Source organism: Salvia splendens, chromosome 11 (assembly GCF_004379255.2).
Source record: "Salvia splendens isolate huo1 chromosome 11, SspV2, whole genome shotgun sequence".
Taxonomy (NCBI): domain Eukaryota; kingdom Viridiplantae; phylum Streptophyta; class Magnoliopsida; order Lamiales; family Lamiaceae; genus Salvia; species Salvia splendens.
Genome location: NC_056042.1, coordinates 9,670,981 through 9,743,069, shown reverse-complemented (window position 1 = coordinate 9,743,069; position 72,089 = coordinate 9,670,981). Strand labels below are relative to the sequence as shown.

At 36.9% G+C, this 72,089-nt stretch overlaps 5 protein-coding genes and 1 pseudogene across 9 annotated transcripts in view; 2 read left to right on the top strand and 4 right to left on the bottom strand.

Annotated features, from left to right (window-relative positions):
• LOC121755629 overlaps positions 1–4,695 on the bottom strand; it is a 9,144-nt gene extending 4,449 nt beyond the window's left edge. The window contains exons 1-2 of one of the 3 annotated variants that reach the window (XM_042150950.1): positions 4,488–4,685; positions 4,186–4,401 (exon numbers count right to left, since the gene is read on the bottom strand). In XM_042150950.1, the coding sequence (XP_042006884.1) occupies positions 4,186–4,386 (201 nt within the window). In that variant the 5' untranslated portion in view covers positions 4,387–4,401; positions 4,488–4,685. Of the gene's footprint in view, positions 1–4,185 lie in introns of all 3 variants that reach the window. The other 2 variants (XM_042150951.1, XM_042150949.1) reach the window with 2 other exon arrangements.
• Positions 4,696–21,043: 16,348 nt separating this feature from the next.
• LOC121753943 (lysine--tRNA ligase-like) lies at positions 21,044–26,447 on the bottom strand. Its single transcript, XM_042149242.1, has 17 exons — positions 26,324–26,447; positions 24,886–24,957; positions 24,590–24,755; positions 24,410–24,503; positions 23,979–24,064; positions 23,682–23,800; positions 23,544–23,606; positions 23,141–23,266; positions 22,747–23,029; positions 22,574–22,670; positions 22,333–22,489; positions 22,010–22,153; positions 21,836–21,904; positions 21,607–21,750; positions 21,446–21,498; positions 21,311–21,345; positions 21,044–21,207 (listed from the first exon to the last, which is right to left on the bottom strand). The coding sequence occupies exons 1-17, from the start codon at positions 26,324–26,326 to the stop codon at positions 21,179–21,181; spliced, it is 1,740 nt and encodes a 579-aa protein (XP_042005176.1). The 5' UTR covers positions 26,327–26,447; the 3' UTR covers positions 21,044–21,178.
• A 2,958-nt stretch (positions 26,448–29,405) lies between these two features.
• On the bottom strand, positions 29,406–31,633 carry LOC121753925 (glycosyltransferase BC10-like). Its single transcript, XM_042149218.1, has 2 exons — positions 30,966–31,633; positions 29,406–30,142 (listed from the first exon to the last, which is right to left on the bottom strand). Exons 1-2 carry the CDS (start codon positions 31,428–31,430, stop codon positions 29,504–29,506), a joined length of 1,104 nt encoding a protein of 367 aa, XP_042005152.1. The 5' UTR covers positions 31,431–31,633; the 3' UTR covers positions 29,406–29,503.
• A 3,553-nt stretch (positions 31,634–35,186) lies between these two features.
• On the top strand, positions 35,187–36,861 carry LOC121754406 (annotated as a pseudogene).
• A 10,706-nt stretch (positions 36,862–47,567) lies between these two features.
• Positions 47,568–49,517, top strand: LOC121753622. 3 transcript variants are annotated; one of them, XM_042148845.1, is made up of 3 exons: positions 47,568–48,498; positions 48,619–48,693; positions 49,306–49,517. In XM_042148845.1, the coding sequence occupies exons 1-2, from the start codon at positions 47,761–47,763 to the stop codon at positions 48,691–48,693; spliced, it is 813 nt and encodes a 270-aa protein (XP_042004779.1). In that variant the 5' UTR covers positions 47,568–47,760; the 3' UTR covers positions 49,306–49,517. The 3 variants fall into 3 exon arrangements, with proteins under 3 accessions (XP_042004779.1, XP_042004777.1, XP_042004776.1); XM_042148843.1 differs by lacking the exon at positions 49,306–49,517 and adding an exon at positions 48,781–49,045; XM_042148842.1 differs by lacking the exon at positions 49,306–49,517 and having other exon boundaries at positions 48,619–49,045.
• A 6,126-nt stretch (positions 49,518–55,643) lies between these two features.
• Positions 55,644–56,360, bottom strand: LOC121754405. The gene has a single exon (XM_042149769.1). The coding sequence runs from the start codon at positions 56,358–56,360 to the stop codon at positions 55,644–55,646; it is 717 nt and encodes a 238-aa protein (XP_042005703.1).
• Positions 56,361–72,089: the final 15,729 nt, after the last annotated feature.

Here is a 72,089-nt window from a genome sequence, read left to right as displayed (position 1 = left end):
AAAGAGGGCAAGAAAAGAGTGTTTCTGGTGCACGGAGAAATTCACTCCAAACCACCAGTGTAGTAAGAGAAGATCATATGTTGTGCAGCTACTTGAGGTAGGAGAAGTGGGAAGTAATGAGGTGCAGGAAGTGAGTGAGGATGAAGAAGAAGATGAGAAATCTGATCTGCAGCTCTCCTTACATGCTGTGTGGGGAAAGGATGGACCTCAAGTAATGAGGATTAGAGGGAAATGTCAGGGTAAGATCTTGAGAATATTGATAGATACTGGTAGCACTCACAATTTTTTAAGCTCGAAAGTGGCTAGAAAAATCAATTGTGAACTACTTCCTGTTAATTCAAAAGCTGTGGAAGTAGCTAATGGGCAGATTCTGCAATGTACCCAAAAATGCAATAGGTTGGAATGGGAGATGCAAGGATCCCGATTTCAGAGTGAAGTCTATCTTATTACTCTGGAGACTTATGATCTGATATTGGGTGGAGAATGGTTATCCACTTTGGGCGAGATTAAGTGGAATTTTAACAATCTCAGTATGGTCTTCAAGTTGAATGGAGAGGAAGTGAAACTACAAGGTGAGAGATGGTCACCTAAGGTTGAGCAATTGAATTTTCTACACATAATGAATCCAGATGAAGCTGATGTTAATGAGAGAAAGCTCAGTCAGTGGATACCTGCTGTTGAGTTGGAGGCAGATTTATGTTATGAGCTTAGTGTTGAGGAAATGTGGCCAAAGCTTAATATGATTCTTAAAGAGTTTGCTGGAATATTTGAGGAGCCGAAAACACTACCTCCACAGAGAGAACTGGATCACAAAATTATTTTAAAAGAGGGAGCAGATGCCATCAACATGAGACCTTATAAATATGCTGCACATCAGAAAAATGTTATTGAAGCTATGATTGAAGATATGCTTAAGGCTGGAGTTATTCGACATAGTGAGAGCCCTTTTGCAAGTTCCATTGTGTTGGTTAAAAAGAAGGACTCTACTTGGAGAATGTGTGTGGATTATAGAGCATTGAATGCTATCACTGTCAAAGACAAGTACCCTATACCTGTTATTGAGGAGTTGCTAGATGAATTGGGTAAGGCTGCTTGGTTCTCAAAGATTGATTTAAGGTCAGGTTACTGGCAAGTAAGGATGAGACCGGAGGATGTCCATAAGACTGCTTTTAAAACTCACTCCGGGCACTATGAGTTTTTAGTCATGCCATTTGGTTTGACAAATGCTCCAGCAACATTTCAGAATCTAATGAACACAATTTTCAGAAGTTATTTGAGGAAATTTATACTGGTATTCTTTGATGATATTCTAGTCTACAGCAGCAACCAAGAGGCCCATGAGCAACACTTGAGAGTGGTTCTGGAATTGATGAAAGAACATAGCTTATTAGCTAAAAGGAGCAAGTGTACTTTTGGGTGTAAGAAAGTGGAGTATCTCGGTCATGTTATATCTCATGAAGGGGTCTCAACTGATGAAGGAAAAATAGAAGCAGTGAAACATTGGCCTCAGCCTAAGACTGTCAAACAAGTGAGAAGCTTCCTTGGCTTAACTGGCTATTACAGGAGATTTGTGCATCATTATGGAGTGATAGCTAGACCACTGATAGAGGTGATTAAGGGCAATACATTCAAGTGGACAAATGAAGCACAAGAAGCCTTTGAAAAGCTGAAAATGGCTATGATAACAGCTCCTGTGTTGGCCTTGCCAGATTTTTCTAAAGAGTTCGTTATAGAGACTGATGCTTCGGGATTTGGAATTGGAGCTGTGCTAATGCAAGATAAGCACCCCATAGCCTTCATTAGTAAGTCTCTATCTCCTAAATATCAGACTTTATCAGTATATGAGAAGGAATTGTTGGCTATTTTAATGGCTGTGAAGAAGTGGTATCATTATTTGCAAGGCAAGAGGTTCATCATTCTGACTGATCATCAGAGCTTGAAATATTTGATGGATCAGAAGCTGACTACACCTACTCAACAAGCTTGGATGACCAAGCTAATGCAATTTGATTATGAAATTAGATACAAGAAAGGCATTGAGAATTCAGTGGCTGATGCTTTGTCTAGAGTTCCAGAAGTGATGACTTATGCTCTAACTTCCTTTGTGATTCCTCTTGAGTTAATTGCAAAAGTTAAGGAATCATGGAAAAAAGACACTCTGATCCAGAAAATTTTGGAAGAAAAAAAGCAGAATACAGTGTCTCATCCAAAATTTAGTTGGGAGAGGGAAGAACTGAGAAGAAAAGGCAAGCTGGTGGTGGGAAATGATGTGTTACTTAAGGCTCAGATCTTATCTACTTTCCATGGATCTGCCTTGGCTGGTCATTCAGGAGTATTGGGAACTTACAAGAGGATAGCTGCCCTGTTATATTGGCCGAAACTGAGAAAAGATGTCAGAGAGTTTGTGCGACTATGTGTTACTTGCCAAAAATACAAGCCTGGTAATACTTCTCCGTCTGGATTATTACAGCCTCTCCCAATACCTACTGCAATTTATACAGATATCTCAATGGATTTTGTTGAAGCCTTGCCGAGCTCTCAAGGTTATGACACTATATTTGTGGTGGTGGATAGACTAAGTAAATATGCACATTTTATGGCTCTTTCACACCCCTTTACAGCAAAGAAAGTAGCTGAGGTGTTTATGGATTCTGTGTTTAAATTGCATGGAATGCCAGTTAAGATTGTGAGTGATAGAGGAGCTATCTTTGTGGGAAGTTTCTGGAAAGAATTCATGAGCTTGTTAGGGGTTGAGTTGTTGTATTCCACGGCTTATCACCCAGAAACGGATGGGCAAACTGAAATAGTCAACCGAAGTTTACAATGCTATTTACGTTGTGCTATGGGAGAGAAACCGCATACTTGGTTCCATTGGTTGAGTTTGGCTGAGTACTGGTACAATACTACCTATCACTCGAGTATTAGAATGACTCCTTTTGAAGCTCTATATGGCTTTGCACCTCCTTTACATGTTCCTTATTTACCGGGTGATTCCAATATTGAAGCAGTCGATCTTGCTCTCAGAGACAGAGAAGAGATGCTTCCTATACTTAAACGAAATGTCCAGAAGGCGGCTGACAGAATGAAGAAACAAGCGGACAAACACAGAAGTGATAAGGAGTTTGAGATAGGGGAGTGGGTTTGGTTGAAATTGAGAGAGTATAGGCAGAGATCCATCCGAGGAAAACACCACAAATTTGAGCCCAAATACTTTGGTCCATATCAGATATTGGATAGGATTGGTGCAGTAGCTTATAAACTCAATCTACCAGCCTCGGCTACAATTCATAATGTGTTTCATGTATCATTGTTGAAACCAGCTTCACCTCCAACAGGCCCCGTAACTGATCTACCAGAGATATCTCACTTAAATGACGCTATTCCTCAGGCGATACTCGACAGAAAAATGGTTAAGAGACATAATCAAGCGGCTACTAAATGGCTCATCCATTGGGAGGGAAAATCGCCGGCAGATGCTTCATGGGAGTTTGCGGAGGTGATTCAAGCCAGATTTCCATGGTTCCTTGTGGAAAAGGAACCTTAAGAGGGGAGCATTGTTGCATGCAGGAGTATAAACCGTAATTAGCTTACATGCATGCAACATTAGCGAACATGCATGCGGTGACGTGGCATTAGTTAAGAGGTATCAACCAATAAGAAGAGGGCAGTGACGTGTTGCTAGCCAATGAGAAGGAAGTGAGCTAAGATACAGAGAGTATAAATAGCAGTAGTTGTTCTTTCTTTTGAGTCGTCGTGAATACTGTGAGTTGTATGTTTGTTAAGCTCCGATCGTGGATCGCGAGCTCCTCTTTGCTTCTTATTCGATTGTAGAACATTATCATTGTTAATGCAATCCATTTTATTGATCATTCAAGTGTTGAGATCGGCGTTTTATCGCTGAGTTCGGCAACGCCGAACTAAGAGAGGAAGACCGAGAAGAGGTCACTGAGCTCGGCAGTGACGAGCTAAGATAGGCCGACCACGAAGAAGTCACGGAGTTCGGCAGCCGACCGCGAAGAAGTCATTGAGTTCGGCAGTGACGAGCTACGATAGGACGATCGCGGCGTAAGATCGTAACACTAATTCAAAGTAAAATCGAATTCCCAACCATAAACCATCTCCATCCATGAAGTAATTTAGAGTTTTTCAAAATTGAATCAAATCGATAATCCAGAAGGGGCAAACCTTGGACACATATTGCGCTGGTAGCGATGGCGTGACTGATTCCAAAAACCTCTCGAGATTACACAAGGGAGAGGGCTCCGACGCCGGAATTTCTGCGTTGGACTTTTCCGGCAGCGGTTCACTCTGAGCCCTAGCACCGCTGGAAAACCGATCTTCTCCGTTTCTACTACTCCTATTGAAGTGCAAGCCTTGCCCCAACATATCGCCGAACCGAAACTAAAATGAGACCAAAAACCCTGATTTACCGAAACGCAATTATCTGCGTCTGTAAAATAGAGCCGAAGCTCAAAACAAGGAAAAACCTTTTCTCCGCGATATATATCCGTCAAAGATTGTATGGGAATTTTCGAGTTTTATCTTAATATATGGCGGATGAGTCAATACCGCGGCTTGATCAAATTCTGCGATTAACGTCGACGAATTGTTGGAATGTCAAGTGAGATCAAAATCGCTATGCAGAATGTATGTGTAGAGAATGGCAAGAAAGGCAGCCGTCTGTCCGTCCGTTCCAGCGGCGCGGCTTGCAGTTGCGCTCTTGCCGCTGGCACGAGCTGAGCACGTCCGTGCCAGCGAGCAGCCTACGTGTCAGTCGTTCATTTATTTGAAAAAAAAAATCGGATTTTAATTAAAAAATTTGATTAAAAATATAAAAAATATATTTTCCCACTTCCCAAAAAATTATATCCGTTTTCTACCCACTTTTAATTTATTTTTCAATTTTTTCCCCAAAAATACACATTTTCATCTATAAGAGCATCCACAACCGTGCTCTTGCCAGCGGCACGGTTGTGGGCCCGGGCGGTACTATTCATGCCTGCTCTCTGGCAAGAGCACAACACCCACAACTGTGCTCTTCCGCGAGGACGAGCACAATTAATATAAAATTCAATTAAACAAAAACATTTCCATAATATTAAAATCCATTTAAAAACCACAATAAATATTACAAATTACAAATAAAATTAAAAAATACATAATTAAAATCCTAAAAATTAAAAATTACATAATTAAACTCCTTAAAATTAAAAATTACATAATTAAAATCCTAAAAATTAAAAATTACATAATTAAACTCCTAATAAGACTACGCATCCGGCGGGATCAACCCCAATTGGAGACCTTTATCATGGTCTCGTGTGTTTCAAGTTGCGTGGGGGTCATAGATGACCTATCGGCCATATTGAGTTGGCTTAAGAGCATCCACAGCGAGTTGTTCGGGGGTGGAGGTGGCACATAGGGAGCGGGAGCGGCTTCGGGAGTGGCTTCGGGAGTCGAGCCGCGACGACGGTTGGTCGCCGCCTTCTTCCTTCCTTGGGGGCGGCGTTGGGAACCGCTCGGTCCGGCGTCGGGGCTACCCAAGTTAGCTCCGGCGAGTTGGCTAGTCACTTCTTCCGAGCCGGAGTCGGATAGGGCTACCGACCTTGATCGTTTGGAGGAGCCGCTAGAGGAGGATGTTATGCCTCCCTTATACTTCGGGTGCGTCCGCGTCTCCTGCCAAACGTTAAGATATTTGAACGACTTACCGTTCATGGATTGGTAAGTGCTCAGCGCGGCGGTGATGATGTCGACCTCGCTTCGGCCGCTCCCGGCATTCCGGGACTCCTGGATGAAATAGCCGTTGAACTTGCCAATTTCTTCGTTGGCTCGGCCGATGCAGTTGCGCACCATACTCTCGTTGCGCTCGATCGTTCCCGGCGGCCGGTTTGCATTGTACCGGCTAGAGACGCGCCAATAAAAGTGATCGTCGGATTGGTTCGTTCCAACCACCGCATCTTCGGAGATTTCCAAGTACGCCTTGAACAATCTTTCCATCTCCGCCGGTGAGTACGGTGTGCGGACACCGGCGCGAGATGGAGGAGTCGGCATTTGGGAAGGGGCGCGAGGCCTAGGCTCCGGTGTCCACCCGTAGCGCCCTTCGGAGGCACATTGGTCGTCGATTGGGTATGGACGGTAGCCACCCGGAACGGCCGAATCTTGGGTTTGAGGAGGGGCCGAATATTCCGTTTTCGGACTAGGAAACGGTTGTGAACCGAACCATTCGGGGTTCCAACCGTGGGAGCCCGAAGGGTTATCGTCTTGGCCGGACATAGTGATGTTGTAGGGTATGAGAGAATGAAGATGAAAATGGATAAGAGAGAATGGAGATGAGAATGGATATTGGAGAATGATGATGAGAGTTGTGTAGTTTGATGTGAATTTTTGGGGTGAAATTGAGGGTATTTATAGATGAAAGTGTGTATTTTTGGGGTGAAAAAAATGAAAAAAAAATTAAAAGGTGTAAAAAACGGTTATAAACTGATATATTTTTTTGGGGAAGTGAATTTTTTTTATCGGTTTTTTTAATAAAAAACCGATTTTTTAAAAAAATAAAAATAAAAAATGTTTAAATGCAACGGCTACGCCGTTGACGAATGGGAGCGCGCCACGTGTGCGTCCGCTGGCACGGACGTGCTCGATACATCGAGCAGCAATGTGCCAGCGGCGCGAGCGCAGCGGCGGCGGATGGCTTCAGTGCCAGCGGCGCGGACGGCGGTGGCGACGGACGCCACCGCTGCGCATGCTCTAAATACCCCACTTCCACACCAAAAATTCACACCGCACTACACAATTCTCATCCAAATTCTCTCATTTCTATTCTTACAATTCTCAATCTTTCTTTCACTCACAACAAAAAATGTCCGGCTCCGACGATCACCCCTCCGGCTCCCACGGTTGGAACCCCGATTGGTTCGGTTCACAGCCATTTCTTAGTCCGAAAACGGAATATTCGGCCCCTCCTCAAACCCAAGGTTCGCAAGTTCCGGGTGGCTACCCGCCTTACCCGATCGACGACCAAGATGGTATCATCCTCCTCTAGCTCCTCCTCCAAACTGTCGAGGTCGGTATCCCTATTCGACGCCGGTTCCGAGGATGTGGCTAGCCAACTTGCCGGAGCTAATTTGGTTAGCCCTGATGTCGGCCCGAGCAATTCCCAACGCCGGCCGCAAGGAAGGGAGAAGGCGGCGGCCAACCGCCGTCGCGCCGCGACTCCATCCGCCCCCGCTCCCTATGTGCCACCTCAACCCCCCCCACCAACTCGTTGTGGGAGATTTTGGCACAACTCAATTTGGCCGATAGGTCTATTATGACCCCGAGCAACTTCGATCGCATGTGGTGATGATACGGGGTCTCCAAAGAACATTGGGGGTAAAGCCAGATGAATACGAGGTCTCCAAAGAACATCCACGGGGTAATTTTTATTTTTAGGTGTTTAATTATGTAATTTTAAATTTATAGGATTTAAATTATGTAATTTTTAATTTTTAGTATTTTAATTATTTAACTTTTAATTTTTTTGTAATTTGTAATATTATTCCGAGTATTTTTAATGCATTTTAATTTTGTGGAAATATTTTTATTTAAATTGAATAATAGAATGGTGAGACCCTTGAGCTTGTCCTTGTGGAAGAGCACGGATGTGGGTGTTATGCTCTTGCCTAAGAGCAGGGAGTAAAAGTGGGACCGTGCCCACATCCGTGCTCGTTGGCAAGAACAGGGATGTGGATGCTTAGAGCATCCACAATGGCAATAGCCCAGCTATAACCTAGCCACAAACTCCTCATGCCACATCATCAGCACTAAAAACTCATCATGCCACATCATTAGGACAAGCAACTGGACAATCAATAGCCTAGCCATAGGCTAGCCACAATAAACAAAATTATAAAAATAACAATCACACAAAATACGGAATTCAACTTACGACACAGATACGGGAAAATACAATAATTTTATTTAAATAAAAAAGGTACATTAAAAAAATTACATAATTAAAAAAACTAACGCCGTGCAGTCCTCCGCGCCCACAACTCTTCAATTAAATCCTTTTGGAGTCGAATATGAGCTTCCACTTGGCGCATGTCGGCATGTGCTTGGAGGCGGCCGACTTCATCGTGAGGTAGCCCACTTCGTCCGTTGGGGCAGCCACGCCGTGGCTTGGACCGACTTCATTATCGTCGTTGGCCCAACTAGTCAGTTGTACACCTTCATCTTCGACAATCATGTTGTACATGATAATACAGGCGTACATTATATCAGCAATGCAGTCGACATGCCGCAAACGCGTTGGACCCCTAATTGTCGCCCATCGAGACTGGAGCACACCAAATGCGCGCTCCACGTCCTTGCGCGCCGACTCCTGCCGTTCTGCAAAGTAGGCCTTCCTCTCATCTGATGCGCATCTGATCGTCTTCACAAAGACGGGCCACCTAGGGTATATCCCATCCGCCAAGTAGTAGCCCATATCATGTTGGTTTCCGTTGGCGATAAAGCTGATGGTCGGACCGACGTCGTGGCACTACTCGTTGAAAAGGGGCGACGAGTTGAGGACGTTGAGGTCGTTGTTCGACCCGACTACCCCAAAATATGCATGCCAAATCCACAGCCGGGTAATCAGCTACGGCCTCGAGGATCATCGTGGGATTCTTTCCCTTGTAGCCGGTCGTGTAGAACCCTTTCCAGGCAGCGGGGCAGTTATTCCACTCCCAATGCATACAATCTATGTTGCCTAACATACCCGGGAACCCATGCTTCTCCCCGTCCATCTGCATCAGCTCCTGACAGTCTTCGGGGGTAGGGCTTCGAAGGTACTGATCACGGAATATTTCAACCACGCCCTGACAGAAATACTTCATACATTCAAAGGCAGTCGTCTCACCGATGTGGAGGTACTCGTCCTACATGTCTGCCGCGCCTCCGTAGGCCAACTGCCTGATTGCCGTAGTGCACTTTTGAATAGGTGTGTGGTCGGGTCTGCCAGCCGCATCGTGCCTGAAGCGGAAACACATATATCGACCCTCCAAAGCGTCAACAATACGCATAAACAGGGCTCTGCTCATCCTAAAACGCCACCTGAAAAGGTTGGCGTTGAACCGCGGCTCCGGTGCGAAGTAGTCTTCATATAGCCGCTGATGTGCAGCTACGTGATCCTGCTCAATCATTGCTCGGCGGTGGACAACGGGTCGAGATCGAGGTACCGCCGGCTGTAAGGCCCCTTTGTATCAGCCGGTTTATCTCACGGGACGTATAGGCCTCCAACTCTTCGTTCATTCGCCGTTCGTACTCCTCAGCATCCCCACCACTACCACCACTACTACCACCCGCGCTACTCATTTCGCGTTGTTGCTCTTGTACAGAAATTAAGATAGAGAGAAAACTCGTTAAAACAAGTGGTGCGAATGAAAATGACGTGCAAATAGCGTATATATAGTGTTTCGAAAATTAAATAAAAAAATTAAAAATCAGTTGGCCGATCGCTCGCCGATTGGGAGCCTGCAATGGCGGCCAGCCGATCGGCGAGCGCTCGGAAATCGGCGTGCGCTCGCCGATTTTCTCACCGATTTGGCGCTGGCCGGCTGCAATGGTTCGGCGAGCGGACCGGCCAGGCCGGGAATCGGCTAGTCGGTCCGCTCGCCGCCATTGTGAATGCTCACAATTTTATTGATCACCATATTGACATCATACCTTTTTCTAAAGAATCTTGTATGGAGACACAAGCTCACAATTTTCCTCATTAGATTTTAGTAGTAGTTTTTGTTTATGTTTTACTATAATACTTGCACGGTGTATCCTTGTTTTTGTGACATATTTATTCTACCCTTGATAATTTATAGGGATGGAAATGCAGAAATCGGATAATATATGTACCCATATCCGACCTGATACCATCCGAGTATTAGATTACACTTAATTGGCGCTTACTTAGATAGATAATATGCATTTGCCTTGTTAAGTAAACTAATAGTGCCTCCTCTTATATTAATTTTATTTAAATTATGAATCATAATATTAAAAATTATATATACACGAATCATTTCTGGATTATAACTAGAACCTTCTCTTTTCTGGATCCACCTCACATCAATAACCCGGCCCCTACCACCTATAGGGAGTTTTAAACAAGTTTCTTTTGAAGTAGATACCTGAATGCCGAGTATAGCCCGTAACAATCTATCTTCGGGGGCATACGAGGATTCTTTCACCATTTGGAGCATTAATTTACCTACTAAAATATCACCCGTCTCTACCCATGATCCTGACATCGCAGTTACATTTTTGAAAATTGCAAAGTGAATGAGCTTCTAAATGTGCTCAGAACAAAACTATTTTTTAAATTAACAAAAAAATTATTGTTAACAATAATAATGAAAACAAGCAATAATTAATAAAAAAAACTTCAACTTATTTTTAATTATTATTAATTTATTAGTATAAATTAATAACTAATAAGAAAGTTTGAAACTTGAATTATTCAATTATAATAGCATATAAGGATAATAATAATAATAATAATAATTTTATTCTAAAAGTAATTATGTTTATTATTATGGAGTACACCATTATATTATAAGGTAATTTATTAATAAAATCAGGATCCAATTACTAAAATTATGCGTTATGTACAATTGTTATTATTATGTTTTTAATTAATAATCTATTAATGTTGGCAAGATACAATCTAAGGAAAATGACAATTATAGAACGTAGTTTGGTTGCATATATATGGACTGAAACGTACTAGTGTATATCATCACAAGAATCACATTTTTTTGCTACAGGCAAAATTAATCGATTTAGTCCTGATCCGACACAATTAACAATATTTATGTAATTAGCGATTTGAAAAGCTGTTTGTAGTTGTATTTAAAGCTATGTTTATCAGCAACCATCCAACTCAATCCGACCATTCACTTTTCTAATATTTAATTAATTTCTATCTCATCTACATCATCTTCCTTATTACCAATATTCATCAACCCAGCTACATATTTTTATGATTTATCAATAACCACCCAACCACATCACTATATATTTACTTTTTAATAATATTACTATTACATGAAATATTTATTATTGTACAATAAAATTTATAAAAAATAATAAATAACAAACTAAAAATTATAAAAAAATTAAACAAATAAAAAACATATTTTGAAGGATAGAAATTTAGAAAATCAGGAAATATATTATTCTCATCATTCTCCATAGTTAGCAACAAAGGAAACTAAAAAATACTATGAAATTGTAGTATCAAAGAAGGATTATAGCCCATAGGAGGAGAGAAAATGAGATTTTTTTCAAGAAAAACTATAGCAAATGTGGTCTCTATTTATAAAGGATGAAAAATTATAAATTTTGCTATAATTTTTATAATTTTATAATATAATATATTAAAGATATATAAATTTTAAAATAAAAATCATCAGCCAATAAGATTGTGTCATTTTACAAAATCTCATTGGCTGGTGGAACAAAATAATAAGGCAACCAGACAGTTAGAGACCGTTAGAGGTTGCTATGAAACAGACCTGGTTTATGAGAGAGAAAGACCACCATTTCAAAAAAAAATTTTAATATGCGAATGAGTTGGCGGTCGGCCTTTTATTGCGGATAAAGATGGTCTAACAAGCTTATATTCACATCCCAACGAATATAAAATTCATTATTCAATGCTGCCCAAATTGTTATTTTCTAAAATCTAAAAAAGCCAATATTTACAATTTTACATACTCCATCAGATATATTGTCGTCCAAATTCAACTAGCACAAACCAAAATTCAAATATTGAGCGATTTTACAAATATTTACTCTTCAGAGCATTTGACACAAATTTTGATGGGATAAAACAATTGTTTCTATCATCTATGCTCTTACACATACTTTCCTTTGCCATGCCATAATTTTAAATTAGAGGTTTATTTCCTAAACTTTTAAGCATATGATATGAATGTTGCCCATTAATGTGGAGGGTAACTGAATTGGTATTGATAGGATTAACATAAATTAATTAATTCAAATCAAATGCCCGAAATAACGAGGGGCATTTATGTAAGTTTGATATAGAGATAGTATTAATCGGCAGTATGCGAGCCGACCACACGAGCAAGAATTGAATTCTGAGAACGTGATTGGTTGACAGAAATGTCACGTGACTAATTAATTGGTATGGCACGTGCATGGCTGACTATGTACTTTTTCCTTTTCCGTCTATCCCATAAAAATATGCACTTTTCAATTTTAGAAACTCTTTTATCTCTAATAATGAGGTGTGATCCATTTCCACTAACAATACTTTAATTACTTTTTCTTTCTACATCTCTCTCATTTTACAAATTTTACATTAAAACTCATGTCGAATTCAAAGTTCATATTTTCTGAAAACGGATGAAGTATTTTCTAGTATATCACTTTCTACTCAAAATAAGGAAAATATGAAAAAAAAAATAGTAATAACTCCTGCAGCTCGATTTCTTTCCATCTCTTCTTTTACTCCCAAAAAACGACGCCTTTTCCTACTTGAAACGCAAGGCTAGTATTGCATTGTAAAACGGCTACTTAAATAGAGAATAATAAAAAATATCTAAAATTCACCCATCTAATAACAATAAACTTATCCTAATAAATGCAGAAAGTGAAATTGGAACTAACTTGAAAGCTTTTAACAAATACTTCATTCGTCCCTGAAACTAACAACTTTTGAAACAACTCAGATTTTAATAGAATAAAATTTATAAAGTAAGATTGATAGAAAGAACTAAAGTAAAAAATGAGTCTCACCTTGATAGAGAAAGAAATTTTCTTAAACAATTTTTTTTTTAGTTTTGAGAACAGGCAAAAAAGAAAAGAGTTTCTATTTTTAGGAAATAAGAAGAGTACGTGGATGAGAAGAAAGAAGAAGAGAAGAGCACAAATACCAAGAATAAAATGCCCTCAAGTGGCATAAGAGTATGAATAACCCCGTCCCCAGTTCCGGCCCCAAGTCCCCTCCACGTCATCATTCCTCTACAGTTGCGGCCCAGCCCCAAAAGCCTCTAACCCTGCAGACCGCAACTCGGGCCACAACTAATAAATGACACTATTCACAACTTCAACATATTTAACTCATAAACGCAATTCGTTGAACAATTAAAACCGGGAAAATGCATTGTTCATTAGAAATTAACATTACATTACTAGACGAAACAAATTTAAAATACAAGAAACCCGGGCCACGACTACTACTTCTTCATTTGGGCGGGAAGGTAGGCGATCATCTTACGGTGCAACTCGAGCTCCTCGTCCGACATTTTCGATGTATCCCTCGATGTCAACTCCGTCAGCTGGCTCATCCGCCATGTAATATTCATCTCCGCCAAAGTGTCAGACATCTTATCCAGAGACGGATTGGTCGGCGCCATAGCGGAGTTTCTCGCAGTTGCCTTCCCCTTTGCTTTCCTCTTGGCCGCCTTTGTTTCCATCGGGCAGCTCTGAATGCTAGGAGAGGAGACGAAGACGTCGTCGTCCGTCACGTTGAGGTCGATTGTCGGACCTCCTTCGCTCGAAGAGTAGTTTTCGGAGGCGGAAACTTTGGTTCTCTTCGCCGCCCCAGTTGCCGCCGGCTCGGCACCGCTGGTGAACTTCGGGCTCTTCTCGACAAGCTTCCAAACCTCGTAGTACTTGAAGGCCTTCTGCTGGTTGCCGATGATAGGATCCTCGGCCACGTCGATGTAGTTCCTCGCAAGCCACATTGTCTCATGCGGAGTGTACTTCTTCGGCCCATCCTCCTCGCCGACCTTCTCCTTGCCCCGCACTTGAGCGGGCTCCATCTCACTGAATTCGAACACTTCCGTGTTGACCAGCGAGGTTATGTCGACGTTGCTACCGACTCCCGGACTCATCGTCGGCTGCGATGGTTGCGACCCCGGTATGTACCAATTGTTCGAGTTAACGAACTCCTCCATCTCACGTTCATTGTTGTTGAACCAATCCATTAATGCCGATTCAAAGTGTATAATAGAGATTGAAATGGAATGCACGTAAGATTGATGCACAAATGGAATGCTCGTATTTATAGACACAAAATCAAAATATATATATATATATATATATATATATATATATATATATATATAGGGGAGCGTTATTCTCCTTTTCACATCTTAGATCATTTTTCCTTCTTAATATTACGCGTTAGATCTAAGGCATCAACGGATCAGATTGATTCTATAAAACTGGTTCCGTGTTGCATTATAGAAGGTGGTTGTATGCATTACAAGGTTATTATTGACATTTGACGGAAAAGTAACTGCCACATTTTGGTATCTGCAAATAATGCACCACATGGTCACGAGTAATGCATATAATTGACTATATAATGCACAATATGTGAACTGCAATGCATACGAATAAGATGTACCATGTTATGATGTTTGGACACACGTTTCTTGTTTCCCCTAAGGGTTTAATAAGCTTAGGGGCTAGGGTATAGTACGTAGACACGTATGTAATCTTCACATGGTAACGAGTAATGGATATAATTGACTATATAATGCACAATTTGTGAACTGCAATGCATACGAACAAGATGTGTTGTGTTATGATGTTTGACACACATTTCTTGTTTCCCCTAAGGGTTTAATAAGCTTAGGGGCTAGGGTATAGTACGTACGCATTAATAACAAATTATAAAACGATACGAATAATTCACCAAATTGTCACGAGTAATGGATGTTATTAACTATATAATGCACAATATGTGAACTGCAATGCATACGAATAAGATGTACCATGTTATGATGTTTGACACACGTTTCTTGTTTCCCCTAAGGGTTTAATAAGCTTAGGGGCTAGGGTATAGTACGTAGACATTACTAACAAATTGTTGTTATTGGAATATACGTATGTGCATTATTTGGTTTAGGTAGTGCATTATGTAGCTGTTAATTGTCATTATCTCAGTATATTATGCATTATTAGAGGTATTGTGTATATGGGTTAATCAACGGATTGAAGATTACATACGTGCATTTAGTAATGTCTACGTACTATATCCTAGCCCCTAAGCTTATTAAACCCTTAGGGGAAACAAGAAACGTGTGTCAAACATCATACCATGGTACATCTTATTCGTATGCATTGCAGTTCACATATTGTGCATTATATAGTTAATAACATCCATTACTCGTGACAATTTGGTGAATTATTCGTATCATTTTATAATTTGTTATTAATGCGTACGTACTATACCCTAGCCCCTAAGCTTATTAAACCCATAGGGGAAACAAGAAACGTGTGTCAAACATCATAACACAGCACATCTTGTTCGTATGCATTGCAGTTCACAAATTGTGCATTATATAGTCAAATATATCCATTACTCGTTACCATGTGAATATTACATACATGTCTACGTACTATACCCTAGCCCCTAAGCTTATTAAACCCTTAGGGGAAACAAGAAACGTGTGTCAAACATCATAACACAACACATCTTGTTCGTATGCATTGCAGTTCACATATTGTGCATTATATAGGCAATTATATGCATTACTCGTAACCATGTGGTGCATTATTCGTAGCGGTTTTCAGCCATTATGAGATTACTATTGTACCATCATAATGCACAAAATAGGACAAATAATGCAACACGGGATTAATTACCCAATGTTGATCTTGACCGTCAATTTCTCTAATCTAATGGCTGATATTAAGAAGGAAAAAGGAGGAAATATAGGAAAAGGAAATGAATACATCCCTATATATATATATATATATATATATATATATATATATATATATTGGCGTTGCGGCCCGGCCCGAGACCCGTGTAACACTGGGTCGGGACTCGCAGGTGCGGCACGGCGCGCGATTAACGCCGTCCCAGGCCGGGCCGCGGGACGGGCTCCAGGCCGGGAATGCGGCCCCGGGACCGGCCTGAGCCGCGGCTTGCCTCCGCCTAACGCGCGGGACGAGCCGAGACTCGCGAATTGCAGCCCGGCCAGCCTCGTTATTTATGCTCTAATGGATAAAAGAGAAGAAAAAAAGACATCAAATACTCGAAATAGTGAAAAAAGTACAGGTAACATAGATACATGTGACGTTCGAAGTGTCACATGTAGATCCTTAATTTGTGTATTCCCTCTTATTATTTTTTTACTAAAATGACTTTGTTCATGTGTGTCTAGCTGAATCAATTTTTCGATGACAAAATTTTTGTATAACAAGACTTTTATGGAAAACGTTAAAAGTTGAAGACATCTTACTAAGAAACAAGAATGGGAATAAATTTTTTGAAATACGACACAAATAAAGGACATAAATAATATTATCCACATTTATTTTCCAATTTTTTGTCTTGGAGATCTATGATTATTACATTATTTATTTATTTGTACTTACTATGATTTTCTAACCCCTTCAGATAAATCTATCGAAAAACAGTAAATTGGCATTTGATACAATTTGCCCATCTCTCTTCATATTTAGTAAAAATGCATGTCAATTCAAGGTATATAAATACTACTATAGTATTATCCAAACACTAACTCATTGGTAACTCATCTACTTAAATTACAAAAGTAGACAATTAATTAATAAGCTCCCATAATTAGTCTCACCAAAATAACAATGAGCACTGGCTGCAAGTATAGAGAGATCCAATTAAAGGACATGATGAATTAGTTGGTTATAAAGGCACCCACAATGGAGCGCCCGATGGCGGCCATTGTCCTCGGGTGCGGACGATGCCTCCATTGTGGGTGCCCGCTATCGTCCGCGCTCTACGCCCACGCCCGATGCATCGTCCGCGGAAGAAGCGCGGACGATGGCCTATCGTCCGCGCCATCGGGCGCCCCATTGTGGGCTAGGCGGACGATGGGCGCGGACGATGGCACGCGTTTTTTATTTTTTCCGAATTTTGTCTATTTAAACCTCGTTTCTCATTCACTTGTTCATACGAACATCTCGCCTCTCTCATTTCACTCATCTCTCACATTTCTACCTCTCTCGCATACCAAAATGAACCACGACGACGACACCACTAGTTCTAGTTCCTCGGAGTCAGGTAGTTCGACCTCGGAAGCATTAGATGCAGTCGTTGAAGAGGTCATGGCGGAATGCTTAGTCGAAATGCAGCGAGAGGAGGAGGAGGAGGCGGCGGCGGCGGAGCAGATCCACATGCCTATTCGACGTCGGACGTCTGTCCGACGTGACCACGCGGCAGCTCACCAACGTCCGGTTGCAGACTATTTTGCCGATCAACCACAGTGGGGACCGACTGTTTTCTGCCGCCGATTTAGAATGTCGCGTTACCTTTTTCACAGCATTGTCCGGACGTTGTCATCAAGTGATGAATACATGACGTATCAGGAAGACGACATTGGCAGACCCGGCCTTACACCGTTGCAAAAGTGCACGGCTGCAATCCGTCAGTTGGCCTACGGCACCACAGCGGACATCTTCGACGAGTACCTCCACGTCGGGGATACAACAGGCCGGGAGTGCCTGAGGAGATTTTGTAGGGGAGTTGTGGAGGCCTACGACGACACATATTTGCGCAAGCCGACTGCCACTGATTGCCAAGGCCTGCTGAAGATGCACGAGACGGCGCACGGCTTTCCTGGGATGCTAGGGAGCATCGACTGTATGCACTGGCAGTGGAAGAATTGTCCGACGGCGTGGAGAGGTCAATTCACTAGTGGATACAAGGGCAGCCACCCGACGATGATCCTCAAAGTCGTCGCTGACCATCGGCTCTGGATCTGGCATGCTTACTTCGGCGTAGTCGGGTCGAACAACGACATTAACGTCCTCAACTCATCTACCCTCTTCACCGAGCAATGCAATGGCAACGGTCCGGTCATCGAGTTCACTGCCAACAGGGCCAATACCACATGGGGTACTACTTGGCCGATGGCATATACCCACGGTGGCCTGTTTTTGTGAAGACGATCAGCTGCCCAATTGGTGAGAAGAGGGTTTTATTTGCACAAAAGCAGGAGTCAGCGCGGAAGGATGTCGAGCGGGCCTTTGGTGTGCTCCAAGCACGGTGGGCAATTGTGAAAAGCCCGACTCGTCTCTAGTTCAAGGAAATCATCGCCGATGTCATGTATGCGTTCATAATCATGCACAACATGATAGTTGAGCATGAAGGTGGGAGCATCACCGAGTGGAACGATGATGACGATGCATCTAGCTCGTCCAGCACGGTGACCGAGCCCCCCGCTAGAGGATTACCGCCGGGCTTCAATGAGGTTCTATCTAGATAGACCTCAATGCGCAACCAACAAGACCATGCTCATCTCATGAACGACATGATTGAAGAAGTGTGGGCCCGTAACCGCCGTCGCTGAGTTTGCGTATATTTTTAATTCGTATTGTAATGTATTAATTTTTATAAATGAAATGAAGTTTTTTCCCAATTTTTATAGTTATTTAAATATTCAATTAAAAAATGCATAGGGCACGCCTTAGGGCGCCCTACTGCAGGTGGGGGTAGGAGGATAAAACTGATGACGTGGCGCCCCATTATGGATGGCCTAAACTGGTGTAGAAATGCATCACAAAATATCTTAAAATCAAGTCTTTATCAAATAGTACATTTTCTAATTGACATGTGACATCGTAGCAATAATTGCCAGTAAAATCAAATACACCTAACTAATAGGCAACCAAATCAAGTGAGTATGTATTTTGATGCAAATTAAATAGTTTGGCACAGATTCGGTAAAAATTAATTATACTCCACTTGTTTTAATTCCAACGTAGTATTAATTAGGCAACCTTAAATATATGTAGAGTTCTTTGGTCAAATATGTTTATACATTTTCATTTCTCCATTCCATGGGCAGGGAAGAAAAAGCTGAAGAATTAGTATGGATGTTAGTGTAGTAGTTTTGGTCTAACAGTATGGATGTTAGTGTAATATGAAATCCGAGGGCAAACCCGAATATCCTTTGAAGGACGAAATTCATAATACATCTTGCAATACGAGGTTTGCATCTTTTAGATCCTTCAAGTATGAAATATCATATTTTAAAATTTTGGACAGTTAAAAAAATTTCACATTTCAAGCGCTTTGAATGACTATTTCCAAATATCATATTTTTAAAATTTTGGACAAGTAAAAAAAATCACATTTCAAGTGCTTTGAATGATTATTTCGCTCATGAGGCCATGAAGGGTGTATAACTCATTTTGTTTGCATTAATATACTTAGTTTAGGAAATGTTCTCATTTATACACTATTAATTTAGTAATTGTTGTCAACAGTTAAATATGAAGGTTACCTTTTATTATGATTATGAATAAAAATAATATACTCCATACATGATTATTTTAGCATATCACGATTTATAAATATAAAGATATACTATAACATAGTGCATATTTTAACTCATAAATAAAATAAAAATTAATATGATCATAGTTAAATAACGAGTTAAAATCACAAGAAATATCGTGGACAATAGATGAAAATTAATAAGATAGATATCCATATAAAAAATTAGCCATTGAAAACAATATACTAATCAAAACAAAATTTATTTTGTCGATAAACATAATATACTAGTATTTGATTAGTAATTAAGAGTTTAGTGCTAATAAAAAGTTTATCGATAAACATAATATACTACTCCAGTATTATTTGTTTAGTAATTAAGAAATAATAAACTTTTATTGGCGTTAGTCATATAGTACTTGCATAAATTCCAGTATCAACCTAAAAGTTTTTGATTCACGTGATATAAAATTAGATTTATGGCTTTGGAAAAGATAATTGTACGATGTGAAATAGTTAATTAGACATTACCTTAAAAATCAATTAATAAAATGATTAAACTGAGAGAAAAGAAATTAATATTTAATATGATTCCGGTGCAAAGTTTTCGGGTTTGTTGTTTCGAGAATCCTGAGCTCTATTCTTGCGCGTTGGGGAATAGATATTAAAGCATTCTTGATCAGTAATATATGATGGTCACTTTCCTCGCAACTTTGTATTACTTTCTTGTTCACTATTTATAGTTTTATTTTGATCTGACATGAATTTTAAAAAATTATTTTACTTTATATTATTTATATATGATTTTATAATACAATGTGATTAATGATTTGGGTGAACGCGTGGTCCATTTAGTTAGAACAGAAAAAAAGGTAAATGAGACTTTAAATCACAGACACGCCAACATGACAAAATGAGACATTATTTTATAGACGGGGGATTATATCTTGTGTCTTCTTCAGTTCTTCATACTTTACAATTTAATCTTCATAAGAGTGCTATACACTTCATTAATGGTTCAAGTTCCCCATGATGGAAATCTAGAAATCCATTTTTACAGAGAGAAAGAAATAAAAACACACATACTCCCACCATCAAAAAATAATCCCACAGGATGGATTTTAATGAAAATGTGATAAAGTGAGAAAGATGGAAAAAAAGTAGATAAATCATAAATTAGTTGAGAGAATTAAAGAGAAAAAAATGAATAACAATAGGAGAGAAAATTTTCACTTTTGAAATGGGAATATTTTATGTGAACATCCCAAAATAGTATAATGAGACCATTTTATCTTAGACGGAAGGAGTACCAATTAGCAAACGCAATTAAGATACAGACTTCGTCTCAACAAAAATATTATACTAGTAATTCACATTTCCAACAAAACTACTCTTTGGCAGTAATTCAGTTATACTTTCAGTGTCATTAAAAATATTTACCCCTTCTATTTTCATCCGTCCCAAAAAAATATATACATTTCATTTTTGGAAAGTTATATCAATATAAATATATAAATCTCACTATATACTAGCATACTACTTTAACTAACATTCTCCTCACCTCTATTACTATACCATTTTTGTCTTAATTTCTGTGCAATATCATTTGTCATATTTTTATGAGGCGGAGGGAGTATACTTTATAATTGTTCCATATGATTAATTCTAGTTTACGAAGGGCCTTTGATTTAAATAAAATAAAAATCTACGAAACTTCCAACAAAACTTGCAGAGAAATGACGGTCAGTTGTATGAACTTAACGCAAAACAAAGCAAAACAAGTGACAAAAAGTGGAATATAAATCCAAATAAATCTGGTAACGATATAGTAGCATTGTGAAGTTCAATTGTTATACATCAATCAATTAACCCAAAACTCATAATCGTTCTTTTCTCCTTCACTGACTCGAGAAATCTTTACGACACCGATGCTTTCTTTTCAAATTCTGCTTAAGAAAAGCATAGGGCAAAACCAAGTAGCAGTTATTTAAAGTGACAACTCTACACTTAACAAACACACGACTTTTCAGATCATATTCGATTTCATACCTTGAGCCAGAGGTCCATCCTGAGTTTTCTTGTTGCTGGCAAAGGACAAACCATAAATTCATCTGTTAATTTTACATTTTTGCAGAACCTTATTGCGATAATTTCATTATAATTAGCTATAGTTTTTGTTTGTACCTTTCTTTGTTAAGGTCCTCCTGGGGTTTCATTGCGGGGAAAAGTAAAACTTCCTGCACATACATACACTACTGAGTTCGAAAATTCCAAAACCGTGTGCTATGAAGAGCATTCTTGGCAGCAACACAGAAAGTAGATGAAATATATAAAATGTTGACTACCTTTATATTCTGTGAATCAGTTAACAGCATTGCGAATCGATCAATCCCCAAACCCCAACCGCCGGTTGGAGGTAATCCATATTCAAGTGCCGTACAGAACGTCTCATCCAAAGCCATTGCTTCATCATCACCAGATTGTCGGTCCTGGTTTCAATACAAGGGATCGTTAGCATGGCATAGTCGTATTTTAAAATCTCTTCGATATGATTCTTCACTACCAAGCCAATACCTTGAGTTGGTCAGCAAAACGTTGGCGTTGCACGACAGGATCATTTAACTCCGTGTATGCATTACAGACCTGTAAGGTTACGAAACAGGTTCAATAGATGAGACAAAAAGAAAGAAATAGTAGAAAAACACAAAATTAGAGTGGAAAAATATGAGGGTATTCAGAGTAGCATACTTCATGCTTGTTGATGAACAACTCAAATCTCTCAGTTAAGCCTGGTTTCGACCTATGCCACTTTGCCAGTGGACTCATAATCTCAGGATGGTTGATGATGAAAGCAGGGTTTACACAAGTCTCCTCAAGAAAATGTCCAACAAGCTGCATTTATAATATATAAGGTGAGCGAGATAAAATCATGGAGATGGAAACACAAACATGAAAAGTGGCGGGAGTAATCAAAATAAATAAGTACCCACTGTTAAATTGTATACGTTCAGGATTTGATTACATGTAACTCAATTTTGCAGAAAATAGTAAAACGAAGATAGCTATCTTACTTTGTCTAATAATCTTGTAGTTGTTTGAGGAGGTGGGCATTTAATATCAAATTTTGCACATGCATCCACCAGGTATTTATTGGTTTCCACACTGGAAAGGTTTTTAGGTATGTTTAATTTTGCTATCTTCTCCAATTCATCTATCATATCAATCCTCCTGTAGAATAAAAGGACATACAATCATTTATTTGACATTAACATACAAGTATAAGCATAACTAAATAATTCTTAAGTTCAGGACCTGAAAGGAGGAGTGAAATCGATCTCAATAGGATCTTGATCCAGTCCATTGGCATGATATTTAATTATGTAGCCACCAGTAAGTTCCTTCACCATACCTACCAGCACAGATTTTTCTTAAAAAATGAGCACAAATTTTTATTGTAGTTAGTTTAGAACAAAGATTCCACTTACCACTGAGCATATCTTCAGTTAGTTTCATCAGATCATTGTAGTCAGCAAAAGCCATGTAGAACTCACAAGTAGTAAACTCGGGATTGTGAGTGAGGTCAATCCCCTCATTTCTAAACTGCTTCCCAATTTCATATACACGGTCTAAGCCACCAACAACAAGTTCCTTCAGATATAATTCTGGGGCAATCCGCATGAAAAGTTTCAAATTTAGGTCATTGTGATGGGTTACAAAAGGCCGTGCAGCAGCTCCCCCAGCTATCATATTCATCATGGGTGTTTCAACCTTTAAAAAAGAAGATTAAGCATGCATAATAAAAAAATCTGAAAGCAATATATTGATAAGCTAGTAAAAGTATTAGAAGGCTTTACATAATAATGTTTAACAGACAAATACCTCCAGAAAATCTCGTTCATCTAGAAAATGCCTTATGTATGAGATAATTTTTGATCTCGTTCGGAATATTTCTCGAACCTCCATGTTCAGCATCAAATCCAAATAGCGCTGCCTATACCGTGTTTCCTACAATGAAATGTTGTCTTTAGCATCCTCGAAGAGGTTTAAGGTACATAGAAATTATATATCTTCAAGCGCAATTCCAAAATAACATGGAAAAATATATGGCTTCAAGCAATTATTGCCAAATATATGGCTTGACAAATAAGCAGCTTCAGAATCCATGGTAGGACATGCAGATCAATAGGCTGGTATGCAGGATAACATTTTGGCATTGTATGTGGTAGCAATTAAGATCATCACAAGTGTTTCGTATACTTATCTACTGACAGCTGTATGTTACCTGATCCTTCAAGATATAAGACTCGGGATTTCTCCCGGTTCCAGGAATCCAAACATCAGTTGTCTGTCCAAAGAAATTTAACATCATGAATAATCACAACAGTGTCAGTATAAATCACCAAAGAAGAACCAAAATCACCTTGGTGTTCTCTGCGCCTCCTCCAGGAGTAAATTTTTGGCGTGGCATCATGTGAAGGCAGTGGGAAAGCACTATAAATGTTTTCGGAAAGATACTAAGCTCGCCCCTTTTGCTTTTACCTAAAAAAGGATGAGTAACCATAAGAGGAGTTTTTGAACAAAGCAAAATTATAATCATAACCAAGTTTGCATATCAAGAAAATCCCAATCATGATTAACGGGAATTGCAGTGTACGATTTCAATTTTTTATTGACATTACCATATACTCCATAGTTCTCAAAGATAAACAATACAAACCTGGGAACCCAACGGTCCCTACAATATCTCCACGTTTCACAGAAGAATGAAACTTAGTAAACTCCTCCCCCTTCAACTCTGATTTCCTACAAACATCCATAAAAAATCCATGGTGAAGACGACAACCAATGCACATAAATGGTTAGTTAGTTCATGTAAATTTCCCATGGTGAGTCAGTGACAGCTGGAATAAAGTAAAGGATCATCTTTAACAATGAACTACCAATAAGTTTCTAAGCTCTGAGATTCGGGTAGGATGATAAAACAATTTGGCAAAAGAACTAACTTTTTTCTGAACCGAAGTCCTATTATATCTGGAATACTCAAATTCAAAAGAAAATACGCTACTTTTAGAAACTGGTACACATACAAAGGAACTCTCAACTGTACAATGTATCAACACGTAACTTGAAGTTGAACTACGAAAATACCTTTCATCTGTCATAACTTGAACTTTAGCACCTCCGCCGTGCAAATCATAAAAGAAAAGGTTTGATGACGATGACCGTTTGTTCATAATCCTACCTATTGAAAGGAGTATCACAAATGTTAGAAAGGAAGTAGGTTTATGCTGACCCAAAAATGCAATCCATATATTTGAAATCCATTACCAGCTATTCTCACTTCAACATCTTCCAGATGATCCCCACTGCTTAAACTTTCGTATCTCTTTACATATTCAGGAATAGACAACTGTGCTTCAAACTTGTGAGGATATGGGTTGATGCCAGCTTCCTTTTGAGCTGCAAGAGCTCTTAGCCTATTTTCAAAGTATTGCTGCATATATAAAATATCATCTGAGAACAGCTAAAGTCCCTTCATAACTTTAATATCCCCCTTCTAAACATAACAATACCACGAAACGAAAGAAAATCTCAAGATTACTAATGCAATATGGATAACATACTGTTGGATCCATGCCCTCATCTTCTGCTGCAGCAGCAGGTTTTTTTGCATGACCTTTTGGCTTGGCGGATGCCTGAAATGAATACCACTAACATCACATCAGATCATGAAAAACTTAAAACATCATACACCTTCTTCTCCATAAAATAGGCAATAAGCATATATATGACAGCAGCCACAAACAAACAATCAAACCACTATAATCCAAATAACATACTATGAATAAAAACAAGAATTACCTGGTCATGATGATATACCCCTTTCTGGGACTAAAACAGTTTAAGGAGGTAATAGCATGTAATTGTCTTCCAAAGGCTGATGGGAAAATAGCGATTCCATACATGTGCAAAATACTAAAAATCATAGAACTAGTTTTTCCATTTTGGTATGTCGCATAAAAATAGACATTTCTATTTTCACTCTCTAACGAGGTGGGCCCCATTCTCAACTCACAATACTTCAATAAATTGTTCTTTCTATCTCTCTCATACTTTAATAATTGTGCATTAAAACCAGTGTCATTCCAAAGTGTGCTATTTTTATTGGATGGAGGGAGTGTATAATTACATAAAATAAAGGAAAATCTAAAATATTGCATTTTAGCCATTTGCATTCTATAGGATCTCAGAGAGTCAATCTTTATGGGCTTTAACTAACTTCATGTAAACAAATATCAAAATTAAATGAATAAAGCAAATGTTTAAGAGCAGTTACTTGAACCGATATTTTTCTTCAAACCCATTTCAGCTGCAAATACGGAAAAACTGTTTGCAGCATCCATAGCCATTGCCATAAATGCTAAAACTCGATTTTTTAAAAATCCCCCCAATGATAAAAAATCAGTCTAGTCAAGCTCCCCAAAGGCCCAAACTCCCTCTACCAAGTAAGCAACTCTTCGTCCCTTACTCTATCTATCTGCCTCAAAAACGACTTCCCTCTTGGCTCCAAAGATACTTATTTACAATCGCTGATTAGAGGCCAGGGTGGGCTCAGCTGTCAGCCTACATTCGAATTATTTAGGGGTTCTTTCGCTTTTGCCAGATCTAAAGAGAAACTATCGCCGCGGCCATCTGGTTCACCAGTAATACCAAAACATCCCATGCTTAAGTTGCAATGCTACTACCAAAACGTCTCATTACAGAATATCTAGTGTTTCCAAATTAAAAAAAGTCCACAAAGCTTGCAAATTCATCGGAGTCAATAAGCAGAGCAAATTAGTCATACAAGAAGTCCGAACTCTAACCGAAATTCAACTGATAATAACAAAGTTATTTGTTCTATAAATGATGGCATATTTTGGCTTAACCGATGCTATAGCCGAGTGAGTTCAGACAGTCCATTCACAAGTCATTTTCTCTATGTAAACCTTAAAGTAGAAAATTGAATAAGAGAAAAGCAAACAAAAATTCACAAACAATCAAAGGAAAGAAAGGGATTACCATCTTGATTGTTGGGGTGAAACGATGACTGCAGATGAAAAGGTTGACGCACTCTTCACACCCCTAATTTATCTGCCAATGACTGAGACTGAACTTGCTAAAACCCTAGCACTTGAAATTCAAGCTATATTATACATGAGGAAGTGAATTAAGCTTTGGGCTTTTGTTTACTTTTATGATTGGGTCGAGTTTGGGCCTTGCCCAACTACCAAATTTGATGTTTAAGATTGGACCAGACTAGGCCCGGCCTGTTGCCAACAAAGTTGTGCGGCGAAGCTTGTTTCGAATCCGCAAGACCGCAACCTCTATGTATTTAATATATCTCATGTTTGTTGTCAGAATTTTGTCTAAAAAAATAATTTCATTTTTAAATTTTCATGTTTATTCTGATTTTTAATAAAATTAGAAAGTAATCAGAAACGGAAAATAAAAATAGTAATACAACTTTCTAGGATTCTCCTAACTTTTATCAGGAGTGAGGCGTACTATTTTTTCCAATTTTAGGATTCTTATATTTTATGTATTTAATGGAGTTGAACTATGCAACTATTATTATTATTATTATTAACTAAAAAATTATAAAAATAACTTAATGAATTCTCTAGCCTTTTTTAGCTTTGATGAAAGACGGATTTACATTATGCCTTGATTGTCAGACTATAATCAAACCCGCACCATATGTTAGCTTATTAACTACTCCTATTTTTATCCCTTCCGTTTATTGAAATTTGAAGTTATATTAGAGGCTTCTTGATATGATGGAACGGAATAAGGAGGGAATGGAATAGAGATGAGAATGGAATGAGGATGGGATTGAAATGGGGATTTCATTCCATTCTTGTGCTCGGTGAATGTAAGGAATATAAATGGAATAGAATTATGTAGTGTGGGTATGTGTAGTGTGTGAAGTGTGTGTGCATAGTGTGCGAGCACAATGTGTAATGTGTGCAATGCATGTGTAATTTCGATTTTTTTAATAATTAAAAATTCTAAAATTTTAAATTTTATTATAAAATTTTAAAATTTTAAAATTATTAAATTGAATGATATTGAATTTAAATATAATATAATATGTAGTAGAATTTTGTTAAAATTTAAATTAAGAAAAAAGCAGAATGAGAATGGAATGGTCATTCCTTAGCTAAATGGATGGAATGGTTATTCCCATGTGGAATGGAATGACCATTCCATTTGGAATGGTGATTCCTAAGAAAAAAATTATCAAGCAAAGAAATGGAATAGAGGTAGGAATGACATTCTATTCCACCATACCAAGTAGGGCCTTAGTGAACACCAAAATAAAGATGGATCTGTTTGGGTGTTGAATTTCCCTACAAAATCCATACCGAGTACTTATTGCTACTGAACTAGCAAGAGTCTAGCCAAAAACTCCATTTGTCACATCATCATGTCATTCCCACAGCCTAACCATTGCCCTAGCCAAGCAACAGCCTAACAATAGGCTAGCAATAGCCTAGCAAATGCCCTAGCTCGACAAATAAATTGACAAATACGATTATTTTAATTGTTGGTGTTTATCATATATTAAAAAAATGAAGTGCAATGAGTTGTAAGAGCATCCACAATAGCGGACTAGCCGAACGCCCTAGCCACCGGCGTGCGGCTATGGCGTTCGGCTAGTCCGCTATTATGTTAGGCTAGAAGGACGGATGAAAAACCAACGCCATAGAGCTAGGGCGCGAAGAAGAGCGGCTAGCCGATCGCTCGCCTGCTTTTAAAATTTTTACTATTTTTTATTTTCTAAAATATCATATTCCCATTTCATTTTTTTCTATGTTTTTTTTCTCCAATTCATTTAGTTTTTGGTGTTTTTTTCTCAGGAGGGCTAGGGCGTCGGCTAGTTCTAGTGCTAGTCTATTACTAGACTGTGGGAAATCCAGATGATGTAGCAGGCTGTGGGAAGTCCTTGATGATGTGGCATTAGGTGTTTTTGGCTAGTCCTAGTGCTAGCCTATTGGTTAGTCCGTGCTATTGTGAATACTCTTAGGCCAGGAAACAAAACCCATTACATAAATTATATACGGTGGCTAGGGCGCCGGCTAGTCCACTACTGTGGATGGTGTTAGGCCGGGGAGCAAAACCATTACATAAATTATATACATTTACTATAAACATCTTGTCTCAATTAAAATTTGTTCCTAGGCCTAAGTCCTACAAGTATTTGAAATTACAATTATTTATTATAATTTTTAATTGGAACATTTATTATATGGTCACGAAGATGTTCATTTCTTTATCACTATTTAGAATTTTAATTATCTAGTTTTCATATAAAATTCATATTATAGAATTGTAATGCAATTTCAAATTTAATATTTGAATTTAAAATATTGAAAGCTTTAATTCCAATTTTGTAGGCTCATGATATCGATTTTATTTTCGTATTATTAAATGTTCATGCACCTACGGGGACTACGGTTACAGACAAAATAATGCAACTAATTATGCTACAAGATACTACAAGTATAGTCTCATTCTATTTCCCCATATATGAAGAAAAATATTCAATGTATTCAAAAAGTAAAACTACACATAATTGTACTCACCCAAAATATGAGTATGCAATAATACAAATTTAAATTTTAGAAATAATACATAGACTATAATTATGAAAGCGACATAAACAAGAAAATAAAAACAATAGCTATTTCCGAAGAATGGTAAGAATTATTAAAATACTTCCACCTGTAAAACGTGCTTTCCAAATTTAACTATCTTTACTTAGTGAGCATGATAATAATAATAATTAAATCACCAACTACTTTTTAAGTTACCAGCCATGTCTGTTTCATTTTCCAAGTAAACATTCTTGTTTATTGCGTGTACATTCTGCAAGAATGATGCAACTCTATACAGCTCATATAATAACCTTTTAATTCAACATTAATTTAATTGATTTTGAACAGGTAAGTTCGACTGTTTTGCATCAAATCAAGCTCTGTATTGTGTTTTCATAGGTGATCCGAACTATTTAAAATCAAATTTGTTTCCAAATAATTGTTTCATTTTTATAATTTCGAACAAAAATGGTTTCACTTTCATTACTTGTGCAATAGTAAGATAATTGATTTCGAAAAATGGGTATAATATAATTAAAGAATATACATCAAAGAATGACATCCTAGCAAAGAATCTATTTATAAATATGTATGCACATATCTAGTTGTCAAAATGCATAATACTTGGTGCAAATCTCAACAGTCTATCCAAAGCATTTAAAGTGAATTTTCTTGCAAACAAGAAGCAAACATTCGTCTTGGCTCCATTGTACTCGCAGCTGCTCCCACTCCTCATCTTTAACTCTTTCGTGATATCCGTCCTAATAAACTTGGAGGGGTGGGGCCCGCCCCTCGACCAGTCAACCCAAGTCAACGTCCGGTTCGCGTTCCTCTCCCCGAATTTCATGCTCACGAACGTCGGCAAGTAGTGCTCGTCCGCGTAGCACGAGCCGCTGCAGTAGTTTTGGAAAACAGGAAAATACGTCTTGTCTGAAATGATCTCCACGGCCAAATTTCGGTCTATCTGGAACCACTGGGACCCCTTCCGCCACATGTCTAGGGTGATGGTGGGGCCCATCTCTTGGTTGTATCTGCCGCGGCCCACAGGCCCCGGCAGATCATAAGATTCGACGAAGTTGTGGGAAGACTCCATTAGATGGGAATATATAGTGGAGAAGTTGTAGAGAGGAATGCAAGACTCTGAGAGGAGGACAAAGTATTGGTTTGAGAAATCAAGAAGTGCATTTGCTAGTAATCTTCTCTCTGCTTCGACCATGTTTACATTCCCCCATTGTACCTCCTAAATTCATGTTAAAAAAATAAATTAAAGTCAGTAAATCACCCACGGTCTTGTACAAATTTTAGCAATTCTTGAATTGTGCATTTGGTAATGCAAAATTTAAGCTTTCCCAAAATGTAGCACATGACATAAAACATTAGTTAACATCATAGATCATAGCTGCTTGTGCATCACATTAAATCACACATGGGCTGGTGGCATAGCCTAACTCGTAATTTCTTAAAAATAAACTGTAACATTTAATAATTATCCGAATGGTGTTGATAATTAAATACACCTAACTTATTCTTTAATTTCACAATTTATACAACATATATTTCAAATTTGAATCCTAGACGCGTTAGGTTGACTATGTGATCTGGCATGATGAATGCAGTGTAGTGATTGGGGTAACAATGTAACATCTAATTTCACATTACATTTTTCCACATTTTCCACGTACAAATTACTTCAACGTGTTAATTAATAAATAAACCGACCCATAAATTAGAATGTAATTAATCAAAACTTACCCCACAAAAAAAAAGTTGCCACAACTTTCCTCAATTTATTAAGAATTTGAATAGTACAAATTCTCACTACGCGTAACAAAAAGGGCAATTTTGAGATGAATCTTTTACCCAACATATTTGCTATATTCACAATCAGGAATTATCAGAAGCATATTAATACAAAATGTCTTATAATTAAATCAAAGCCAACATAATATTAACAGTATGTGTGTGAATTGTGATGTTTAGGGATAATAATAATGAATTAATGTGCGAGGCCAAAAATCATAGTATCCCGTTATTTGCCAAAAAAGGAAATGATTAGAACTGACCTTACTGGCAATTCTCCGGCCACGAAACACGGACCCCTCGGGCTCCGATCCGTTGAACGACGGATCGGAGTGTACGTAAATCGAGTAAAGGCCTTGGTTCCCCTTGAAGAACCGGTCCCACAGCGGAGCCAGCACCACCGGCCCTTTGGTCAGGAACATGAAGGCGACCTTCGGCACTCTCTTGAACGGAAACTCTTGGATCTTCGGCGCCATCGACGCCTTCCACAGCAGCTCCTCGTCCCCCATCCCGTGCATCAAGCTCGGTGGCGGCGGCGGCGGCTGCGCGGTGGTGATGGAGAATTGGCCGTTGGTGACTTGGAGATTGAAGGAGAAGCTCTTGAAGTGGAAGCAGACGATGATGCCGAATGTGAGGCCGGCGATGAAGAAGAAGAGGTGCGCGAGGAGGCTCGCCATTGGGGACGGGAAGCTCGCTCGCTTCACGGCGGCCGAGAGTGGATTCTTCATAAGGAATGAAAATTGTGATGAAAACAAAACTATATTCTTATATATATATAGAGAGAGAGAGAGAAGAGTTGGGGAAAGAAGAAAATTCTAAGGCTTAGCTGGTCAGAGAAGTTGGACACTGATTTATTCTATTTTTCCCTCATTGTCAATGGGCAAATATTCCATACTCTTTCTTTTGCCAAATTTAATAACTTTTCACACAATTTTTGAGTTTATCGTTTTCGAATTTGCCTCATGTTTGGTGTAAATATATGGGATTGGAACAAGGCTAATTAAAAATTCCGAATATTTGCCGGTTCTCAACAATTTAATGTTGTCGTATTAGTTGAAGTGACAATTTTTTTATATATTGACCATTGAAGGTATGTTGACATTTTAAAGACAATTAATAATGATATGAAATTAACCAATACAATAATTAAAGATTTCGTGTGTTTTGAGGAATGATTTTTAACTTATGTGTGGATTAGAATTTAATGGATATTAATGCATTTAAAGCAAATTGCTTTTTTTATATGAGTTTTTGTTGAATAGAAAAAAACTCCTAATAAAAGTGCATATGTAAATGCTAAGACTCTCCACCAATGTCTTAATGTATTATAAAAACCGTTGAACTAATATGTCACACATCGTGTTGTTTAAAATAGTTTCATACTAATAAGTAGAAAAAACGATCGCATGTCATATGCATGGTCAATATTACAAAGATTTTGCAATATATTATTTTAATTTATGTTCTAATAGTGCAAGATTTCCAAGCTTGCTAATATGATAGTAAATATTAATATACGACACCAAGTCACCAACTGTCGGTTGAAGTGTGAAATTATTCCAAAGTATCTGATAAGAAAAGCAAACTTTGGATTAGAGAAGAAGTCTGTGTGGCCAATCATAGTAGTAACTTTGGATTAGTTAAATACTCTCGAATGTCCTTTTATTTATTTTTATTTAATTACCTACGTCCACAAAAACCATACATTTTTTGTTTATATACATTACCCTAAAAGTATCAATTTATTTGTCATTTCTACTATATTGTCCACTATTTTCTACTAACAATATATACCAGTATTAGTTAATTTTATTAGAACTATCATCAAACTCAATTAAAATGTAATGATTTAGTTAAAGGGAAAAGGACGAAAAGAGGGTTTCTTTGTTGTTTACACGAGTTGAATATGTCATAATAAAAAAACACACGTCAAAACTGGTTAAACAGTAAAATGTTGTTGGATTTTTGAACTCTCCAGTGTCAAAAACTTAGGAGTTTTCACAACTCCACCCCTATAGGTAAATTATTAAAATACGTCCTAAAAAGACACAAAGTTTGCGATGGTTATTTCCTCGTCTTCTTTAAATATTTTTTAAAGAAAATCAAATGAAAATCTAAGAAAAAAAAAGAATTATGATTATTGAGTCTAACTAAATTTCCATCTTAAATTTATCGATCCTATCGTCGATTTTTTAAAAGTCAAATAAGCACGATTGGAAATTGGTTGAATTTTAAAAAAGTCATATAGCTGGTCCATGACGGTGGCTACGGTTACACCAGAAGATGTGTTGTGATGTTGATGACCAAAAATACCACCACATTAATTTCCACTTCGTTACTCGTTACCCCATCTGTAACTATCACAAATCATAGCATTTTCTAGAAATGGGGGTCCATTATCAAATAAACATAATCAAATTAATATTATTATTATTATTATTATTATTATTATTATTATTATTATTATTATTATTATTACTACTACTACTACTTATAAAGGCAAAATGCCAAACCAAAATAAATAGTTCATTGTAACACAGAGTTTCACTGTTAGTTTGCTCTTATGAAAATTATAAATTGAACTTTTCCTATGATAAAAATAAGTTAATCCCTTGCAAATAAATTAAATTATTTCCAAAGTTTGGTGTCGAATTAATGTTATTATATTCTAGTTAAAAATAAATGAATTGATAAAATTTTAAAATCTGGCTTAGTCCAACTATAGCTAGTAAATCAGTTTTCGTGAGTATGATGTAAAATCCAAATGTATTGTTATACAATTTTCGATAGTACTACTTAGTTTACTATTGGTATCTCTGGATTCTGATTATAAAAAATTAATTTAAAATTTTGCTGTCATGAAGGGAAAACATGACATCTTAAATGAGATGAATACATTATTAATGTAAATCACATACCTAACTCAAGTGACAGTGAGAAATTATAAGTAATAATATTTCTAAAATTGATTCATATTTACATAATAAAAACTTAAACTTAATGAGAAACTGCCAAATAATTTCTAGATATGCAGTAGGTAAATTGGGAAAATAAGTAAAACTTAGCTAAATCGGGAAACATAGATCTATAATAATGTTAAATAAATTAAAAACCTAACTACTTAACTGTTTCTTATTTTGAGTTTGTAATTACGGTATGGTGATAATTGAAACCTTATTCATCATAGAAATTTTACTCTACGAATCAATCAAGCAAATTATTACGTATATTCATAAATCCTCCGATCCATAGACTTTAATTGAGAATGTGAGGTTTCCTATTAGTAATTAGCTACCATTAAATTGGTTTTGAGCAAATAAGAGACCTGACATCTAATTCTATTATTAACAATAAATATGGCTACTAGTACTACCACAATTTAATTGAATCATGTGTAGATGGGAGATAAAACTCAAATGATTGCAAATTAAATATGATAAGAAGTTATTTGTCATTTTCAAACCTAAGTGAGATTTGCTGGTACAATGAATTAGATGTCGGAAAAAATCTTCATTCAACTTCTCCAATTAGATTTTGGAATGGGCTTGTTTTACATGATTATTGATTGGGCCCAACCCACTTTGTATAGTGTGCTATAGGCCATACACTAGGGGTTCGTTTGATTGGTCTGATAGTCATAGATATGACCTCCTATCTAGGTTCTGTGTAGTGTAGTCTTTGGTTGGTATGATATACTTCCTCAATGACCCGGTATAGAATGAACCCCGACCCGGCTGCATTTAAGATACATATCTGCGAATTGGATATAAGCCTAACCAGGCTTTCGGCTGTGATATTTAGGGCTGGGGAAAAATACCGAAATGCCGAAATACCGGCCTTATCGTACCGAAAAATACCGAAAATACCAATTTTTCGCTATACCATGATTTTCGGTACGGTATGATACTTTACTGAAATATTTCGGTAAGGTAAAGGTATGAATTTTTATATACCGCGACATACCAAAATTTGATATATACCGTAATTTAAGGCATATACCGTAATTTAAGGCATATACCGTAAAATATGAATATAATAATATATAAAGTATTTTATATATTTTTAAATTATAAAATTTATTGTGAAATATAATATAATATGAATAAAATATACTAGTATTTAATACCATGTATATTATTTAAATTACTATAAAAATAGTATTCTAAAAACTCAAATATTCAATTTTCATTTATATTGAAAGTAAGGTATACCGCAAAAGTATGGTATACCGAACTTTGGTACGACATACCGAAAATGAGGTACGATATCGGTATGAAAATTCTCCATACTGAAAATAAGGTATACCGAAGTTCGGTATACCGAAAATTTTGGTAAGATAAAGGTATGATTTTTTCGCATACCGAATTTACGGTAAGGTATACGGTATGGTGGTTTCGGTAAGGTATACCGTACCTACCCACCCCTAGTGATATTCTCATATCTCGTCGATCCAGCTTGTGGTGTAAGCACCTCATTGTCTAAAACACCCATCCCCTTCCTCCTCACTCCATCAATTTAAGACAGAATTTGGGCAAGCCGTCGTTGCAGCTCCCCTCCGCCGCCTACGATTCAGGTTATGTCACTGTTCATCAATTTGAATGGTTTATGCCGGTTTATTGATTCAAATCCTAATTAAACGCAGCTGGTTTGAAATATCTGGGAAGCTCCACTCCCATCTGGGAAGCTCGATGGTTAATTGGTTATCCGATTTCATTTCAAGTATCGCATAATAGCAAATTTCATTGATAATTTTAATTTAGAAAGGGTAATTAGTAGAGTAAAGATAGTCTGTAGATATTCCACGCTTTACAGTTTCTTCAATTACGCGGCAATGGAGCAAATGATGGTCATTGCGGCACAATTGTTCTTTTCTCTAGTTGTCGGAGCTCTGTTTTTACTGATTTTAAGAATCTTCGACGCTGCAATCGCGAGACCAAGGAGATTGAGATCTGCAATCGTGAAGCAAGGGATCAGATGGCCCGTTCCTTCTAATTTGTATGGCAACATACCTGAAATAAAACGAATTGCCGAATCTTAGAAGCTGATGGAGAAAAAATCTTCAGAGAAAATGATTCATGATTGGTTCCCCGTTGTTTTCCCTCATCTCGAGCAGTGGAGAAATGAATACGGTTAGTGCATTCCACTTGTTTGTTTTAATTCCTCACTTTTCTGTTATGTCCCTAATAATCGCAACCGCTAGGAATTGATCTACGATTCTCGTGAAGCTGTAGTAGCAAACTAGCATCAATTTTGATGTTCCTTAACTGAAATGTCGATTTATTGGTTGTTATATGTTGAGTTGCTTTCTCTAAATTTACTAGCCCATATATAAGAACTTTCTATATTGAGTTATATGATTAAATGTGCTTTGCTAAATTACTATCGCATGATCTACATTTTTGTATTCTACCGGCGCCATATGGTTGCTCTGCATTACTGATGCAGAGTTGGTGAAGGAGATTAGCCTCTGTACCTCTTTGAACCTTGGCAAGCCTTCGTATTTATCGACAGAACGCGGCCCTCTACTTGGTAGGGGCATCCTCTCGTCCAACGGCCCTTACTGGGCGCATCAGAGGAAGATCGTTGCACCTGAATTTTATCTAGAGAGAGTCGAGGTGCAAAAAGCCTTCAACAAGTCAAGGTCTTAGACTAACTAGAAAGCAAACTATATTGCTGATTTATTGGTTTGTGGTGTTAGGGTATGGTGAGCTTGATGGTTGAATCCACAGAAGCGATGTTGAGGTAGACACCTTCTTGTTATGTCGACTCCTAGGTTTACGTTGCATGGTGAATGATGAAACAACGCTTAACAAGCACCTCCCGACTAAGTACAACAGAGAGTTATGGAGGTTGGAGCCAGAAATTGACTCGATGATACTAGGTGCTGTCAAAAGTCGCAGTAGCGATGATGATAATGATAAGAAAGACCTTCTGCAACTGTTACTTGCTACAACTGAGAATGAAAGAGATGATAGCAATAACATACCTGCAGACAAGACTCCAACTAAATTTATTGTTGATAACTACAAGAACATCTATCTTGCTGGCCACGAGACTACATCAATCTCGGCATCATGGTGCATGATGATGCTCGCCGCCCATCCAGATTGGAAAGCTCGTTCCCGTGAAGAGGTGCTTGAAATCTATCTGCTTCAATGAATTGTGATTGTTCAAGAAAATGGTTAACCATTATTGCAGATGACTATGGTGATTCGCAGATGACAACCACACACAACATAATCCGAACAAATCCAACTATCCGAATGGTTTGCAGCGGTATTCAAAATACAAGAAAAGTTACTGGTGTAGTTAAGTCCGGCTCCGACGATGGGTTTTTTATTTGCTTTATGTTAATTGAATCCAGACATAGCCTCGGTGAAGAAAATTTGAGAGAGGTGCGCGATTTCAATTTGGGCGCCATTTTGATTTTGGTTGGGTATAGTACATGGTTTCCAAGGACAAACTTGTCAATACAAAATGTGTGTGAGGGCATATTTGTCAATCATCGTTGCTATCAGTATTTTCTATAAGCCCAATCAAAGACAATATAAGTTATATGAGGTGCACTAACAGGGCAACCGAACATTTGAATGAGATATATGTATATCAGCACTATCGTGTAAAACCCAATTCAACAACCCTATCATACCCAATACTCTCAGGGCAATCAAACGCACCCTAGTTGTATATATCAATTCATAAATCGTATACAAATATTTATCAAGTGCATAATGTCCTTATACTAGCATTTACGGTGCAGTGAATGTCAAAACAGTTTTAACACAATGTCAACACAGCATCAACCATTGAAACTGTGTTGATATTTTTGTTGCTATGATTTTGTTATCTTTTGACATTTTCCAACGATCCATATCATAGTTTGGAGTTTGTACAATATTTAGAGTTTGCATTTGATTACATAAAAGCATTTACAACAGTAATACATTACCTTAATTATTTTTTTTGAGAAAAGAGAAAATTTCAAATATATTAAGATGTTTCTTCAGATACAATAGTCAAAATATTTTTATGAATAAAATTTACACCTTCAAAATTTGGACACCTAGATAACAAGTGAGCAACACGATTACAAGCTCTAGGGATGAAATTAAAATCGATGACGTGAACTCTTCTCGCAACGGCCAAAATATCACCCTTTATCACCTCACTGTAAGGATCAAGTTCAACATCCCCATGTAATCCTCTTATCAAATTTTGGTTATCACTTTGCACATATAAGTTGGATATATTTTGTAAAAGGGCCATATTCAAACCATAACGAACAGCAATACCTTCCATCAACGTTGTCGAACCAACTTCTTTAACTTCAGTCTTGCATGTGAAGATAACCATCCCCTTTTCATCTCTAAATATCACACCCAGACCAACTTGACCATCATGGAGAATATTTATCACTATTCATAATAAAAGTGCCCGTCGGAGGATGTTTCCATCTCTACAACGTGTGGTGTTCAGCTCTATTTTCCGTATCTCGTTCAAAAGTATCAAACATCTCCATCCAACTTTTATGGGCCCTCAAAAGAATTTCTTTCCAATGAAAAGGTTTTTGCATAAAGTAAAATTCATTTCTCCTCTTCCAAATATTCCATGCAATACAAGCAAAAAGTGTAAAGGCTTTTTGATGTAATTTCTCCAAGAGTGACCAAACCACTTGTTTAAATGAAAAATGTTTGAGGAACTGAGATTCAAATATTTGCCACTTCAATGCATTGTAACAAAAGATGGTCACTTGATTCACAGCTTAATCCACATATCTCGCATACATACCCTGCATCAATTCCTCGACGAGAAAGGTCATCATTAGTGGGCAAGCTGTTTACACAGATCCTCCATAAAAAGTGTCGAATTCTAGGTATGACTTTTGAATGCCACAACTTTTTCCAACCTTTTTCCGTTTGACTTGAGGAGACTCCATATTCATGACTTTTGTCAAAAAGTGTGCCTGCCAAATGATAGGCTGACTTGACCGAATATAATCCTTTCTTGTCATATCCCCATATTCGCTTATCATCCAACAATCGAGTGCTAAGTGGCATAGCACAAATGCGATCTGCTTCCTCTTTACTAAAAAGCTGGTAGACTACATTCCCTTTCCAAATCATATTTTGTTGGTCAATTAAATCAGAGACCAACGAGAAAGATGTTTCTAAATCTTGGAAAGTTTTTGGTGCTGTCGGAGGCAGACCACTAATCCATTTCGTGTCAATAATTGGAACTTTTCTCCCATTACCAATTCTTCATGCCATTCTTTCACTTACCAGCTCGCGGGATGCTATTAGACTTCTCCATAAATAGTTTGGTTGATGACCTATAGGAGCACTGAGGACATCTCTTCTTGGAAAATATTTTGCTTTAAGAAGTTGACTAATGAGAGAGTCTGGCTTCTATAATATTCGCCACAATTGTTTACCTAACATGGCCAAATTGAATCGATGAAGATCACGAAATCCCAAGCCTCCCTCAAACTTAGATGTAGTTAGACAACTCCATGCATTCCAGTGGATTTTATGCTTTTCCCGCACTCCACCCCAAAAGAAACGTGCCATGGCTTTTTCAATCTCATCACAAATTGAAGTTGGGAGAAGAAAACAACTCATGGTATATGTTGGAATAGCTTGGATGATTGTTTTGAGAAGTATATTCTTACTTGCCCGTGAGAGTGTATTTTCATTCCAATTCTTTAATTTTTTGTGTACCCGCTCCAGTAGCATCCCAAACACTTGTTTCTTTGATTTTCCGATTACAGCTGGAAGGCCTAAATACTTTTTATGGAAAGGCACATCGTTAACCACCAAAATCTCACGAATTTTATTCTTTCTTTGGCCATCAATGTTTTTGCTCACAGTTAACTCGGATTTGTCAAGATTAATCTTCTGCCCAGAGGCTTTTTCATATATCCGGAGAATATTTTTCAATGCCAAAGCTTCCCTCTCACTTGCACGGCAGTACAAGATGCTATCATCGGCAAAAAAAAGGTGAGACACTGGTGGTGCAGAGCGTGCAACCCGAAAACCATGGATCTGATTACGTGCTTTGGCCTGATACAAAAGAGTAGACAAAGTTTCTGCACAAAGGATAAACAAGTAAGGAGAAAGTGGATCCCCTTATCGGAGACCTCTTTCTGGGCAAAATCTATTGGTAGGTTCACCATTAATAATGATTGAGTAAGAAACAAATGAGACACAATTCATAACGGTATTTATCCAAATGTCACAAAATCCCAATTTAGTAAGGATTGCCTTTATAAAAGGCCATTCCACCCTATCATAGGCTTTACTCATATCTAACTTGAGATCAAGTATACCATTTCTACCCTTAGTCTTCTTTTTCATAGAATGGAATAATTCAAAAGCTGTCATGGCATTATCAGTTATCATCCTGCCCAGAATAAAAACACTTTGATTTACGGATACTATAAAAGGAAGGATATCTTTTAGTCTGTTAGCCAACACTTTAGTGGCAATTCGAACAACAACATTACATTGACTTATGGGGCGGTAATCTTTAGGCGATCCTGGATTAAGAACTTTAGTGATTAACACAATATGAGTTTCATTTAAAGGGGCATGATCGATCGTGCCATTAAGAAAATCAATCATTGTGTTAATTGTATCATGAGAAACCACACGCCAAAATTTTTGATAGAAATTAGGATTCATACCATCTGGACCAGGCGCTTTAGAAGGATGCATCTGTAGAAGCGCTCAATTGATCTCCTCTTTTGTATATGGCTTTGAGAGACTTTCATTCATATGCTCTGTAACCTTTGTGTTAATGGCCTCCAAAGCTGTCTATATCTCCTTGCAACCACCAGACTTGAATATTGCTTGGAAATGGTCCAAGATCACCTTCTCAATATCTTTTCTTTTCGTGATTGTCACTCCGCCACTGTTGCGAATTTTTTTTATGGTGTTTCTTTTCCTGCAGTGGGTGGCTTTTTCATGAATCTTTTTTGAATTTTTATCCCCCTCCTTTAACCAGAGTGCTCGTAATCGTTAGATCCATAAAATTTCCTCCAATTTTAGGCATTGGTTTAGTTCATCTTCCAAAATTCGGATCTTGTTCATTGAGCCTTGTCCAAATTCTCTTTAAGCTTATTTATTTTGGTGCGGATATGACCAAATTCATGTCGATCCCATTCCGTAAGCACTTGTCCACACGTTTTCACTTTCTCTTGAAAGTTGCATCCCCATGTTCGATGTTGCCATGTATCTCTAATTACACTTTCAAGTTGAGGATGTTGCAACCACATGTTCTCGAACCGAAACCTTCTGCATCTCCTGCACGTTTATCCTCATTTGCTACCACTGTGTCAAAGCATACTAATATTGGAGCGTGATCCGAGCATAAACGACAAAGATGCCTCACTTGGTGTTCTGGAAAAATATCACGCCAATTATCATTGGTCATCGCCCTATCTAGCCTTTCTTGGATGTTTTCCTCACCTTTTCTTCCATTTGACCATGTGAATTTATTTCCAATAAAACTCAAGTCTCTCGGAAAAGATTCATTTGGTTGATAGAACGGATAGACCCACCACTTTTTTCATGTGACCAAAATATTTAATTGAAATCACCACAACACATCCAAGCTTCATTTGCATCTCTCTTTATTTGCTCCATCAAAGCCCATGTAAGCCATTTATTAGTGTTTTCCGGCCAACCATAAATCCCAGAGAAGATCCAAGAATCTTGTTGCCCCTTACTTGTGATACGCCCCAAAATATGGTTAGTGGAAAACGTTATAAGCTCAAAGTTGACCTCCTCATCCCATAAAATGCAAAGACCTCCCTTCCGTTTTCGACCTTCTCCAGAACAATCAACAGGTAAGCTAAGCAGCCAGCCATCTTGAAATTCACTTGATTGAGATGTTGCATTTGTTGTGAAAATAGGCGTGTCTCCATCAAAAATATAATGTTAGGACCTTCACTAGTTAGGATCTTTCGAAGAGCCCGAACTGTGGTTTGGTTCCTTGAAATCTATTTTTCATATGCATTGTGTGCTTCTCGAATAGTGCAAAAGTCCTTGAAATATGATAACCCATTATTATGTCTCAGATACTATACATGATGATATAGAAACTCATCAGAAACTAAAGAGGTTACAACTTATTGTACAACGACCTAATTTATAATTCACTCTTCTGTTAGTAACTGTATAAAGATGGTGAATTGAGCAATTTTTAGAAGAATTAGATACATTTTCCATTAAAAAATGGAAATTGTCTACACTTTCTTTATATGCAAGTATATTTCCATATTTATAGACATTATTTTAATGCAAAATTGATAGAATTGGAAAAAATAGGAAGTATAATTAAATGCAAATTAATATGAGCCACACGCAGTCGCATCGAATTGGTTTATCAGTTTAAATCTTTAAAAAGTATCCCAATTTGCTGTCTAGATAGTAGGAGTATTACTTTAATCTAGATCACTATTACTATTACATCATATACCTAACTCGTAAAATTTATATACTTATAACGTCAAATACCCTTAATATTAACACATATTTACACAAAAACTTGAAACTTTAAAAGGCCTAATTAGCCAACCACGGACTCTCATATCGGAATTTGCAGTAAAAGACTAGCAAAATTAATAAATTCATCGAAGCAAAATCTATTTGATCGATTAATCGATTATCTAATTAATTGATGTAATGCATAACAATCAATATCATAAGTACTACTTAAGAGTATTCGCAATAGGGTCGGAATTCCGGCCGGCTGCATGCGGCGGAATTCAGCGCGTGCGAGAGCGTTTTTCTTTTTCTTTTTTAAATTTAAATATATTATTCTATCTTTTAATACCCACATTCTTCTTCTGTTATTCTAGTATCCATGTTATTTTTTTTTCTAAATCAAAAATTAAAATAATAAAATATGAAAAATAATGAAATAATATAAGTTGAGGCAGATTTTGAGATTGACACTATTGCAGGTGTTGGGATTGGAATTTAAAATGCTCAAGGGAAATTCTTGCAAATTTCGGGATAGTTTTTATGTCCATCATCGTGGATGCCCTAGAATGTAATAAATCACATAATTGAATTAAATCCCAATACACTATTTCTAGTGTTAGTTAAACATATAGTTGATGATTCTCCAAAAATTGAAGATGACCTGCTATGTCTTCGTACGATATTGCAATTCTTTTAATATGTTTCCCACACTATTTATTTGTTGCAAAACTAATCAAATAACATAGGATTTCACCGTAATAGAGACAAAACTTTAGCTCCAGAAAGAGATGAAGAATTTGATTTCTACAAAAAAATAAGAGAAGAATTCGAATTCTCCCTACAACTACAATAGAGAAATCTTGAAATATTATGGCTTATATAGGATTAGAGTTTGTGTCTCATGTCTAACCTATTATTTATAAAGTTATAATGGTTTTACAAGAGATTCATGAAGGTTGGACTAGGTCGTACTTTTACTTATTAATTTGAGTTTCAATTTTAATTCAATCTTAATAGAATATTATAATCAGTTACTACTTACTATCATAAAATAATATTGACTGACCATTCAATCCCAAAATTACGAGTGATTTGAGATTCCTCTTTAATTGAATTATTTCTCGTGTTAATTGAGTTATTTCTCGTGTTAAAGATAATAATATCAGCTAACTAATTTAACTATGCTATCTAACTTTAATTAACTAACATCTTTTATCGAAGAGTGGTCTACTTCATGAATAAGTGAGACACATTCCTTTTTGGTACGTCTAAACCTTAGTGAGACGTTTTATTTTTTTAGCAATAATTAACTCAGTCATCTATCCTACTTTATCCTCATATCTCTCATACTTTTTTCTTTCTTTCTTATTCTTACTCTCTCCGTCTTGGTTAAGATGCACATTTCTTAGTCGGTATGAAATTTAGGAGTTGTTGGTTTATGTGTTTAATTGTAGAGAGAAAAAGTAGGTGTGGGTATTAAATGTCGAGAGAAAGAAAGTTGTACATTATAATTGGAGTGAGAAAAAGTGGTGGAGTGAATTCACGGGATAGAGAAAGTTTCCGAACATAGAAATATGTCATATTATTTGAGATAAACCAAAAAGGAAAGTGTGTCATCTTAGTTGTGACAGAGGGAATACTTTATTATCACTTTTACTTTATTACTATCTCTTTTATGTGACTTTTTTCTCTCTTTAACTTTACCATTAATAATTTAATTAACTAGACACCTATTACACTAGGACTGATAATTTTTGGCACGACACGATAACACGACACGAACCCGCACGAAAATAATGGGTATGTGTCAATGCTTATTGGGTTCTTGCCTTTATCGTGTCGACACGATAATGACACGAAAATTTCGTATCGTGTTCGTGTCGTGTTCGTGTTACACGTTAAGAAATAATATTAATATATTAATATATTATTATTATTATTTTATTTATTTTAAAATTTAAATTAGGTTTAGTCTAATGGAGCACTTAGTATTAGCTTGAAAATAGATTTTTCATTTTTCGTATTATTATAGTGTCGTTATTTTGTTGTGTCATATATGTGTTGTTATTGTGTCGTGTTGACCCGAAGTGGTTCGTGTTGTTAATGAGTTCGTGTCGTGTTCATGCCTGAGGGTAGAGGGTCGTGTTCGTGTTTGTGTTTGGAGTTTTATTAACGGGTCGTGTTCGTGTTTGTTGTTATCGTGTCGACACGATAACGACACAACACGCATGATTTGCCACCCCTATATTACACAATTATCTACATCTCGTGTCTAACTTAGGTTAGGAAGAAGGAAGTATTTATTATTCAGGTAATAAGTTACAGATGCTCGAGTTTACTCGCTTTATAAAATTTGTTTTGAACACATCTTAGGATATTATCAAATTGTACTCTCCGGGGACATGATATTGGGTATAACAATCCTAACATCTCTATAAATTAATCACCACTTTTCTAAAATATCTAGATTTTTGGATTAAGAAAAACTTGTACCTTTTGATATATCAAAACAGTGCATAATTAATGTCGTGTGCTCAATTTTATATATACAGATTAAGAAATAATAATCATCATAAACTTGTCCTTCAGCATATAGCAAAACAAACTCAAAGTCAAACTCAAACTCAACTCACCGTTAGATCCATTCATTAGTATACAACAGTAATAATTACTTTGTTATAAATTAAACTAGTTAATAGAAATACATAAAGAATAAAACTAGTAATTAGAATTAAAATAGTTACAAAAATTAGAAATCCACATAAGCCAATAACATGAATCGAACCCAGGATGATACGATCAACAATCTAAACTAGCTAATTACTGCATAAAATGTTGTATAATTACCTCAAATAATCAAATGGCTGGGGTCCCACAAACCCCTATGCACCCACATAGAGCCGCCACTGGGTGCACGCGAGCTGGGTCGCCAACTCGCCATAATATTACGATTCAAACAGTGGCGGATTTAGAACCAGAATATGGAGGGGCGGAATTAAATATATATAAAAAATTAATATAATTTTTAATGATAATATTAATTAATATACTAAATAAAATATAATAATATAAAAGTAATGTAAGTGAAATAGTAAACATTTAGACTCCGTAAGTATTTCAAATGTTTATTTTGATATACAAGTATTATGCAATAAAAATCACATAAAATAAGTATTTATAATATTAATAAGTAGTAAAATGTAATACATCAAATATTAAAAAAATTATTTAACTAAAAAATAAATAGTATAATAAGATAATATGTGTAAATAAATAAAAATATAAATCCATAAAGTATTTGAATGGTTTGATTCATAGACTTCTTAGTTAAAAAAAGAAAAAAAATGCTTGAGGCTTGATTCATAGACTTCTTAGTTAAAAGTGGAACAACACAACCACTAGGATAGTAACTTTAATACAGTATGATATTAATTGAAAATCCGTATTTTTCTACGCATGGAGGGGGCGATTTTGTTATTTCTGGCGTGACAATAATGGATAATCAGGCTCTTGTGATGGCCGGCTCCTGCCCCCTAGATCCGCCGGTCATCCAAACCCATCCCTAGAGCAATTGATCCAATTTAAAATTATAGGGTTAGGGCTGGAAAATCGTGGGTCGGCCCGAATAAACCGATAAAATCATAGGGGGGTTGCGGGTTAGCCCATGGGTTGAGCATTTAAAATAAAAATTTAACTAAAATTTTATGTACTATATATGGTAATTACAATATTATATGAAGTATATATGGTAATTATGTCTTCTCTCTCAAATTGAAAGTTAGGGTTATATGGAATATAGATGTTATTAATATGTACTCATATTAAACGCAATATTACGTGATTACGTCTTTCCTCTCAAAGACAATGATCCGGTTGAAGCTTCAAAAGTTATTGATGCAGAAGAATGCCATTCAACTCCATAGAGTCTATTTTTTGGCATACTACTATCTATACTATAATTCTTAACTACTTAGAATTTATTTTTTGGGTATACAATTAAATTAAGAATGTCATTCAACTCCTTTGCAATGCATGATTTCCATTTAATTTTAGTCAGATTCACGTGTGCTACTAATTAGCAATATGTTTATCTATTTTGTTTTAATTTTCAATCGCTATTAGAGCATCCCCATCCGTGCTCTTTGGCAAGAGCACGGATGTGGGCCCGGACCCACTTTTATTACTTTTTTACTCATGCTCTTCCCCAAGAGCACAACACCCACATTCATGCTCTTCCGCAAGAACATGCTCAAGGGTCCCACCATTCCATTATTTAATTTAAATACTTCAATTACTAAAAACATTTTCACAATATTAAAATGCATTAAAAATACCCGGAATAATATTACAAATTACAAAAAAATTAAAAATTACATAATTAAAATCCTAAAAATTAAAAATTACATAATTAAATTCATAAAATTAAAAAACCCCACTACTGGTGGCCGAATTTCGCCCAAATGGATGATGAATGTGTGTATTTATAGATGATTTTGGGATTAAATTATTTTAAAAAATTTCAAAAAAAACGATAATAAAACGGCTATATTTTTTGGAATCCGAAAGTATTTTTTTTAGTTTTTGGTATTATTTTTGATTTTTTTAAAAAAATAAGAAAATGAAAATGCCAACAGCCAATAGAGACGCGCCACGTCGCCCTGCTCAGTGGCACGAACGTGCTCGATGTATCAAGCAGAGCCGTGCCGTTGTCAAGAGCACAACGACGGACATGGGTGTGCCGTGCCAGCGGCACGGACGCCGTCCTTGCGGAAGAGCACCGCTGCGGATGCTCTTATTTTCTTTCTCTTGATCACTTTGACAGTACTTTACTATTTGCGATAATTTGTTCTTTTATAAGTTAAAATATTGGATTGGATAAAAAGTAACACATAAGATCACTTTTGACCCGAATAGCCCGTGGGTTAGCTTGAAACCCGAAGAGTTAAGGTTAGGGCCGAAAAATTTATAACCCGAAAAATTCACAACCCAAACAACCCGCACCCTAATAGCCCGACAACCTGAGTGGATTGGACCGAACCTGAGCGGGTTAGTCCCAATTGACATCCTATTGACATATTTTCATCTAATAATATAATTTTCAATGTAGAACGCAATTTTCTTGAGTAGCGCATTTACCTCTTATATCAATATATGTTAATATTATTGGTATGATACCATTTTTGCATATATTCATATCCCTAATAATTTATAATATATTTATAGGGAATAAAAGTCTAGCAAAAAAGGCCGCGGACCCTAGCCATTTGCTCAACTCAAAAAAATTGAACTCGAAAACGTTACGGGAGGAGAGGGCGGACACGATGAAATGACGAAAACGCCCCTCCACCTCCGTATATAAAATCGGTTGCTTCCGTCCGTTCCCGGCGATTTTCCCATAATTTTGCTCCCACCGCAAATTAGGAGAATTGCGAGAGAAAAAAAGCACACGTATATAAGCAAACAAACCCTCGCGTGCTTCAAATCACCTCTCAAATTCCGATTAATTGAAGCTCCGAGATCTCCCCGACTGTGTGTGTATTGTATGTGTGCGAGATCGTGACAAAAAATCTTCATGGCTATGGGGACGGAACGATCCAAGGCGTTGCACAATTTCACGATGCCGTGCGGCCTCCGCTGGGGCAATCACCGGATCCTCCGCTGCATGAGGGTCAACTCCGACGCCCAAACCTCCCCGCTCCGCCGCCACGCCGCCGGCTCCGATCACCACCCAATCCAGCAGCGCCGCACCACCAGGGAGCGGAATCAGGACGACTTTCTGAACGAATCGCCCAAAACGTGCGGCCGCAGATTCTCCGAGGACGCCGACAACGGGATTGCGGCCACCAGGGAGAAAGTGATGCTCGATCTCCAGACTGCGGCGGATAAGATGAAGGATGCGATCTTCAAGGACGGCCTCGAGGAAGGGGAGGTCTCCGCCGCCGCCTCCCTGCCTCAGCCGTCCCCGCCTCCTCCTGCCGAGGCCGAGGGTTCCTGCCCCTGGAATTTGCGGACGCGCCGAGCTGCGTGCAGAACCAGTGGCGACTCCGCCGCCGTCGGCGGCGGGAAGAGTTTCAGAATCGATTTGCCGCGGCCGGCTGGATCCTCTCAGATTCGGTCAGGGCAGAAATCGCCGATGCGTAAGAGTGAGGACGGTGGTGCGGCGGCTGCGAGCGGGAAGAAGAGAGAGCGGGAGAAGTTCTCAGGGGCGCTATCGAAGCGAGACGTCGAGGAGGATTTCTACGCGATGGTAGGTCACCGGCCGCCCCGCAGACCGAAGAAGAGGCCGAGGATTGTTCAGAAACAATTGGACGTAAGCCTCAAATTCCGAATTGACCTAATTTATTCATAGCTTGATTGATCGTGCATCACTGTTCCATTGATTGATATTTTTCCGATTCTGATGATTTATTGAATAATTGAATTTTGGCAGACCTTATTTCCCGGATTGTGGCTGACGGAAGTTACAACAGACATGTACAAGGTTATTGAAGCTGCTCCTCATTAGGTGAATTGAAAGCTTCTCGTTTCAGTGTCACGATTTTTCCTTTTTTGAAGTCCTGTTTTGGAGTGTGATTCATGGCTCAATTTGCAGTTTTTCAACGGAGATAGTATTGCTCTAGCTCTTTTACTGATTGATTTTGGATGATGTACTGATATAGAGGCTTATTGCACCACCATTGTTCATTCGGGGTTGGCGCCAAGTGCCGAAATTCCTCGTGGCGTTGGAAATGTTTATAGCTGCTTTGCTTTAGGGATTCTGATTTTTGCTTCTTTCACTGGTTTTAATTGTTCATATATATATATATATGTTTCTCTTTTTTCATGGAATAAAGTTCATTCATATAGTGGAAAAGTAAGTTAAGGATTTTCTTCTTTCTACTCTCTCTCAATTGAACTCTTATCCTTTATGATATATCCAACCTCAAAATTCTCATTTTTAACAAACTGCCACCAGTGTTTCCTATCTTTTTGTACTTGATGATGATAGCTGTGATTTCTGCACATAGTTTCTCTGTTTGATTATTATATAATGGTTTCTGCTGGATTGTGGAGTATTGATGAATGTTACTTTAGTAGTGCTGATTTTAATGGGTAGTATAAGTTATAACTCCTGTAGGCCTTCTAAGACTTCAAGTTCTTGGCAATGCACATTAAACTCAACTGGTGGAGAAGCCTCGAGCTCGTTCTTTTGTTAGTTTTTGCCTAAACCCATCCTGAAGAATCAGAGATGAAATGGCAGATTGACTGAAACTATGGAAGTGTATTTGGAAGCTACTATGTGCTTTTGTATTGTTTTAGTCATCAACATTGAAGCTTCATCTGGAACTAGAAGCATTTGTTTTGTAGTGCTGGTAAGTTAGAGACGGGCTTTCTGATTCTCGAGAGTTTGATTTTCAGAAGACATTGCATTGCATCTCTGTTTCTTCCTTCCACTTCATCTTCAAACTTCTGGCAAAAGCATTTTTTGGCTTTGATCTTATTCTCAGTTTATGTTTCTTGATGCATCTGCTGCATTATTTGGCTTCTTCATTGATCTGATCTTGGGTCCAAGACCATGACTAGATTTAAGATATCATGTTCTGAAATCACAGCACAGCCCGCAACACAGATCAAGGCCAGAAAGTGAAAACATTCTCTGTCTGATTCTTTGATGAACTTTTCAGTTAAGATCATTTTTATGAATATTGAAATTTGGAGGTATAAATTTGGGGTGGACTTCAGGTCGTCCTTCCCTAGATTTATTAGGAGTCCTATTGTCTATTCCAATTTAGATGTATCTTGATCTTGATTAGTTGAGTTGACATGAGTGATTGGTTGGGATTATTTGTGAAAGTACAGAAGAAAATGAAAAATATTTGGCGTGGTTTTGGAAAATATTTTCAAACTTAAACTCGACCAAATTGTGTTTTTTCTTGATTACCTACTTATGTATTTGTTGTCACATATTTCCTCTTCAGTCATTAATTCCAAAAAAATTTTGTACTCCGGCCCATAAATGTCTGTTTTTAGGAATTTTATTTAAATTCAGCAGAGTTTTAGGAAATACTCCGTATAAATAAATATAGTTGGAAAACAAAATATATAATGTGAGTCCAATTTTTATTAGTAAAAAAAATATGAGTTGAATGAATTAGTAGAATGTGAGACATATTTATTGTTTATAGTAAAAAATAACTGAGACTCTTAATCGCGAACGGACTGAAATGGCAATCGGAACTTCTAATTATGGATGGAGATATCACATTTTATAAAAAATATGACATATTTTGTGGCAAACTAAAGAGGAAAGGGTGACATTTATCTTGAACGAATTAAATGCATTATTTTGTGACGGAATATCTACGTTCCTACTCAAGAATGTTGTATGGCAAACTTTATCTATAAATCCCTACTTACATGTATATCATACATCATAGACAAACAAACCTTATATGTATAACTTATTCGATTTATTTGATGATATATTTCGAAATCTTTTCACTACAAACAATACTCGAAGCCTCAGATTAGGTAAAGTTCGAAACAAGTTCCGGAGCTTCGCATGAGATTTTTATTCTCAGGCACATTTATTCACAACTAAATTCGGAGTGATTAATCAGTCTGAAACCATATACGACTACTTTATTATTTATATATACCATAGAAGATTTGCGTGCACCGTTGTAGATTTGGGGCTCAATGCTAGCTAGGCCTGGCTTCAACTTTTTATCCCATACACAATTTTAGTGCTACCGAGGTCCAATATATATAAGAGTAATTACAAAAAGAAAACGAAAATTGTCTTTCCTTTTCATTTTTGTGCAATTATTCCTCCACTGATAATTATTTTTTCTTTCTATGTTTATCATATTTTACTAATTTTTCAGTAAAACCCTTGTTATCTCAAACGTCTATATTTTTGTGGACAGAGGGAGGATCGTTTAATTTAATTAAAACTTAGACTTTTTTCAATCGTAAACTATAACTCAAAATTAAGTAAATTAGCTCCAATGGAACTTAAAATCAATCTCATAATTAGTTTTTGAGTAAAATATACTCTCTCTGTCCCATAAGAGTATGCATTATTTCCTTTTTATTCTGTTCAACAAAAGTATGCACTTTATAATTTTGGAAACTATTTTCTCTCTAATGAGGTGGGATCCATCATATACTAAGAGCATCCACTACGTTGTTCCCCCACCGTTCCTTAAACTACTATTTGCGGGCCCCACTGTAGTTTTTAACTCCATTCCTTAACTAAGGAACGGAACCTGCAACCCTCCGTTCCTTATCCGTTTCTTAACCGTTCTTTAAATTACTATTCATTCAATTTCATTTTTTTTATTTTTATTTCCAACCCAATTCAATTAAAACAAACACACTTCATTAAAAAACACACAACATAAAAAAATTACAACTTAAAATTCTAAAAAATAAAAAAACACACAATTAAAATCCTAAAAAATTAAATGTTGCATAATTTAAAATACAAATTTAAAGAAAATAAAAAAACTACTCTGCCGGCGAATCACCCCCCGAAGGCGGTCGAGGTGGAGGGGGAGTCGGAAGGCCAAGTTGTGCTGCCATATGCACAATTCCGTTCCACCAGGCCGCGTATTGGGAGGGCGAGAAGCGGGAAGTGTCCGACATTGTGGCGGTCATGTACACCGCCATAAGGGTGTTCGAGCCTCCCCCCGAGCCCGCCTGGCTTGATTCGCCTCGGCCCTTCCTCGCTCTAGCCGCCTTCGTCCCTTGCGGCGTACGGCGCGCACGGCTGGATCCCCCGTCATCGCCGACCGTACCCGCAAACTCCTGCGGTGCACCCTCTTGTCCGCCGCTGCCCTCACCGGTGTCACCAGACGAGTATTGGCCACTCGCCGTGTGCTTCGTGCGCTTCGAGGTTGAGCCCGAGCTGGAGCGGACACCGCCGACCCACCGTTCCTCGTACTTGACAGCCTGCCAAACATCAACAAATCTGAATTGTTTGTAAATGTCCTGGTTGTAGACGCGCAAAGCCGCCCTCAGAATGTCGGCTCCCGAAGCTCCGCTTTGGTAGTGCGCCGCTTCGGTTGAGTAGATGCCGCAGAAGTTTTTGACCTGTTTGTCGACTCGGCCAAAGTGAGAGCGGAGCATTGTATATGTGCGCTTCCGGGAGCCTTTCGGCTTAATCTGGTGGTAGATCTCGGTGATCTTTTCCCAGAAACGCTTGTGGGCTTGTTGATTCCCGACGATAGGATCGTACAAGACGGTGATCCAGGCGTTGTACACCGCCATCGTTACGTTGTTGCTGTACGGATGCCGACCTAGATCCTCCACTTCTTCCTCCTCCTCCTCCTCCTCGCCCGCCTCCGACTCCGCCCTGGAGCTTCCACCGCCTCGGCCTCCTCCCCCTCCTCCTCCTCGCCCGCCTCGGCCTCCTCCCAGAGTGGGTTCAAAGGGGAAATCCTCCCGAATCTGGGATAATCCATGCGAATACCGCGGGGCGGAGGGTCAAGCGTATGCATCCACGTCGAAAGTGGGTGGTTGGTACCCACCAGGCATGGCCGAACCCGCCGTGCCCGGCGTCGACGAACCGGAACCATCAAGTGTGTTGTACATGGTATCCCAATCGGTAAACGTGTTGAGATCCCACCCGCCGGAGCCGCCACCGCCGAAGTTGCCGTCGCCGGACATTGTTTATGAGATGTTAGATGAAAATTGGAGAGGAAATGAAGTTGATTTTAGGAAGAATAGACTGTGTGTGAAATGAGGATGCATTAGGAGTATTTATAGAGTAAAAAATTTAAAAAAAAATTAAAAAAAAGAAGAAAAACGGATATAAAACGGTAATATTACCGTTTACACATTTTTTAATTTTTTTTTTATAAATTTGAATTTTTTTAAAAAAAAGATTTATTGCGTCATAAATGACGACGCCCACTCGCGGGCCGGCGAGTGGGCGTCACGCACGACGCAGGGGCGCGCCACGTCGCCGAAGCGCGTAGCGACGCAGGCCGTGCCGCGTCTCGCGACGACGGCACACGGCACGGCCTGGGCACAGAAAGCATGTCCGCAACGCATCACGCGCCCGTTTCGTTCCTCCGGCACGAAACGCGGAACGCGGGCGGTGCGCGTTGTGGATGCTCTAATAATACTTTAATTACTCTTTTATTTCTACATTTCTCTTACTTTACTAATTGTGCATTAAAACATGTGCACAACCAAAAATGTATACTCTTGTAAATGGTTGATATAAAATTATAATTTAATGTGACATTTATATTAAAATAAATGTAAATTTAATGTAAATAATTAAAGATGAGCAAAGGTAAACCTCAAGTTCATTATTCCATTTTTATCTTTTGTACTTGACCTATTATTTGACATTTATCCAATATAAAATGATGATTCAACTTTCAACCTATTTATTAAAATAAAAATATATTACCAATTAAATTATGTTTAATTATTTAAAAGTCCAAGTTGGAATAAAAAATATTCATGGACATATATTATAGTCACGTAGCAAAACATTGTAATTGACCGGTCATTGGTGTTGTGATTTGACGTAAAATAGTCACGTTAGATGCCTTGTATATCTTCAATAACTACTTCATCTACTTTGATTAGGAGTGGGTCGATACGAGATATCGTGTCGAAAATTTTGTATCGTTATCATATCAAAATATAGATATGAAAGAATTTCATATCGTTACCGTATTGAAAGTTTTGGTATATCGGATTTCGGTATACCGAAATTTCGGTGTGGATAATATCTATACCGTTACCGTATCGAAATTTCGGTATATCGTACCAAACTTCGGTATACCGTTCTGAACGGTATATCGAAATTAAATGGATATCTATTTATGATTTTAGGGTTTCCAATAAATATTTTTTGAATATATAAATAAATTAAATGGATATCTATTTATGATATTAAAGTTTTAATCTTTAAAAAATAAATTATATTATTATTATAATTAGTATAAACGATATGTATCGATAATTCAACACTTATTGATTTTCGATATATTTCGGTATACCGATAATATCGATATATATCAAATATTCGATATAAAACGGTATACCGCAATATAATAAAATTCATATCGTTATCGTATCGAAAATTTACGATACGGTATTGTATCGTATCAAAAATTTCAGTATACCAAAAATTTGATACGATCGATATACTGTTTTTGCGGTATATTTACCCAGCCCTAACTTTGATAGTAGTACCTTATGCTAAAATGCTAACAATGTACCGCAATTAATACAAAAATAGGCGCACGCACCCTGTAGAGTTAGCTAATGATGTGCTATAGTTTTTTTAACCTAATTCAATTTATTAATGAAGATTATATTATATTATATTATATTCACTCCGTCCGCGAATAGGAGTCTCGTTTTTCCATTTTAGTCCGTCCGTGAATATGAGTCACAGTTCACTTTTACCATAAATAGTAATATGGTCCTACCTTCCACTAACTCATTTCACTCACATATCATTTAAAACTAATATATACAAGTCGGACCCGTATTCCATTAACTTTTTTTTCACCCACTTTTTTTTAACATTTCTCAAAATACATGTCGCCTAGAAATGAGACTCCTAATGTCGGACAGATGAAATATTATATTATATTATATACCAACTCGATTATATCCCATTCTTTACCTAATGACTAGAATTTTATTCAACTCGATTATATCCCATTCTTCACCTAAAATATTATAGTACTAAATGGTTATGGTAATAAGGAAACAGCCAAATGGGTACGACTTCTTAACCAACTCGATTATATCCCATTCTTTACCTAATCACTAGAATTTTATTCACACAAAAAACAAAATATTTAAGTTTTACAACTGTGACTATTCTTTATCAATCATATCCATTTTAATCAATTAGGCATTAGCAAACCCTAACATATTTTTGGTCAAAAGGTGAAGGCCTAAAACATTATAGTGATTTACAGAGATAGCACTTTTGCAATCATTGATCAATATTCTCTTACACCTTTTCATTGGATCCAATTCAAATCTTGTCTTGTTGTACAACACAACTATAAACATACATATCCTCACTTAGAAGCAAACCAATATATTTTCAACTAATCCAAAAAAGAAAGCCTCATAAATTAAAGCAAAAGGAAGAAAACAACAACTGCCAGCTACATTATTTCAACACCACATACTTAAAAGCAGGATTCAAATTAACGAAACACATGATAATGGACAAACCCATTGAATTAGGACGCCTTTTCTTTTTGAATTTTTACCGCTCTAACTTCAATTTTTGTTTGCAGCATTTAATGGTTTATGTTTTAAAAAAAGTAAAACATAAATTTTTACATGTGACTGTTGAAGCCATTGGTTTCCAGATAAGCGGATAGACAATCATTCAATCACAAGAACATTGAAAATTCAAAATTTCACAATCTGTACAAGTTTTAATAATAATAATAAAAGATATTTAAAGTGTTAGTAATATCATTTTCTCTTCTTCTTTGATTTTTTACCGGAAAACAGAGAGCCGATTCCGAATAAACTCACAGTATAATTTGGGGCAATGTTCAAAACTGGAGTAATCCGAACTCCATTGTTGTACGATCTGCTGCTGCTCTTCCCCAGCGACGGCTTATTGTAATGGTAGAATTGATTATTAAGCCCCGGCGCCGGAGAGCTTCGCCGATTAATCGGCGCTTCCCGCAGCGAATTCTGCTTCTGCATCACTTTGGCCAACACCGAGGGCTTCGGATTGGGGACGGATCCCGTGGAGTTGCTCCGAGTCAGAAACTGCAGCGATCGCAGCAGGCCGCCACGATGATCGCAGTTGACGCTGCTGCTGCGGCGGAATTGCCAGAACGATTTGGCGATTGGTTTCCCCTCTTCCTCGAGGAACTCGACGAGCCGCTTCTTGTTCGAATTTTTGTCGTTTTTGCTAAAATTGGGGGCGATTTGCGTTGGCGGAGCGGTGGATTTGATCCGGACGGGGAGGGGGAGGATTTTGCCGTCGGCGAAGAGCTCGTCAGCGGAGGAGAGTTGGAGGTTTTGGGCGATGTAGAAATCGAAGTCGATTGTTGGATTCAATTGCAGATTGTTGTGCGATTCGACGGGGACGGAGTCCAAATCGTTGAGGTCGTGAGAGAAGGAGATCCTAGGGCTGAGAATCGGAGTGGAGAATTCGGAGCAGACATCGACCGCCATTGATAGAATTAGAAGAGTTAATGAAAGTGAGGATATTTATAAGTGGGTGTAGGAGAGAGGAGGGACATGGAGATTGACATTTTGTTTGTGTCAAGTGATTGAAGAAAAAGAATGAAAGCGATTGAATTTAAGCACCGAAAGGGGAAGGCATCAAATTGTAGCTGTTGAGAGCTTTGTAAAAGTAAAAGTGAAAGTGAAAGTGGGTGATTTTGGCGGGCAGGCCGCCTGATAATGTGGTTATGATGTTGGGTTTAATAATAAGGTTAGGTGATAACCACGTCTCAATGCAAATAATCACACGCATACATAGCTTATTAACATCATATTTTTAGGAATGGGATTCCATTGTATTTGCACGTGTTTCCTGGATCTAGAGGTGCCCATGGTTCCGATTTTTGAAATTGTCGAACCGCGAGGGTGTTTCGCGGTTACGGTTACGGTTTCGGTTCTGAACCAGTAGTTTTTCGGCGGTTGTTCAAGGTTCTTAACCGTCTTTTTTGCGGTTCCAACTTGGTTTCACTGTTTTCCGGCGGTTTTTCAAGGTTCAGATTTGGAACTGCTCGGAACTGGCAATTCTAGTATGGTTTCAGTTCGAAAAATTTTTAACCTGAACCGAACCACGGTTTAAAAATCGACGATTTTGATTTGGGTAAATTATCATGGTTTTGGTTCGGAACCGTAATCGGCGGTTACAATTTCGGTTTTAACCGCCGGTTCGGTAAACCTTGGGCAGGTCTAATTGGATGGCATATTATTTAGTCGTATTATTTCTTTCTAATTATAAATGATAGTATTTCATTTTGAGTTATCTCGTTACAATTGATCAATTTCCCCTTTCAAGCTAAAACTAAAACTTCAATCCTCTCTTTCTTTATATTTCTTTTTTACTTTATTCTGTTTTTTTATATTTTTCCTCTCTCGTAACTCAATACATAGTATCATTTTCTTAAGTTTTATGTTCAAAAGGAATCCATCACTTGTAGTAAGACGGAGAAAGTACTAATACTAAACATTTTTTTTTTAATTTGAGTTACAAATTTCGACTTTATTGTTTGTTTGTTAATTCATCTTATTTCCAATAGGAGAGTTTTTCAATTATTATTTCTTTTGGTTGTAAGTTGATTCTCATAAAATCGCAAGTACCTTAATTTCTAGTACATTATGTTGGTTCAATAATCATCCATTATTATTATTATTATTATTATTATTATTATTATTATTATTATCATTATTAATATTATTATTATTATTATTATTATTATTATTATTATTATTATTATCATCATTATCATTATTATTATTATTATTATTCCCCAAATATTTTATCGAGCTGCATTGATGAATTAAGAGTTTTTTTAAAAGTAAATTAAATATTCGATTTCGAAATTGTAATTAACTATGTGACTCCACTTAGACTTAATTGTAATCGAGACAATCTTTTGAATTTATTAATATTCGGACAACATGCGAAGACAATAATATATGGAGTACAATTAACTATAGTTTGCAGACCATTCATATAACTTAATTTCACGGTGTGGAATAATAATTAAGTAATGTCAATAATTTTATAAATGACGAATGATATGTCAACATATAAAAATGATGTCGCTACCACAATGAGTGTCCATAGACATAGAGTACTTTAAATCTGTTTGGTTAGAGAAATAGAGACAATACTTTTTTTCTTTTGCATTTCTAGCAAAAAGAGGTTGCTTTTTCTCAATGAATGTAGCATTTTATTTGAACATTCGTGAATATGAATCATTACTATATAGAGATACATTGATGGAGATGTATGCATAGCATCAAGTATATGGAGTACTACTTAAATTATTGCATTCTAAACCAATTATTAGAAATGTTAAGTGAAGTATTGATGTATCGAATTGTAATTTATGGACCAATGGTCAATATTAGTGAGATCAGTCTTGCTAATATTGGAGGGAGAACTACAAAGTTTTTTAAACGAGTGACACTTATATTAGATTTAACTATATCAATTAATGGAATGTGTCGCATGAAATATTGAAATGAGGGGACGTGCACAATATGGATTAAAATCACAAGCTAGGCCAGCAAAAATGATAGGATTCTATTACAATTACCACTAAAAAAATGATAAAAGATAATGCTTAAAAAACATCCTCATTTTTTGTCCTAACTATAATTAAGAGATACAAATTAAGCGTCCTAAAAAAACAAAGTTTAAAATAATTTATTCGATACTTTGTTTTGTGTCACAAGGTGTGATAGTTTAAAAAAAATTAAAACATAAGTAATTGCTTCTCTATTTTTATGTCCTTAAAAGATACTCCCACGTCTCTGAAGAGTATGCACTATTTCCTTTTTCGTCCGTCCCCAAAGAGTATGAACATTCCAATTTTAGAAACTCTCTTCTCTCTAATGAGGTGAGACATATTCTCCACTAACAATACTTAGAAAACTTTCTCTATCTATCTCTCTCTTATTTTACCAATAATACATTAAAATTCGTACCGAACTCAAAGTTCATACTCTAATTTGGGGACCGAGGGATAAGAGGAGAGGTATAGTGAAGGGGCTGCAGAAAGCGAGAAAACTGATGTTGGAAGGATGGAGGAGACGATCGTATATCTTCTTCTGCTTTAGTCAGGTTAAATAATTTAAATACTTTGGGCCTATTTTACGCAAATAAGTTGGGCCACCAAAAATGTTAGTGGACAATAAATTAAATAGGTTGGCTTATTGAATACTCCCTCCGTTCCATGTTAATAGAGTCATTTTCTATTTTAGGAAGTACAAGTTAATTGAGTCATTTCTATTTTTGACAAAAAGTAATTCTCTCTCTTTTTTTTTTATTTTCTCTTCATCTCTCTTACTTTATTCTCTCTTACTTTTTCCACTAACTATTTAACACACTATTCTTAAACTCTGTGCTGAAAAGAAATGTCTCTATTAACAAGGAACGAAGCGAGTATATATTAAGCATAATTATTTTAACAAATTTTTTTAATATATAATTTCATTATATTTACATTTTATTTGCTATTTTTTAAAACTATTAGTAAAACTTTTTGTGCTAAGAATTTTAAAATGTTGTTGTACAAATGGATATTCTGAAAAATTAACTATTCCTCACAGAACATGAAAATTTAAAATATAATAATTTTAAATAATTATTTAAAGTGCGAACTACAAAAATAGTCACTTAATTATGGGTTTATCTCATCAATAATCCCTAGACTTTAAAAATATTTACGGTAGTTCCTAATTGGTACTTTTGCACTATTTTCAACCAAAAATGCCCCCAGAAGTGAGATGAGCATTTTTGTCCATTCACAATTTCACCTTTTTTAATATGATATTATTTCAAACTATTTGCACTGCGTGCGATATTATGTTTTAGTATTAAATCTGTTATGCATTGCATGTAGTAAATCTGATATTATTTTAAAAACTATCTTGAATAAGGAAAAAGATTTGAAATAGAGAAGTTTCCACGTAAATATCATTTTAGATATCTAAACTATAGAAAAATATCATATCAAGTAATGACAACTCTACCCTAATGTTATGAAAGTAAAAAAAAATACCCTTTCATACCTTTGAGTGTTAAGAGCATCCGCAGCGCTGGCTCGTTGCCAGCTCGATCTCGTCTCATCGAGACGAGCCAGCATCGAGCCAGCACCGCAAACATCCGTCGCGTCGTGTAGCCCGGTGCCGAGAGGAGGCTGGCGAGCTCCCGTGCGGCCGTGACGCCCACTCGCCGGCCCGCGAGTGGGCGTCGTTTATATCCGTTGAAAAAATATTTTTTAAAAAAAAAATTCTGAAAAAAATCGAAAATAATTTTTTTTTCAATTATGTATTTTTCGTATTTTCGGATGTTGGTAATTTTCGTGGTTTTTAATGATTTTATGAATTATTAGTATTAATTTAATATTTCAATGAAATATTAATTGAATTTGTTGGAAATAAAAATAAAAAATGAAATTGAATGAATAGTTAAGAGATGAGATGGTTAAGAGATGGAGGGTTGCAGGTGCTATCTTTTTGTTAAGAGATGGGGTAAAAGTGCAATGGGACCTATAAATAGTTAAGGGATGAGACGGTATTGAGACGGTATTGAGACAAAGATGTGAATAACCTAAAACTTAAAAATTTATCCAAACACTAAAAAAAATACCATGGATTTGATTTAGTGTACCACCTTTTTGGTGCTCTCTAAAACAGACTTAAAGATCAATCAATGGTTTATGTTTAATGAAATTATTTAGTGTACTCGAGCCCTTCAAGTAAAAACCCTGAGCTCACTTAGGGATGTCCCATTTTGGTATTTCAATGTGTCCGTGAATTAAAGTTCCATTTGGTTTTTTGTAGAAAAGTAGATTCCACTATTTAACTAAATCATTACACTTAACATTCTATTACAAAACCAATAAATAAAAATGAGGTCTATATTCCAGTAACTCATTCTCCGTTATCATATGTCCAAATATGATAAGTGCAAATAAATTTTTATAAGGATCAAAAAGGTTAAAACCCAATCATCCAAAAACCTAAATCAGTTGCCAACATTTATCGATATCTCCTATGTTGAAACATGCGTGAAGTCAATTCCTTTTAGCTTCATTATTGAGCTTGAAGTATAACTGAAATATCCCCTCACATAAAATTTTGGCAAAAATACTTTTTCATTTATCTAACTCAGTAGCCATAAAGTTACTCAACCTTTCCTTAGACTATATTGGAGACAACATTACTACATCTTTATAAACACACACACACACACACATTGATATATCGCATGCAAAATTCGACCATGGAAAATAGTAAACTTTTTCATATACTACTATTGATCTCATTCTCACTCACACTTGCAACTCCATTTGCACATGGTTGGGGCTTTGAAGGCCACACAGCCATCTGCCGAATCGCCTCTCTCAATTCTTCGAATCACACGTAACAATAACATATGCAACAGGCTAGGCTTACCAAACCAACATTAGCAGCACTTACAAAACTGCTGCCAATAAATGGCGATTTTAGAGCGTTGTGCCCATGGGCCGACACAGTGAAGTTTCGCTACCGGTGGTCGTCATCACTACACTTCATCAACACCCCTGAACGCCTTTGCTCCTACTCATATACCAGCTACATTTTTTTTTCTTTTTTTGAGGTTGTCTGATTTAAAATAAAGGATAATAAAATAAAAATGAAATTGCAGGGGATTGCAAAGACAGAGGTGGAGTGAATGGCAATTGTATGGAAGGAGCAATCAGCAATTATACTGCACGACTAAACCTTAAGAAAATCTAATTGTTGTAAACATAATTAAATTAGATAATATAACAGAGGCATTGCTCTTCCTGTCACATTTTATAGGAGACATTCATCAGGTAAAGGAATTACATTAACATATCAAATTCTGAAAATTTTTTGGCTATAAAAATGATGGAATATTTGCAGCCGCTACACACGGGATTTGCCTCGGACAAAGGAGGTAACACAATCAAAGTGCGATGGTTCAACAGAGCATCGAAACTACATCATGTGAGCTAACTTTGATTTTAATTAATAGGACTACTAAAAATTAGTCATATTTTCATAGTCCAAATCTGACCTTTTTTGTTGATTATTTGTAACAGGTATGGGATACTGATATAATAAAAAGTGCACAGGGAAAAGGAGCATCTGCTACAACTCTAGATGGATTCATCAACCAAATTCAACAGAAAATAAATGTAAATCCACATTTACATAAGTCACATGTATATTTTATTGCTTTACATATAATGATTTTTCAATTATTTTTGGGATCTTAAATAGAGGCTGTGGGCAAAGCAAGTGAAAAGATGGGAGGCTTGCAAGACAGCAACATGTCCAAATGTGTAGGTTTAGAAAAAAATTAAGAAACTGAAAATAGAAAAAAAAATCAGAAATCAATAAGCCTAATAATGTGTGGATTTCAGGTATGCAAGAGAGAGCATCAAAGCAGCTTGTGAGTGCAAACTGGTTCAGTACTTGGAGGTTAATTAATCTTAGCAAAATAAGTTAATTGTATTGTAATGCAGTATTGTTTTTTTTGATCAATTTTTGACGATATTGCAGATGAATATTTCAAGACGAGGTTGCCTATTGTAGAAATGCGAATAAGCTCTAAATCGCTTACTTGCACGCTAACTACTCTTCAAACACCAAAAATAATACTACTATTGTTTTAAATAATGACATCTGCGTATAATTGGAATATTACTATTTTATTGATTGAGAGGCCACTCTGAAATTATTTACAAAATGATGTCAATGTTGGACTCGACACAATATTATATAATTCGAACATTAAAATATGAATTATGCAATTTTAAGTATTTATAAATTATATAATTTTTTATATTCATTAATACTGTTTTCGGTATTAATAAGTAAGTAATTTTCAATGATTAAAAATGACGAAAAATAAATAAATGTTACTGATATAATCTGAGATTTAATTTGGGGTGTACAAGATTGTTGGCATTCTGGTTTGTTACATAATTAAAAAGGAATGATAATGTGAATTTTGGCACGATTTGTGGTATTTGTGGTATGACGTATGGATTATATTTCACCAAAATTATTTAAATCGGTTTTGCCCGTAATGTACTAAGTATATTTCGACATGATGTTGAAGACGGAAATTTCTAGAATATTACTCCCTCCGTTCTTTAAATTTTGTTACACTTTGATCGGATACGGATTTTAAAAAATGTAATGGAAGTGAGATGAAAAAGTTAGTGGAGAATGAATCCTACTTTTATATATTAGTTTTATAATAAAATGTGAGTAGGAATGAATTAGTGAAATATGGGGCCCACTACTAAAAATAGTAAAAACAAATGTGATAAATTTTGTGAGACGGACGGAAATAGAAAAATGTGACAAAATTTAAGAGATAGAAAGAATATTTACTACTCCCTCCGTCCCGCTTTAGCAGTCCCGGTTGAGTCGGACACATGTTTTAAGGGGTATTTAAGTGTGTAATAAATAAATGATGTAGTGGAGGTTGGGTCCCACTTTTAAACAACTTTTTTACTTTTTTGCTTTTAAGTGTGTAATAAATAAATGATGTAGTGGAGGTTGGGTCCCACTTTTAAATGATGTAATAAATAAATTGATGTAGTGGACATCAATTTTTATGCACCGAGTTCAACCGGGACTCCTAAAATGGGACACCCGAAATTGATCAACCGGGACTGCTAAAGCGGGACGGAGGGAGTAAAATATAGCTTTGTAAACCCAAGAGGTGTATTAGAGTGATAATGATACTTATCCATAATTAATCAAATGGTCAATAGTTCAATCTATGCTGTTGAAAAAAGAGTAGCCCTAAATTACGTCAATTATATTACAGAAATTCAGTGGGACATATGGAGTATTTTCTAAATTACATCAAATATATTTTCTTAATAAATTACATCAAATATATTTTCTTAATATGTATGAAAATTAAAAGTGAGCTATATATCTACGTAGAACGAAGAGAGCATATAGTTTATCCATAATATTAGTATCCCAAAAATTCGTGCATCATATGATAAATAATCCTAGAATTTGCAAAATTAAATGGATTATTGAACTCGGATAATTTATGTTCAATTTCCAATCCTGGGCCTATTCTACTACGTAGTCTCAGGCCGGGCTACTACTCTGGGCCTTGCTAGCTCTCTTTCCACTTAATCCATCCAAGATTAAGAGGACCCAACTCACATATAATAGGGCCGGCTTAAATCTTTTGCAATTGTCAAAGGCCCATTTACAAGTTATAAAATACTCTTAATTACATCGACCAAGGATAGGGAAAACAAGAAATAATTATTTGAAATACTAGTAAAGTGGGCACCTGTAGTTGAAGGATGGATGCTGTCTTTTGGATTTATTTGATGCAAACAGAAAGTCTGAAAGTGTTAAAAGAAAACTGCACCTTTCGAGTATATTTACACTTTTCTCGTGTATTAGGAAATTGATCTGAGAAGTGAGAAGAAAAATATTCTTTCTAGGAAACTGACTGGTTTCCAGAAAAAAAATTGGGTCAATTAGGCTCTATAGTGTTTGATAATAGTAGCTGATTTGGACTCAAATGCGCATGTATATAATAATCCGTAGTTGAATAGTGAATACTATTGTGCAACACTAGTTAAAGGGTTGTTTTCATTTTCAATAAATTAACTAATGAATAATTTAGACATATGTTGGGCATCTAGGGTTTCTGTTGAGAGAGAAGGAAATTTAGGGTTTAGTCATGTCTATAAACACACTGAATAAAACAAAATAGTTGATTTTTTTTATTACAGATCCAAGACCATATATTGTACAACCCTTGTAAATATAAATGTTGTTTCTTTTAAGAGATAGTAAAACACATGTATACTATAAAAGTACTAATTTTAAAGTCTTCGATATCTACCTTAATTTATCAATTGGTATAGTAAATAAGGTAATTTTGTTTAAGAAAACGTCTTTGTTAAAATTCAAATCAATTCTATAGATATCATATTCTTTTATTTGACACTAATAAAAAACAAAAATAATACTATATATCAAAAAGGGGAGCTAAGTTAGAAAACGTCACGGGTAGTGCTCTAGGTTATTGGATTTGTGCAGCTGCTGCAATGAATGAGAAACACAGGCATGCTTCCAATTTATTACACACTCTCATGCCTTTCTTTCACCTTAAAGCATACGTCTGTTTCACTGCAAAATACATTACATTATCTACAAACAAACATCACCCATCATGCAAAAAAAAACATCACATTCACAGGTGTATTTTTTTAATAAGTCAAGGTTTCTCATACTCAACATTGATTCGCCATGATTGTTCTATTTTTTTTATCAAGATCATGGGGTAAATCTATTTATCAGTTTAACAATATATTTTAAAAAAAATTGGTTTAAAGAAAAACAACATATTATAGTTTAATTATTCCTGCAACAGTAGACGTCACGTGACAGATGCCAAAAACGCGTCGCAAATGTTTTCTATATTTCGGAATGATTTGAAATCTGCACGATGCTTGGGAATCGAGCTCGGGAATCATATTAATACTCCCTCCGTCCACAAAATAATGTCTACATTTGTCATTTTGGTTCATCCATAAAATAATGTCCACATTTACTCTTTTCCATTTTCGGTAAGTGGACCCCACTTCCACTAACTCATTACACTCACATTCTAATATATATGAAGTGAGATCAACATTCCACTAACTTTTTCAACTCACTTTCCTTTATATTTCTTAAAACTCGTACCGGGTCAAAGTGAGACTTTAAATCGTGGACGGAGGGAGTAATTGCTATGCTATGATGCACGCTGGATTTCAGCCACGCTACATCGTTTATGGGATGAAAATGACAATTTAATCACAACTTTGTCGGAATTACTTTTAATTAATTTCCTAGTTTTTGTTATGTATCCTTTTCAGTCCTTAGGGTATTCTAGCTGCTTATGGACAACGAGTGTCTTTATTTTGAATGCCATTGTTTTACTAATAAGATTATTTACATTTTCAAGAAATTAGGGTTTCCCTGATCCCTCATAAGTTCATTCATTCTTTATAGTAAGCTGAATGTTGTATCATCTCGGAGTATCGCTATGTATAAACTCCCTCAACTAAACCACCTCAAACAGATATTAGAAAATGTGTATTTAATTGACAAGAGTAGCAAACGCATCGTCATCGAGAATTAATAAACTCTAATTGTAGATTAATAAATTCTAATTGAATATTGATGAATCCTAACTCAAAAACCCCTGTATTACTATTTTTTTAAAAATAAAAATATAACATTACATAAGGAAAAGTGAGGTTGAAATTAATAAAGAAAAAGCAATAAAAATTGTGTGGTTTGCAATTAAATCTAGAAGACAAAACTAGTACACAGTTTGGCTGAACATCAGATTATAAAACATCATTTTGGTGAAGGATTGAGGGTACGTAGGGCAGAATAGTGCCAAAATTAGATACAATAGGTATACTTATTCTGGTTGATAAAGTGCCATTGGTTTTGGCTAAACAGAGAGGTACAATTATGGGTTGATTTTGATCACAATAAAGAGGAGAAACAAATGGAGAGAAATTAGGGTGGGTACATGATGTTGCAGCTTTAAACATGCCTAAAATATGCAACGCATCTTTGTAAGCTAAATCTATTATGCATATAGTATATCTTTTTGCCTACTTAGCCTACTTTTCACAGCTCTCATATAAATCATGCTGAAAAAGATACCACAACCGTAAACCCTCTTCAAATTTCAGGTCTTGTTGCTTTCGCCTATTAATTCTTGATATTCCTAGGGAGAGAGAGAGCAACGTCTACTGCTCTCTGGTTTTCTTGGAGTTTAACAACAGATCCATTCTAGACAATATCAAAGTTTGTGTGTGATGAAAAATTATATAGGAAGAGGGATAAGCTTATTTTGGAGGGGGCTTATAAGTTGTTTCAAGAGATTGGGAGTTAAAAGAAAAATAGAGAAAAAAGCTGCATATGGCCGTTTTCAAACAAGATATTTTTATGGACAAGCTCAACATGGCCATACATCGAATCTTGTAGTTTCATTCATCTTAGGGCATGTTCGTGGTAGATTATATATTAAATTTATAAATATTATGTTTGGTTCTCACCACTTAATTTTAGAAGAATAATCATATGATAATAAATCATGTCATCGAACGACACCTTAGTGGATGCATCTTATGAAACTGCTACCTTGTTTTTCTAGAATCAAACATAACCTAAATATAAAGATACAGATTCTTTATTGATATCTATCAATATTTGTAAAAATATAGTATGTACGTTTAAATAAGGGTTATTGTTCTTAAAAAGAATAAACATTGGATTAATTATAGTATTTTTCACAAACTTAGGAAGTGATCTTAAAATCATAAACTTTTGCAAGTGTGCAATTTTCGCAACCCGATCTAAATAGAATTTTTTGGCAGAATTTGATCTTACTATGCTAACCGTGAAATTTATGTAGTTTCTAAATTATACATGAAACGTCGTTGTTTCGACGCCCTAATTCTTGAATTGGATGTTGAATATGTGTCTAATATGATAAAATTTGCTTCATAGATCTATCGGGTTTAAAGAATGACACATTGTAGGAAATTGATAACAATCTTAAAGTTTATGATTTTTACTATCACTTTCGAAGTTCGAGAAAAATACCATAATGCGCCCAAGTTTATGGTAAATTAAAGTAAAAGTCACGAGTTTTAATTACATGTTTGGTGGTGCAGAGCACCCACAACGCATCTTGCGGGTGTCTCTTATCTCGTCCCTCCAAGACGAGACGGACGCAGGACGCGTTGCAGCGTCCCGTCTCGTCTCCATCCCGCCGAGACGCCCATCCCACCGAGACGGATGATGAGCCGTCTCGCCACGCACCCGCGCGACGTGGCGTGCGCTGGCGCCACGCGTGACACCCACTCGCCGGCCCGCGAGTGGGCTTCGTCACGCTAACGTAATAAATCATTTTTTTTAAAAAAATTCAAATTTAATAAAAATAAAAAAGAAAAAAGAAAAAATCAAAAGGTAATATTACCATCATGCCGGCATTGTGTATTTGGCGGGACAACTTGGTATTCCGCCTCCACTGCCTCCGGGAGATGATTCGCCGGCGGAGTAGTTTTTATAATTCCTATAAAATTGTATTTTAAATTATGTTTTTTTTATTTATTTTGCCACGAATTTAATTACGTATTTTTTTAGGATTTTAATTTGTAATTTTTATTTTATTTAATGAAGTGTGTTTTATTAATAGAATTTGTTGGAAATAAATATAAAAAATGAAATTGAATGAATAGTTAAGGGATGAGATAGTTAAGACACGGATAAGAGATGGAGGGTTGCAGGTTCTGTCTCTTAGTTAAGAGTTGGACTGAAAAGTACAGTGAGGCCCATGAATAGTTAAGAGATGAGACTGTTAAGACACGGATAAGAGACAGCGTTGCGGATGGCCTAAGTATTGTTAAAAACATCTTAAAATCTTGCTCACATCGACTTGATAATAATCGTGTCTCATTTATATAAGTATGAAAATCCTCCTATCTTATGAGATATTTTCAAAGGATGAGTGACTCATTTCTATTACTAGTATTAACACTCGAGCTATGCACGGGACACAAGAGTTTCAAATAATGAATATAAAATATAATAAATATATAGAAAATAAGAATTGAAAGAAATATGGAGATTTAAAAAAACAGAAATGTACTTATATTGTCTCACTCAAAATGAAGAATTTACTACTCCCTAGTGAATGAAACATTTATGCAATTTTAATTTATAATCTAAGTGAAGTAAAAACAATAAAATTAATGACAAAAATAAGATGTGTGACTAATGATCAAAGAGTATGAATTAATTAGAATAAGATATACAAATAAAGAAAATATGTGTGAGTAAAGATGTTTATTGAAAGTGCTATGCAAGTCATTAATCCAAATAAAAGGTAAATTAATATATAAATTTAATAGCTTAATTTATAAAAAATTAATTTAAAAAAATATATGGAATATTAAACATATCCACATTAAATATATGAATAATTTAAATCATATAAATTTAAAACTTCTTTCAGAAGTTAAGTTAGAAAATTTATATTATCCAATAATCACATTTTAATTGACAGTTTATTTCTTTCTTTTAATTTCAGACCATAGCATAACTTGATATACATTTCCAAAGACTAAATGAATTTTTTATATTGGAAAGAATAAATTTCTTACTTCCCGCCACATATACGTATAAAAAGTAAATTACTACTATCACTTAAAATAATGATAATAGTTTATGCATCTTGTTTGTTTTGAATAATGTGAGAATTTACACTACTCTTTATATTAAAAAGTATTGCAATAAATGATTAAATCTCAATTTTAACCTAAATAAATGGAAGGCAAACTAAACTTTCTAGCACAATTCCAATTTAACTCAAATATAAGGCTAATTAATATATAAATTTAACAACTTAATTATAAAAAAATTTAATGGTAGTGCACTATTTAAATGTGTTTTAACACTTCTTCAAGAAGTTGGCATTTTATTGGGCTATTATTTGTCCAATTATTTTTGCCTTAAAAAATTATTTTTTAATAGAAAACACCTCATCTTTCCATTTTCTCTCCAAAAAGGGTATTAAGGACTTTTCATCAAATTTGCACTTTAGATTAGTATAGATGATATCAGAGCGGGCCAAACTCAATGATAAATCTCTTGTCTTTGTCTGCCTCACGTGTGGAAGTCTGATGTTCATTCCAACCCACATCGACAATGATTACTCCCTCCGTCCTATTCAGGATGTCCACATTTTTGCATGATATGAGATTTTAGGTGGAGTAGTTGAGTATGATAAAGTAGAGTGAAAAAGATGATTTAATATTTTAATAAGGAGAGAAGAGATAAGAATTTATTTTAAAATATGAAAAGTGAATATTATGAATGTGACAATAAAGAAGAAAAGTTGACATTTTGAATGGGAGGAAGGGTGAGAATATCCGTTAGGAGTAAATTTGTTGGACATTAGAGCATCCATAATGGCGGCGAGCGGACCGGCTAGCCGATCCCCGACGTTAGCCGGTCCGCTCGCCGAACCATTGTAACCGGCTAGCCAAATTTCGGTGAAAAAATCGGCAAGTGCACGCCGATTTCCCAGCGCAGGCCGATCCGCTGGCCGCCATTGCAGGCTCCGGATCGGCGAGCGATTTTTTTTTTAATTTTCAAAACACTATATATACGCGATTTGCACGTCATTTTCATTTGCACCGCTTGTTTTAACGAGTATTCTCGCTATCTTAATTTCTGTACAAGAGAAACAACGCGAAATGGATAACAACAACGAAGGTACTCCAGTGACGAGCGGGTCTCAAACTCCCTCGGTACCCGTGGGAGGTGGATGGGGTCTGATGCCCGGGTACTACAACATGTATCCGTGGCAGCAAATGATGCCCGAGATGGCAGCCGGGGGTAGTATCCTCGGGATGGCAGGCGGGGTTAGTATGCCGGGATGGCAGGGAGTACCGGGAATGCATCCCGGTATGCAGATGACGTCGGGGTGGGCACCCGAGATGCAAATGATGCCGGGGGGGACAACGTCTATCGCCCCAGTTTTGATTTTTCGACTGCTTCTTCGCATACATCGACCCCATCGGAGACGAAGTTTACGCAATTTGAGACTTTCTCCTTAAAGGAGTTGGGGTTTGATCTTCTCAGGGTTCCGGAAACTCCCGTTCAAACGGGGGGAGTTGGGCGAGGCTGCCCAAAGAAGAAGGGCAAAAGGGTCGGCGAGTCGTCGCAGCCGGTTGATGACGACAGCCAGGTACGGAGGAAGTGGACGGATGCAGAGAACGTCGCGCTGTCCAAGGCGTGGGTGAGTGTTTGCGATGATCCCCTCACTTCGAACAATCAGTGGATCGTCAACTTGTGGGCCAAAATAGCTGCAACCTACAAGGCATTTTGCCCGGAGGGGAGGCCACGCAACGGGGAGGAGTGCCGGAAGGCGTGGGACCGAATCAGGGCTGGGGTCTCGCGATTTTCGGGCTTGTATGCCAATGCCCTCCGCATGCAGAGCAGTGGCCAAACTGACGAGGACTGAAGGAGGATAGCGGAGAAAGCCTTCCCCGTGCCCGGGCTCTATAAGGAGTTCACCTACTGGAACTGCTATGAGGTGCTGACAGACTCCGAGAAGTTCCGGGCAGGTGTCGACGCTGGCTGGCCTAAGAAGCAGCGACTGAACTATACCGGTGATTACAGCGGGAGCAGCGGCGGTTCCCACGGCCTCCCCGAGGGTGCTCAGGAGCTCCCGTCCCCTCCATCGTTCGCTCGTCGAACTCGCCCGGCTGGTCAAAGGCGGGTGTAAACATGCCCACGGTTCACGAACCGACGGTTCCGGTTCGGAACCGCCGGTTCCGGTTTGGTCGTCTTCGGAATCGGAACCGAACCGTGAGGCTATTTCACGGTTCCGGTTCCGGTTCGAAAACCGGCGGTTCCGGTTCCGGTTCGGAACCGCCGGTTTTCCGGCGGTTTTGGCGGTTCCGGTTTTCGAACCGGCGAAACCGGCGGTTCAATTATTTTTATTTTTTTTTAATTTGAAATTTGGCTTTATACAATAAATTGGAACAAGACAATGCATAATTCAAGCACAAATAAGACGAATAAGGAGGAAATGAAATAAATTTTATTGATTTTGAGTTGTAACGGACAACGATACATTACAATTTACAATACATAAGTATACAATACAATACAACAACATACAACAATATAATATAATTTACAAGTGTCGTCGCCTCGTGGGACTCGGAAGGTAAATAAAAAAAACATGAAATGGGGGGGAAAAAGGAAAAATTGAAAAGGGCTTGGGATCAACTTAAACTTTCAAAGTTAAACTTTTCAAATTTAAGTTGAGTTGCCTACGTATCCACAATTTTATTGAGGAATCAAAGCCCACGTAGTTCTCTTACCTTAGGATCAACCATTTTTTCTTGCAAAATGTTGTCCATTTTCTAAGCAAACACATATCAGCACGCCATATACACATTGCTGCATTTCTAATAGGGGCAATTTGATCTTCCAAAGCAATCAATGCATCTCGAACACACATGGTCAGAACATTATTCAAGCATCTATCATGGAAAAAATCAGAACAAACTATCTATTAGTGCTAATTTTTTCCATGCTTGAATAATATTCTGACTATGTGTG

Bases quoted from the DNA above. Each gene is read 5' to 3' on its own strand.
- LOC121753622 (XM_042148845.1), top strand. From the start codon at position 47,761: ATGGCTATGGGGACGGAACGATCCAAGGCGTTGCACAATTTCACGATG. The intron at 48,499-48,618 runs GTAAGCCTCAAA...GAATTTTGGCAG, and splicing joins TTGTTCAGAAACAATTGGAC to ACCTTATTTCCCGGATTGTG.
- LOC121753925 (XM_042149218.1), bottom strand. From the start codon at position 31,430: ATGAAGAATCCACTCTCGGCCGCCGTGAAGCGAGCGAGCTTCCCGTCC. The intron at 30,143-30,965 runs GTCAGTTCTAAT...ACATGAATTTAG, and splicing joins GCCGGAGAATTGCCAGTAAG to GAGGTACAATGGGGGAATGT.
- LOC121753943 (XM_042149242.1), bottom strand. The intron at 22,490-22,573 runs GTCCTGAACTTA...TTTATTCTACAG, and splicing joins GATTTCACTCCTCCTTTCAG to GAGGATTGATATGATAGATG. The intron at 21,208-21,310 runs GTATGAAATCGA...TTTCTTAAGCAG, and splicing joins GGATGGACCTCTGGCTCAAG to AATTTGAAAAGAAAGCATCG.
- LOC121754405 (XM_042149769.1), bottom strand. From the start codon at position 56,360: ATGGCGGTCGATGTCTGCTCCGAATTCTCCACTCCGATTCTCAGCCCT.